The sequence below is a fragment of the Quercus robur genome, chromosome 9 (genome assembly GCF_932294415.1).
Source record: "Quercus robur chromosome 9, dhQueRobu3.1, whole genome shotgun sequence".
Classification (NCBI taxonomy): domain Eukaryota; kingdom Viridiplantae; phylum Streptophyta; class Magnoliopsida; order Fagales; family Fagaceae; genus Quercus; species Quercus robur.
This window is the reverse complement of record NC_065542.1, coordinates 16,778,462-16,850,550: the sequence shown is the minus strand read 5'-3', so window position 1 is coordinate 16,850,550 and position 72,089 is coordinate 16,778,462. Positions and strand designations below refer to the sequence as shown.

The window sequence follows — 72,089 nt, the reverse complement described above, 5'->3', positions numbered from 1 at the left end:
GGACATACTAGGTCTGCTACTGCCCAAGTAGTCAGCACTGTGTTCAGCGAGCCTGTACCCCAGATCCTGGAGAGGATAAAGAATAAACCATATTTCAAATGGCCAAATAAGATGAGAGGAGACCTCACAAAGCGCAATCAAAGTTTTCATTGCCAGTATCATTAGGATCGAGGACACACTACAAAAGAGTGTAGGACTTTATGTGATCACCTGGAGCAGCTAGTTAAAATTGGGAAACTGAAGCAATTTTTATATAAGCCCAATGGACAGGGAAGCCAGACAGGGTCAACGCATCAAAAGGATGCTTCTTCAAGACCGCCCTTGGGGACAATCAGTATTATTCTTGCTGCCCTAAGTAGGACTGGTTCCTATCCATCCAGGGTGATGTCTATAGCCCGACCAAATGTTGAGGACTTGACCCTTGATTCTAAGAGGGGTAGAATGGAAGTCCGACCAACTCTAAGCTTTTCTGATAAGGATAAGGTGAGAAATTTACAGTCATATGATGATGCCCTGGTGGTTACCCTCAAGATTGGAGGGTACGATGTGAAGAAGGTTTTGGTAGATTAAGATAGCAATGTAGAGATCATGTACCCTAATCTGTACAAAGGGCTTAATCTAAAACCCGAAGACCTAGCTTATTATGACTCTCCTCTGGTGGCGTTTGATGGGAAGACAATCATCCCAATGGGCCAGATCAGACTACCTGTTCAGGCAGGGTTGAAGGTCATGGAAGTGGACGTTATTGTGTTAGATGCATATTCCCCCTACACGGCTATTGTGGCGAGGCCTTGGCTTCATGCCATAGGGGCCGTTTCCTCCATTTTGCACTTAAAAGTGAAGTATTCTTCAGGGGATCAGGTTGAGGAATTGATTGGAAGCTAGTCTATGGCTAGAAAATGTTTGGTGTCTGCAATTAGACATCAGTCTAAAGGTGAATCCTTGACTATTACAGAAAGGGATTTATAGCAATCAAGGAGAACAGTTAATCCATCTATCACCCCTAAGAAGCAACCACCTCGCCGCTCTTCCAAAGAACATTCTGATGTTGTTAAAGAGGAAGTGACCAAACTTAAGTAGGCAGGAGCAATAAAAGAGGTGTTTTATCCTGAGTGGTAGGCCAACATGGTGGTGGTAAAGAAGAAGAATGGGAAGTGGCGAGTATGTGTGGACTTCAAATATCTAAACAAAACTTGCCTCAGAGATCCTTTCCTGATACCTCAGATAGACCAGTTAGTGGATGCAACAATTGGTCATCCTCGAATAAGCTTTTTAGATGCCTTTCAAGGGTACCATCAAATACCATTGGCTTTGGATGATCAGGAAAAGACTGCTTTTGTTATGCCCACTAGGAATTACCACTACAAAGTGATGCCCTTTGGACTGAAGAATGTAGGTTCCGCTTATCAGAGGATGATGACTAGGATGTTTGAATCTCAACTTGGCAAGAAAATTGAAGTCTACATAGATGATATGGTGGTGAAGAGTAAGGTGGAGTTGGAGCATGTAAATGACCTCAAAAGTATTTTTGAAGTACTAAGAAAACACAAACTACACCTTAATGCTTTTAAGTGTTCTTTTGGCATTAGTTCAGGCAATTTTCTGGTTTATATGGTCACTCATCGTGGAATTGAATTCAACCTTAATCAAATTAAGCAATTAACAATCTATAATCTCCTTGGAGTCTCAAGGAAGTTCAGAAGTTGACAGGAATGATTGCAGTCCTGAACCAATTTATTTCACAGTCCACTGACAGATGTAGGCCTTTCTTCCAACTATTGCACAAATGGAAAGGATTTGAGTGGACTAAAGAGTGTGCCTTTGCCTTTCAGCAATTGAAGGATTATCTTTCTCGGCCACCCATTATGTCCAGGCTCGAGGAGGAGGAGGTTCTTTTCACTTATATTGCTGTGGCATCCTATGCAGTTAGTCTGGTATTGGTAAGGGTGGACAATGGAGTACAACGACTAGTCTATTATGTGAGCAAGTTACTACAGGAAGCAGAGGTTCATTATTTGCCTCTAGAGAAGGCTATTTTGGTTGTGGTACATGCTACACGAAAACTCCCCCATTATTTTCAAGCTCACACAGTTGTGGTTTTAACCCAACTTCCTCTTCAATCATTGCTCTGAAAGACTGATTATATAGGGAGAATTTCCAAGTGGGGAACAATTTTGGGAGCCTTTGATATCAAGTATATGCCTTGGACCTCTATTAAAGGCCAGGTTTTTGCAGATTTGGTGGCAGAATTTACTGAATCTCCAGTAGAAATGGAGGACGAGGAGCAAAATTTAGGAAAAAAACTAGTTGAAACAATCTCCCTACAAGGACCCTCATCTTGGAATTGTATGTTGATGGTGCAGCTAATTAGAAAGGATCTGGGGTAGGACTAGTTGTGGTGTCCCCAGACAAGATCACCATTGAAAAATCTTTAAGGTTGGGTTTCTCAGCCACGAATAATGAAGCCAAATATGAAGCTTTGTTGGTAGGGATGACTATAGTTCAAAAAATGGGAGGAAAAGCAGTGGAGGTATTCTTGGACTTGAGGTTGGTGGTGGGCCAAGTAAAGGGAGAGTTGAAAGCTAGAGACTTGAGAATGCAAGAGTATTTGAATCAAGCTAGGCGCTTGCAATCAAGTTTTGAATTTTTCACTTTGCAGCAAATTTCGAGAAGCAGAACTACACATGTTGATTCTCTAGCTACTTTGGCAACCTTTTCTGGACAAGGTTTATCTCGAGTTATACTCGTTGAAGATTTGCATAAGCCCACCGATGAGAAGAAAGGGAAGGTCTAGGTTCACCAAATTAAGGTCGGGCCTAGCTGGATGGATTCTTTAGTTCTGTTTCTCAAGGAAGGTACTTTGCCTAAAGAGAAGGGAGAGGCAGATAAAGTACAGAGGAGAGATCCTCATTTTTGGTTGTTCGAGAAGCAAAAGTTGTATAAACGTTCTTTTCTAGACCATACTTGCTGTGTGTCCATCCTGAAGCAGTGGAGCCACTCTTGGAGGAGTTATGTGAGGGAATCTGTGGAAGTCATACAAGGGGTAGGTCACTATCCTATAGGGCCCTTACTCAGGGGTATTGGTGGCCAAGTATGCAGAAAGAGGTACAAGAGTATGTGAAAATGTGTGATCAATGTCAAAGATTTGCTCCAAACATTCATTAGCTAGGAGGTGTCCTTAATCCTTTGTTTAGTCCATGGCCATTTGCTCAGTGGGGCTTCATAGGACCATTTCCTAAAGCAGCAAGAAACCGAAAATGGCTTTTGGTCGGCACTGATTACTTCACAAAGTGGGTAGAGGCTGACCCATTAGCCAACATTAGGGATGTGGATGCAAATAAGTTTTTATGGAAAAACATTGTCACTTGATTTGGGATTCCTCATACCCTCATCTCAGATAATGGGCTTTAATTTGATAGTAAAACTTTCAGGAGGTACTGTTGTGAATTAGGCATTAGGAATAGATATTCAACTCTAGCCTATTCATAAGGGAATGGGCAGGCCAAGGCTGTTAATAAAGTTATAGTAAATGGGCTTAAGAAGAGGTTGGACGAGACAAAGGGTAGATGGGTGGAAGAATTACCACATGTTCTTTGAACATATCAGACTACTCCTCATCGGTCAACTGGGAAAACACCCTTTTCAATGACTTATGGGTCTGAGGCTATGATCCCTCTAGAGATTGGATTTCCGACACTAAGGACAAGCTTGTTCACTTTAGACAACAATGATAGGTTATTGGAAAAAAGTCTAGACTTGGTTGAGGAATGAAGGGAAGCTGCCATGGTTCAGCTAGCATATTATCAACAAAAGCTCAAACAGGGGTATGATACTAGTGTAAGGACAAGGCCGTTAGCAGCTGGTGACTTAGTATTGAGAAAATTTGTGGGTACTGCAAAGACATGGGGAAAGTTAGGGCCTAATTGAGAGGGGCCATATTGTATTACCTCGGTAGTTGGTATAAGTGCTTATTTTCTAGAAGATTTAGATGAAAATGTTATATCACGCTCTTGAAATGTAAATATCCCACGAAGGTATTACTATTAATGAAAGGCAACTCTACCAAATTTTCATTTATAATATTATATGTTGTGTGTTCCATTCCTTTAAGTATTAAACAGAGTTTTGGTCATGCTTGGTTTCTCGAACCACATACCTTGGGTAAATTAATACTGTGGGGGTAAGAGCCAAAGATCATATATTGGGTTTTGGGCTTCACCCGGGACAATTGACAAGTTCGAGGAGAGGTAAATAGTCGTTAAGAGATCCCCAGTTAAAGTCTCATAAGTAGGGAATGAATGGAAGATGATCCGAGGAGGAATACCTCCTCGGATGCGATGAATGTAGCTCAAGTGTGTACTCTAGCAATTAGAGGGACCCTCCAAAAGGCTATAGCGATAGGAATGTGCCTCATAAACATATGAGAAAGAAGGAAACACAAAATATCTAAGGAAAAGCTGCTACCAGCGCATTTAATGCATTGCAGCTACTATTTTGGCTGCATTTATGTGGAGAAGACCTCTGAACAGTGTTACCTTGGCTATCACAACTCATAGAAGGTTGAAAGGGGTATCTGATGGGACGGGCACTCAAGTAGGAACTTAGATGATCAACAAGTGTAAGATCAAGATGGCCTAAAAGGGGCTATATAATGTGAGAGACCCTCCATGAGAAGGGGATCGGAAAATAGAGAGAAGAAATAGTATAGCAATCTAAATCATTTTGATATTCAAGAATGATCATTATATACAGGTTTAACCTCCTCGAGCTGAAAGTTTATTGATATCAGCATTCTTTATTTGTGTTTGATCATCATGCAATTCAATACTAGCCGTTGTCCAACTCATTAAGACCTAATTCTTTGACTCATTCTCTACAAATTCATTGTATTGGGCTCATTGGACCAAGACTTCATACATTTTAGGCTTGGGCCCCAAATTGTGTCCCTACAAATACTTATCATTATTTATCTAAGTGTTAAAAAAAAATTTGGTCATGCCTGATTCCTCAGACCATATACATTGGGTAAATTAATACTTATCATTATTTATTTAAGTGTTAAATAGAACCTTAGTTATGCCTGGTTCCTTGGACCACATACCTTGGGTAAATTAACATTTATCATTATTTATCTAAGTGTTAAACAGAACCTTATTCATACCTGGTTCCTCGGACCACATACCTTGGGTAAATTAATACTTATCATTATTTATCTAAGTGTTAAACAGAACCTTTGTCATGTCTGGCTCCTCGGACCACATATCCTGGGTAAATTAACACTACTCATTATTTATCTAAGTGTTAAACAGAACCTTAGTCATTCCTAGCTCCTCGGACTACATACCTTGGGTAAATTAACGCTACTCATTATTTATTTAAGTGTTAAATAGAGCCTTGGTAATGCTTGGTTCCTTGGACCACATACCTTGGGTAAATTAACACCTACAACTACCTGAATCTATTCTTAAATGGAATGCTAAGTGAAGTCCTGAATATGATAGTCACCTTGGATCGTATGCCTTGGATAGATAGGTGCTTCACCATTGTTTGAAATTAAGAAGGGAATCTTGAAGTGCGCATAATCCTTTGAGCTACTTATTTCCGGTACACAAAGTATGTTTTTTAAGTTAGGTAACAAGTTGCCAAGTGTTATGGGCTAGGAAAGGTTATCCTATTACACTACCAATTACATGAAAGGTAATAATCAGATTGCCACTTGCATAAATAAATGTCAAATTTAAGAATGAAGATACATCTTAATCAAGAGAGATTTTAAGTTATGCTTATACTGGTAAAACACTGATCAAGATTGCTTTGTTTTGTCTAAACGCGATGAAACATAAAGGAATTTACTACTTCTCATTAAGTAAGGCCTTGAAAAGGCAAGGAAATACATGTTGAAAAACATAAAAGAAAAATATTTATAAAAGGAAAGTACAAATCTAAAAATAAAAAAAAAACATATAGAGGGAGACCACAAGATTGAATTGAAGCCCTATTTGGTCTTAGAAGGAGGAGGATTGGCCTTGGCTGCACCTTTGGTAATCGCCTTAGGAACTATAGCTTGAGTGGTACCTGGTCTTCCTTAGCAGTGAAGGGAAGGGTAACCAGTACCAACTCTTGGCTTTGGGAGACTCCTTTCTACTTGAAAGGTTCCTTGGGTGAGGCTGGCAGCTTGGTTGGCTCAGGACTACCTCTTTTACTGTGTCATTCTCTTTTTCAGCAGCACCAACGTGGTCAACCTCTTTAGGAGGAATGGTGGAAGATGGGAGAGCACTGACAGAGGCGTCCTTGCTGAGGTCAGGATCTTTGGGAGCACTCTCAGCCTTAGAGCTTGAAGGGCCTGATGCTCGGATGGTTGGGGGGTAGAAGACATTTTCTGCTCTCCTCAGTGTGGAAGAAGCATCCACCCTAGCTTGGTTTTGGGCTTCATTCCACACCTGGAGGCAATAGCCTTTGTAAACCCTAGAGACCTAAGCCCTGAGGTTTTCCTCGGTCTCTACCACCCCAATATCATACCCCTCTTGCTCAGCTTTTTCTGTGGCTTTTTCTGCTTCTTCCAGCTTTCTCTTCAAAGTCCCTATCTGCTCCTTAGCTATAGAAAGCTAGTCTTTAGTTTAGTGCAGCTGTTGGTACTGGGTCTCTACTTGTCTCTCAGCACCTTCCAAGGCCGCCTCAACACTCATTTTCTCTCTAATAGCCTTGGTTAGCTTGGCATTAAGATCCTTAACCTTCTGCTCGGCTAAGGTAAAGGCATCCATGGCAGCTATGCGCCGTCCTTCCTCCTCCTCCTTCATTTGCTGGTGGGAATTGTTCACTAGTTCCTTGGCCATATGTGCAGCTTGAATTTCCTTTGTAAAAAAAAGGGGAATGAGATGAAAGAATTGAAACACTTAAAAAAAAAAAAAAAAGGAGAGAAAATGAAAAACTTACCAATGCAAGATTCCTCTTCAGAGTTAGAAACACTTCTTGTTTCTTCATGGTCCTCAAGTTGGCCATGTCATCAGGTAGCAGTAGTGGGTGCTCCAGGGCATTGGCCACATACCCCGCTTTCCCCTTCTGGAAGTCCTTGATAGAGGAATCTAGGGGAAGGGGAGATCCGTTCAATACCAAGGGAGGGTTCTAAGTTTGGACCTTAGGGCGATGATCATGCCCCCTCTCCACAGTGGCCCTTTCACTTAAGGACCTCGTCTAGGCTACCCTTGCTATTTTGGCCACTTTTTGGGGCTTGGGTTTGTTGGAAGGGATAGCCACCTCGGGCACAATGTCTCCTGCATGAGACTCAAGAAGCTTAAGAAGGCTTGTCTTGGCCTTGTGTTGTAGCACCATTGCGTTAGGTATACTGGGGGCTTCTTGGACGCTGCTCACTTATGCAGGGGGAAGGTGGCCGAAGTCAACGTCTGTTGGTTCTGGAGATTGAGGTTGGTTAAAAGTCTCAAAATCTTCCTCGAAGTCTGAAACCTCCACTACCTTGGCTGTTACTTCAGGAACTGGAAGGGAGGAGGTTGCTTCTTCCTCGGCAGTGCGTTAGAAGGGTAGCTCCACTGGTTATGTGCCTTTTGGAGGGGTGTCAACAAGGAACCTAGGTACGGCAATGTTGATTTGCTACAGTCGAGGATCCATCGCCTTTATCACGTACTTAGGTGCTTGGAAACTCGACGAGATAGGGTCGTAGCTGAGAATTATGTAAGCAGCTCGCAATTATCCGTTGGTGTGCACGAAGATCTCAAATTTGAGTATCCTCATTAGATCACGCTCGTTGACAAGGCTGAAGTTTGGGATTACAGAATACTTATCTGCAAGTTCATCAAAAGTAAAACATTGTTAGAATAAAACACAGGTAGATAAATGAGAACCAATTTACAAATTAAGACAGAAAAAGTAAGAACAAAAAAAAAAATGTTAGAGTAGTAAACCTAAACCTAAACACCCCACTTGGTGTCCCATCTCGTGTTGGGCAATGAAGTTCATCATGCCACTCCCCCGAGACAATTAAGAAGTCCTTGTCCATACCCTTGTTAGTATCAGGGAGACACGAAATAAGCCTGATTGCAAGGACCCTAGTTTTCAGATAATATCCTTGGCCTTTAAGATGTTGACGATTATAAATCCAGTTAACGTAGTGATGGGTGAGGTTCACACAAATCTTTTCGTTAAGGGGCATCTACACTACCTAGAATCCTAAACACGTTAGGGGCACACTGGGTAGGACAAAGTCTGTGGGCAATGGGATAATCCTTAGTCACTCTACCCATGGAAATTCTCATCCCCCCCCCCCCCCCTCTATAAAGGCTATCATGGGGATAACTACCTCCCCTTCTTGCCTCATGGCATGCCATTCCCCTTTGTAGCAATACCGAATTGAAACCCTAGGTGGAATGCAGTAATGGGCTTTAAAACTCTGTATACCCTCTGGGGTGTCTAGTAAGCTAGCGAATTTACCCATTTGAAAAGTAAGTGAAGGTGTTGGGGTGATGATGTGTAAATTAAATAGGCCAAGGAAGAAGAGGTCCTAAATTTAAGAAGAAACGCTAAAGGTAACTTATGAAAGTATAGAAGGGCTCTTCGGACTGGTTCTTAAGAGTTGAAGATGAAAAAAGTGGAACAGCTAGAATCTTCAAGCAATATATATAGGGAGGGAAAAAGTAAGTGGGAGAGTTCCCGCCCAAATCCCAGTAAAATTTTTCCACCGTAGGATCTCCATCACACCGTAGAACGTGGGAGACAAGGCGCCGTAAGAAATAAATGATGAAGCATCCCAGATGCCAAAGAGTTAGGAGCATGCCTCTTTGCAGTTGAAAAGATACTTGCATAGAAAGAAATGACATAAGAGTGAGAAAGGTAGTTGCCAAAAAATCGAAATCCCCCTTTCTTTTTTTCGAGGAGCAAAAGAGTGGAATTTCGAGGGGCTATTGTAGGGATGAAGGGCCTAAATATGGGTATAGGGCCGTAGGCCGTGCCTGAGGATATCAAATAGTCCGAGGACAGGTAAATACTAATGGAGGCATACAAATTAATGGTCCGTGGAAGAAGTCTGGTCATAAGGATCTGGAAATGTTGTCCGAGGAGAAGTACCTCCTTGGCTAAACGGAGTAAAGGTCAAAGGTCCGGCCCTTCATCAAGAACAAGACAGTAAGTAATCATGCTGGCAAGGATAAACATCAAATAAGGATAAGACAAAAGAGAGTTGGGAAATATCTGAGAAGAAAGCTGCTACCACCTCATTGAATGCTCTGCAGCTAACCCCCTGGCTGCATTAATGTGGAGGTGATACCTGAACAGTAACATTCAGCCTTACAACTACCCCCAAAGACTTCAGAAATGTGCTAAAGGGATAAGTAACAAAGCCAACAATTTGATCTACGTGGGGGGCTGAGATGAAGTAAGGAAGGGGAATATAAAGAAGAAAAATCTCATTACAAAGGGATCATTAGATAATCTATAGAAAAACCATTGTACACTCAAGAACCGTAATTTTGGTTAAGTCTAAGAGAAATAAATATGAACAACCTTCCTCGGACTTTGCCAAAAAGGATTTTCCTTGTCCAAAACTGTTTGTTTTATGCTTTCTAATTACAACTATCCTACCATGATCATTAGACACCTAACTCATTAAAAGTTCAGTTTCAAGCCCACTCTTTACAAATTTATTATTTTAAGTTCTTTGGGCCATTGACTTTTCTTTTGAGCTTTGGGACCAAATCGTGTCCTTACAATATATTTCTTGCATAGAATCTTATTATTATTATTATTGTCGTGTTATTTTAATGTTAAAATGCATTAACACAATGATAATAGATGACACTCCATAATACTTGAAAAGGCAAAGTTGAATCATCTTCTACTTCCTCCCATGTGAACGCCTTTCATGCAAAATCTTCTCTACCATATACCTGCATTCAAAGAAAGAAAAGTTAAAGACTAAGAATATGTTAAAATAAAGGTTAAATAAATAAATTCACAATTCTATAGTATCAAAGTTTGAGCATTGTCTCCACTCTATCTCTTATTGAAAAGGTTAAAATCACGCATGTTGAGTCTTAAAAGAATAGTTAAAAGATTAAGTTCTCCATTTTCCATCAGCTTAAGTTTTTACCTTCCCAACATCATTACAGTAGCTTGAGGATTAGTGCCAGGTGATTGTAAAAATGTTGAACCATCAATGACCCTTAGCGCATCCACACCAAGAACCTTATAATCATGATCAACAACCTTACCTACTTGGCAACCTCCATGGAAATGCCACATGGTCATGACAGTGTCTATGCAAAATTGTTCCAAGGAAAACGCAGCACTCGGATGTTGCGGCCTCTTGTTCCATAGTAAACTCACCATCATATCTATTAGTGCCTGCATTGTCATGTTTCTATGCCGGAACTTTGAAAATGGATATGTATCTATAACATTCATGATGGTGCTCATGCCTAGAACACACCCCCTTAGGTCCTCCGGTTCTTTGAAATAGTTAAAGGTAAGTGCTGGATTGTCTTTCGGATTTGTGTTCCGAAGCTTGAGATAGCCTGAAGAGGGGGGATATGCAACCTTTTCAACTACCACACTTCCTTTAAAAGTCTTTTTGGCAATAGCATTTATGGTTTCAACAGCTTTGACCATTGCTTTTGGGGGCACTATGAAGGGTTGGTTAGTATACAATTTGAGCAAAGTTTCCTCAAATTCATTTAAGTAAATAACTTTATTCAACAGGACAAAACCTAGGTATAGTTCATTACATGCTATACCTCCAAAGTTTTGCCTTGTCCAATATATTAAGAGCATGCACATGATCATGAGTTCAGACGGACATATTTCTCTTATGTAAGTATTTACAAATTTAATTATTATGTCAGTGTTTATTTAAGAAGATGGTTATTTTATTTTGAAATTGGGTGATCCTGTACATTTTGAGAATGCAGTTTGCAAATGTGTTCTACTAAAATGCAATGATATATCTAGTAATTTTTTGATTCAAGAACATATAGTTTCATATCTTGTTTGAAACATCATGGATTGTAACATGCGTCACTTTACTTTGAATTTAATAGGTAGAAGAAACTATAGGTGGATTTTTTGGATCAAAATTTCAATAAATGACATTTGCTTTGTGATTGTGACATCATTATGTATTTATGGGACCTAAAAGCAAAAAAAAAAGCCTTTTCTTCATACAAGTGGGAGGGAGGGATTCAAACCAAAGTTTTTCACATGAAGATTAAACCACAAGAACTCTTGACAAAAAAAAAAAAAAAAAAAAAAAGGCTACATATTGCATGTAGGAAAAAAAATCAAATTAAGATATATTTAAGTTTGGCTCGATTCACCCAATTGGACCTCAACTCTGAAGGACCCAAATATTCTCAGCATGATCTCTCTCTCTCTCACACACACACACACAAAATGTGGGCCCCACATAAGTTGTGAGAGGGATATCTAAGAAGTAGGAAGTTAAAACCTGAGCTGCCCTAGGTCTCTAGAAAGCCTTTGAGCCGAAGAAGAAAATATAAAACTCAGTCCACTGTTTGCTTCAATATAGTTACCAAACCTAGTGATGCCCACAGTTTGAGTGAGAGACACTTCCAACTGGAATTGGAGAAGGAATCATGAGCATATTCATTGGATTATCAACCATCCCTTGACCCACCAAGGGTTGGTCCAACACTACCTTGATCCCATGGGCCTGTAGATATTGGTCACCTGTCCCAATACACTCAACATCAATTGTTGTGGGCTTCCAATTGCATCAGCTGATAATATTATCTCATTAAACGACTTCGAGTTCTTCATTAGGTATGCCTTGTGAAACACTCCCGATGCATCTTTGAAAACCACACCATAAGCTTGAGGTCTTGCTGCTCCTGCATCAAAATAATCAAAGAGGGATTATCAAAACCAGTTGATCAAATTAAAGTCATGCCACAGCAGTTCCATTCTTGTCCTTTATACTAATTTCAATACCCCAGGCAAACAAAAGGAGAGAGAATTACATTATTTTCTTAGACTTCATCTTGTGGTTGCTTGCAAATTAAAATACCACTATAAAAATCTTCAAACATGCACTACCATGCTCAAGTTGTCTACTAATAAGTTTACGGTTTGTGTTCAACCCATCAACCTAATGAACCCAACCCAATTAATCCAAATTGACCCAACCCGATCCCTGCGTATCAGGTTGGTTTTAGAGTTATCATGTGCTAATTTTGAGAAATTTCTTAACATAAAGAAGTCGAGCTAGATTGAAAAATTTTCAAAATCAATCCAACCTGACCCCATGCACTCACCTTCAGGCCTAGATTCATGTTACAAAAACTGATACATCATACAAAGTACTCAATGAAAAATTTTTACCATTATTATGCCTAAACAAGATCTTGCACACAGTTGCATGCAAATAAATAGTAATCTTTCTTGGATCTGCATACTCAAGCAAATTTGCTGCCGTGTGTCTATGACCTTTCCTATCAAAAATTGTCCCTCCAATTTTAGTCCCATACAAATGATCATATGTAAACCCATTGTAAGGCAACACCCCAGCCTCAAGCAAACCATCTCTCACAGCAACTTGATAATCCATCTTTGGTGGCTTAAACACCAACTTTTCCACCCATTCATAAGATTTGTTCACCGATGTCTCATGTCTCGTCCCAACCAGCTTCCTTTACATAACGAGTGCTAGCATGCGAGTAGAATCCGACATTCAAGGCGGTTCCACGCCTAAAACGCGTGCTCGAACATTAAACACGCCGTCTTCTGAAGTGAAATGTTGGGTAGGGGATGTAGGAGACGTGTCTGAAAGAGTGCTTGAGAAAGTTTCCATGTTAGTTATGTTTGGATTGTCATAAGGGGAGCCTCCTCTTTCAAGGACTAAGACCCTTGCATTTTGTGAGAGAGTTGCTGCTAGTGGACACCCAGCTGTCCATCCACCAATGATTATGTAGTCATAATATGCAATTTCTGGGGCTGAAGTTGCTTCTTCGACAAATGTATAGTTTGGAGCTGCATGTAGAAAGGAAAAGAGATATATGAGAACAATGCATATGGCTTAATATGATAATGAATAGTGGTCAAATAATTAGCGAGTATTTGGTTTGCTCCTAACTCAATACTCAGTTCTCGTATCTCATTTTTTATCACTCATACTAGTTTTCATATCTTATATCTCTATCTCTAGTTTTTCTTTATCCAATTTTTGTTTGGTTCCAAATCTTGGGTGCATGTCTCAGTCCCTAACTCAAAATTTTGACAAAATGGTGGAGCCCATAAGTTAATTCATAAGTTATTATGAATTAAGTTATTATGGTGGAGCTCAAAATTTTGACTCACTCTTTTCTAATTACTTCTTTTGAGGCAATTCATAAGTTATTTTGGTATCAGATTAATTGATTGTGAATCTAAACTATGTCTTGACTGAAGTCCCAATTTACTCTTTCTTGAGATTAAGTTTTGGAAAAACTTATAATTTGCCAAATAATAGTTTCATTAAATACAAATTTAGTATTCGTTTAGGAATAACTTATCTAGTTTTTTGTTGAAATTTTTTTTATTAAAAATGTTCTAAAATATACTTGTACTTAAAATAAAGATAAGAAAAGACGAGAAAAATTGAGGTTTTAAAAAATTATACATAAAAACTAAAAGCTAAAAACTAAAGCTAATACCAGATAAGCTTTTTGTCTACACGACTAGAATATTATGTTCGCAAATTTAAAAGTTTAGAATATAGCTAGGCCACCTAGACATTTTGAACGTCAGCTGAAGTAATATTAGCGTATGCATGTCTCTATTTACGGTGTCTGAAATGGAGAACAAAATGTAAACTAAAACATGTGTACCTTTTTCTGAGTGAACAAAGCCATGAAAGTGAAACATGAGAATTCCAACAAGAATAGCCCCTATAAAGCTATACCGTCACGAACCCATATCGAAGATTGTTGAAATTTGCTTTACAGAACTAAAAGGTAAAAGCCAAGCAATCTAATTAAAAAAGTGCAAACTGAGAGCTCGTTTAAGGATCCCCTACGACCTTGTTCTCTTTTCTTTGGGAGCTATAATGATGTTATATTTAGAGAAAATGTTAATGAGAACCCCATATATATATATGATTTAATTATTCGATTGGATGAAACTTGCGTCCATGCAAGTGCAACTCGTGAGTTCCTTAAGATTTAAGAGTAAGATTTGGGATTTCTTTCTTTTTTTCAAGAATCAGATTTGTGATTTCTTACCACAAAAAAAAAGAAAAAAAAAAAAAAGGCATCAATGACTTGGGGATGGCTTTTTGGCTTTAGTGAATAGCATATATACGTACACGTCTAGATAATTCAAATGAGAGACAAAAAAACATATATAGATTTGTGACTGTAATAACAACCTTTATCATGGAATTCCTCTATTATCTGTTTGAAGATGCCAAATTAGGTATGAAAAAATTCGAGAGGGAATTTGGCATTGAAAGTGCCGAATTAGGAAGGCCAAATTCACTCACGTTTTCTCTCTCACCTAATTTGGCTATTTGAAGGCCAAATTATAAGTATTACTTTTTTTCTCTTCACTTTTTATTTTATTTTATTTTTTTATAGGGTTGGGGGATTTAGGTAGGGGAGAGAAACCAGTTTTTATTTGGATATACACTTACCCACTTTGATACAACTTGCATATTTGTTAATGTGTGATTGAATTGTATTACTTACACACGAGTCCATTAATTATTAGTACTTAATAAAAAGTAATTCAATCACTATTTGTCACGTGTTTAAATTGTGTTAAAGTGTGTAATCTCTTAAAATTTTTAGGAAAGAAATAAATGTTAAATTTGGCAATAGAGTTGTCCAATTTGGCCCCATGAATGATAGGTCCCACATGTGGATCCATAAGAGCTTGGGGTGGGGCTACCTTGCCTAACTTTATCTCCAAGTCTCTGAGCCCTTGTTATTTAATTCGGGGGCAAGTGGATTCTAATATTTAAAAAAAAAAAAAAAATGGTGACATATGGGCTTAATATAGTTCACAAAAAACCATAATGCCCCAACCCTAAAGCCCATGCATGGTTGGGTTTGATGTAATGACATAATACAGTCTATTGGGCCGACTTTCACATTTTTTTTTTCATAAGAAGTTGCAAAGTTGCACCATTCACATTTCTGATATTTTTCTTAAAAAAAAAAAAAAAAAAAAAAAAGCATTACTGATATAGTTTCCACATAAAAAATTAAAATAATATAAAAATTACTGATAGTATTACAGTACTGGCAATAATTTTAAACGAGCTCCTAGTCCTAGGTGTTCACGGTTGATGTTTCATCGCACATGTAGTTTTCTAAAATTAAAAAAATGGGCCAATGGGTCTTATGACCCGTGACTTGTTGGGGGTCACTAGTTGGGCCGTGGTGCAATATAGCCCAATCTGGATTTCGGTCAAGAGGTTTTTTTTGTTTTGTTTTATTTATTTATTTATTTATTTTTAATTTTATTTATTTACATCATCCTTTGGCCTAAGGATGTCAAGAAACTACAGGAATGAGGCAGATAGTGATTGTACGAAAGTTTTCCTTCAAACTTGTTTGAAGTAACCTCCTTCAAATTATTATGTAGTTGTAGTTCATAAAACAATTTTTGTGTATTAAATCATGTAATTTATTAAATAATTTAAGTCACATGAATATTAAGTAGGTCATGTGATTAAAAACAGTAACGGAGTCAGGATTTTAGTTTAGGGTGGGTCAGATTAAAAAGAGTAGCGATAGTTATAAACTATATGTACAAGACACACCCAGTCTACAACTACAAAGGTTAGGCCTTTTTGTAGTTGTACTTTGATTATATAATGTATTATAAACCTGGTTTAAAACGCTAATATTATTATTTTCGTGTGTGTTCTAATAAGTATTACTATTTACTAAAAAAAAAAGTATTGGACACAGTTGAAATCTTGTTCACAATTTTAGTTATAATTGCAAAAATGTCAAAACACGATTTCACCATTTCATAATTATAATTGAAATCATATTTTCAACACATGATACTCAGTTGGAGTGCGTATGACAATGTAATTCAACGTGTGCAACAACAATTAATGAGATTAAAAGCACAATTGATCCAAAAATATTAATTGAGATAGAAATAGTATACTTTATTAAAAAATGAAAATATCTATATGTGGGGGTGATAAACCGGGAAGCCCATACCAATGTATATGTTGGGCTAGGGGCCCAGCCCAAGGAAGAACTCCTCCTCGGACAGGCCAGGCCGAGGAGAAAGGGGATGGTCAGCCATCTAAAAGTGATGCATCGGACCACTCCACGAAAGAGGATAAGTATTAAGAAAGAAAAGGACAAAGAGAGGTAGGGAAATATCTAAGAGAAAGCTGCTGTCAATGCATTAAGTGTTCTGCAACTAACTGAACCCTACTTTCCAACCTTTACAACCACTCCCAACGACTTTGGGGAGGGGCTGATGGGACAAGTATCAGCACCATAAATCTAAATCTATACGTGGACGGTGGAGATGGGAGGAAAATAGTATAAAATAGAGGGGACGGGACTGGTAAAAGGGGAGGGGGGGACAAACAACATATGAAGAAGGGCCTCCTCCTCGGATTTTATCCAAGGATGATTCTCCCCAGTAAACTAATGTTATCTTTTTTTCTTTATCACTTAGGCATGTTGGTCGCTCGTCTGATTCGCTAAGGCCCGAGTTTCCAACCCATTCTCTACAAATTTATTGTATTGGGCTCATTAGACCAAGACTCCATACACTTTGGACTTGGACCCCAAATTATGACCCTACACTATACAACCCCAATAATAGTCTTAGCCATGTGATAACAAAATAGCCAAATCATGCTAATTTAAATAAATTTCTCTATTTCATTCATAACATTTCAACCAATCAGCTTTCAACAAAAAGAACCTCTGCTATATATGACTTTGGTTAGAACTAACAAGACACCTTTGAAAATGATGCAACTTCAAGTACATCTTAAAAGCTAGCAAGGATTTCCTCTAGCCACTTTAAATTCAGAGCTTGAGAGAGTTAGGGGTGCCAACGTGATAGTCCCTTGTTTCAGGGCTTTAATACATAGTGTATTTCCCAACTTTTGAAACTTTGCAACAACAACTTGTTGACCCATAAACCCATGGATTAGCTAGCTGAGATTTCCTCAAAAATATTGAATTTCAATTATTGATAAAAACCAAAAGTGCCATGAGACTTCTAATAATTATCAGAAGAAAAAAAAAATGTCATGAGTCCATTATTAAGTTATCTATTTGTTTTTTTCTTTTTAAATAATATGTAACACTTATCTCTTCTTAGCAAAAAAAAAAAAAAAAATGTAATACTTATCACTTGACTCTAATCCGTTAGAGAGAGCAAACTAATCTAAAAATTTGGTAAAGGAAGGAAAAATAATCTTTAGACTCCTATATTAAGTGAGTGGATTCTCATTTCAGTTGCTATGTAGTGGGTTGGAGGAACCGTCCACCAAAAAAGAATTAGGAAAATACTTACCCACTTAATTTTGATAGCTATAATTGTACAATCAGGTACAATGGAAGAGTGAGTTTCAGTTAACTCAACTGGTAAAGTATCTGATAGTTGAATAAAAGATCTAACCTACACCAAAAAAAGAGTGGACATCATAGGTTAAAATTCTCTATAAAAAAAGGGGGTACAATGGAAGAACCATTCACATTATTGGCTCTTTAAAAGTTCATTTAAAAAAGTTTAAAGTTTGTGCTGTGTATCCAAGAATAATAAAAAAGATTACTAGAACTTAGTTGCCCGTATAATAATCAAGCTAGGCCACTCGATGATGCTGATGTGAGAGAGAGAGAGAGAGACGTACTATTGCTTTTAGATTTTTTGGTGAGCGTGTGGATGGCTTGGTTCATGGTGCTTTTAGTTTGGAGTTCAGACTAAATATATTTGGCTAATACCATCTCCAACAGGCTTTTTAAATATTTTTTCTCCGAATTTCGGAAGTGAAGTCATAAATCCTCCGACACCAGGAATTTTGATTAGGGAGATTATTAAAAAAATTTAATAATTTTTTTTTTGAATATATCAAATAATTGACCCAAAAAAAAAAATTTTTAAGGTATGAAGTTCTACAATTTTCTTTTATAAGTTTTTAAATTTTGAATTATTATATGATAATTCATTATGAGTATTTATTACCAATGTTGGTAATTATGAGCCAAAAACCATTTTATTTTGTCAAGTTTATCTAATATTTTTATTTTTATGTTATTATTATCTATTTGTTATATTTGTTATTGTTTTTGTACAAATATTTTAAACTAAAAGACTAAACTAAACTTATTGGCTTTGTCAGGGCCGGCCCTTCCCTTCCCTTCTCTTAGGCCAATTAGGCAATTGCCTAAGGCCCCTAAGTGGAAGGGGGCTCCATAATTTTGGAAAAGAAGGGGCAGTAGAAAAAAAAAAAAAAAAAGTAGTTTCAAATGAATCCAAAAAAATCTGGTACATTCTTGTGACCAAAGAACAAAAATTTTGATATATCTAGTTAAACATTGGTACCATAAAATTTTTTTTAGTCTAAACAAAATCAATTGTCCCAAAAATAACATTATTATCTTCTAAATAAACCAAAATTCAACAAGATAAACTATAAATCCGGTCTAAAAAATTAACCACAAAACAATCACAAATCAAAACAAATAAAAAATCTCAAATCCCTCAAATTATTACCGTTTCTCTTTCTCATGCTTGCTTTCTGCCTCTTTCTCTCAGCCCTTGCTCTCCGCCTCCCTCATTCTTTCTCTCCACTGGTCATAAATCCTAATCTTAAATCCTTCTGTTGCTGGCTCAGGCCCTCCGATCTGAATCATCCGATCACATCTGAAGACTCTGAACTGAGGACTGAGTCATTGAGGTATAGTTTCTCTTTCTTATTTGATTATGCAGAAGCATTTTTTTTTTTTAATTTTTTACTTCTTATTTGTGTAAGACTGCCCTGGGCCTGCAAGGCGCTGGGCTTGTTTCTATTCTACTTGAGTTGCTGGCCGTTGGGCCTTGAAAGTGTTTTTATTTTATTTTATTTATTTATTTATTTATTTATAGGTGTAATAGGATCTGTTTTGTTTTTATTGGGTGGTCTTATCTAATAAAACTTGTGTGTGGCCATCTTCTTGTCTGGCTGGGCTTGGATTTTTTTTTTTTTTTTAAATTTTAATCTTGCATTTATATATATATATATATATATAGTTATTGGTAATATAACGAATAAGTCTTTATTTAGGCAAGTTGAGATTGCTAAAAACTTGTTATTGTTCGGTGAAATTATAACAATATTTTTTTATATAAATCAGGTTCAATTGCTCTACACTTGAAAGTTATTTTTTATTCCAATCTTTATAAATATATTGTTTAATTAGAAATATCTACTAGAAAATATGCATCTAGATATGAAAAACTTAAAATTAATAAAATCATATCTAAAATCGACAATGTTCCAAGAAAGATTAAGTGGATTAACTATATTATTGATTGGAAATGAGATGTTAGAAGAACTTGAATACAAAAATTTAATTAGTCAATTTGCATCTCAAAAGGCAAGAAAAATATATTTTAAGCGAAATATATTATAATATAAGAATATTAAGTAAATATTAATACATAAATATAAAAAGGCCCCATTTTAGTTCTTGCCTTAGACCCCAAAATGTCTAGAGCCGACCCTAGGCTTTGTATTAATTATTGATGCACACAACTACACTCATTCATACATAAAATTATACACTATACGCTTATTTAACCAATCAAATGCTTGGACAATCACTAATTTTACTATTTTTTTTCATGAATTTCACTAATTTTATAACAAAAAGTTATTATAACATGATAACAATACACACACATGTAACAAACTATCTATATTTTCTAATTATTAAATTATATAAATTTATATTATATTTATATTGTACACAGAAACATCCACCCACATCATAATTTACACAAATAACATTATAATAAAAAGTAATGCACACAATCAATATTAAACATTTACAATTCACAAACACTTACTCTTTACTTTTAGAGTTGAAAATACTTGTAATAGGGGTGTGAAAAATTTAAGTCAGGATGTGCAAAAATATTTTTAAGAATAAATTAAAGTATTAAACTAACAAAAAAATATTTTATATATAATTATTTTTTTTTGAAGTAAGGGGGTTCATTTGAACCCCTGAATATAGTGTAGCGCTGCCCATGTGAAGAGTCAAAACACAAAAAAAGAAGTTGGATATAATATTCAATTCTCTATGTTTCTCTCTCAAATTGAATAAAAGTAAGAATGAAGAAGGAATAGAGAAATAATATTTTGATCGGATAGAAATGTTGGATAGATTTAACATATGTAGTCATCGAAATCATTCTAAAAAATGAGAAATTAGCACTACCTGCCTTTGAAAAGTAGGTAAGTAAAATATAAAAATTATTTTATTTTCTTTAAATATGGGCGAGAAAATAGTGATGCTGTTAGAGATGATCAAACTTATGTTGGACAAATTCTTGCCAACTATTCTAAAATTTTCCTAGCATGATACAGAACTTAAAATCTTTCTAGAACTCTTACGTTGGACAAACTCGTCAACTATTCTAAATTTTATTGCTTATGCAATAAACGATCACTGCATGAAAAACAAACACTGACAAGCATGCTCGCACAAAATGTAAGAAATATCATCTCCTTTAGGCTCAGTTACCATACCTTGTGCATTTCTGCATGGAGGCTATTAGCCTATGATTAGATAGTGTTAAGCTAAAGCAGTCACAGGGCAGCTCTCCTTTGGCAAGTCAATGGGATGAAATTTTGGTAGCTCTCCATGTTACTCAATCAATCCCCATTACTTGCCAAGGAAGAGACGCCCCATAACTGGTTTGCTTATATTGAAACCAATTTCCTTCTAATGCATATACTGCCTAGAACTGCTTCTGGGTTTTGCAAGTGACACCCAAACATGGCTTTTTATGCACTTCAATCGCGCTTAAATGAAGGAATAAACCATTGAAACAATGGCATATGCTTATGGATATCCTAGGGGGATCTGCTTTTCTTTTGTTTTGTTTTGAGGGAAAGGGGGCAGGGTTTTTGTACCTTCCCAATTGCATATAAGATTCTTTGTTGCTTTGAATGTGAGAACGTGAAGTGGAAAAAAGCAGCTGAGCTGAGAGGAGAATCAGGTTATGCCCCACATTGTAAAGCTAAGAGGGACCTTACTTGACCGCATATCCTGGTGTCATATTCTTTTCCTCTTATCTTTTGCTTTATAGCTTTTCGGCAAAACCTTTGCTTTGATCTACATTTTTTCCTTTTGCGACAAAACCATTTCAATCATAGAATGAAACACCATTAGGTATTCCTAAGTAGAAACAAGCTTTGGTGCAATGACACCTTTGATACAATGTCACTAGTGAAAAGAACCATAATTCTTTCTGGGTTCTTACCATTATCATCCATGATGCCTAATCTGTACTGCCTGGTTCAGTTATAACAATCTCTCTTCTCCTTCTACTCCATCAAGACATATTTGTGAAAACTTGGTTCCATCAAATGGTGTAAACATGATTAGCAATAAATTATACATTGAGAAAAGGCCTAAAACACTTGAACAGTGTGGCAACTGATCCATAGGTATATGAAGATTGATCAATCATCAACAGGGTCAAGGTCCAAGATTCTTAGGTTTGATAGTTGGGTATATTCTAGTTTTACCTGAGCCATACATATCTTATCCAGGTTTGTTTTGACTAGGACGTTTCATGGGAGAAACTAAGACTCGTTGGCTCTATAGGCAAAAGCATTTATCTTTAAAAATTTCCCAAATATTTTCCATTTGAAAATATTGCATTTGTACGTCAAGCATTTTTAGGTGTTTAAAATGTGTATATAACATTAGCTTTGATTTTCGCAGCATACTCCTTATTGTAAATCATTAATTTCAAGTTTTAAATATGGACATTAATAAAAAATGTGGACATTACATTTAAATATGTGTTATTGTGTTATTGTGTTATTGGACATTAAATATGTGTTATTGTGTTTTATACTTTATACTTTCGCATCTATATTAGCATATTTAACATGGTGTATCAATGCTAATATTTAACATGATATCAGAGCCACCTTCCTGTGGCCATGGTTTTCTGTCCTTACGGTATATTTAAGAGCAATCTTTGTCGTATATTTAAGAGCAATCTTTGTCTTCCTCGGTGTTTTTCTTCGCTGCGTTCATCTTCTTTGGCTTCCTATTACTGCCGTCAAAACTCTCCGGTATAGTCAAGCCACTGTTAGAAGTCGCATCAACACTGCAAGACCATTGCCTTCCTCAAACTACCGTCACAGAGCCAAACTTCATTCAAGGGATCTTCTCAACCTTATCAAATCTCAAGATTTCATCAAGCTTCCATCTTGAGTTTGAGAGGAGGTGTTAGAGATATATATTAGACATATTAGCCCAATGTAATAGGCCCAAGCCCATTCCTGCTTGTACTAGTAGTCTAGGGTTTAGTCGCCTATATATACTCATGTTAGGGTTCATAGTAACACAGGAGGTTATTGTACTACACTCTCATACAATAAAGATGTAGCCCTTAAGGGATTCCTCCGTGGATGTAGGCCGTAAGGCTGAACCACGTAACCCTCGTGTTCTCAGTGTTCCTCCTCTATGCTTCCTCTTCCGCATTTACTTTAGCATACACAATATGATATAACACATCTCTATGCTAATATTTAACAAAAATTATGGACATTGTGTGTACGGAGTATACATCAACAAATGTAAGAGAATAATTACCGATATAATAACATACTGCTACTGCACACTATATAAACCAATTTTTGTATAGTTAGAAAATTCCATGCCGGCCTATGTTGACAATTGTGCAAAAATACTGGTTAAAATACTTTTTAAGTTTGGATTTGCTGTTAATTTAATTCTTGAAGTTTGGATTTGGTTACTTTGATAGCCATCTATCTAAAATTAAAAGTCACTTTGATAGCCTCGTTACATTAAAAGTCACTTGACATATATGAATGCGAGTTGAAAATTTTAGGGAAGAATTTCATAAGAAATATAAAATAAAAAGTAGTTTAAGGAAAATTCAAAATCTCAAACGTCTTTTTGTTTTGTTTTATTTTCGTATGAATTCACTTAAAGGATTTCCTTTTCAAATCACCATGTCCGATGACATTTGTATAGGGCAAGCGAGAGAAAAAGATTTGGATAGAAAGTATTAGGATTTAGGATCCACAACAAATTAATTATTTCAGGCTTGTACGATTATAATTGGACATTTAATTTTTGCATCTCGCAAGTAGTGCAATATCGTAAATGTTAAGCCAGCAATCATCACTTGCTTTGTTTACCAAAAAAACAAAAACAAAAATCATCACTTGCTTTTAGACTTGTCTTGTATTCTTTTTGTTAATTATTTTTTATATATAAGTTTTTAGTGGGTTTGGGTTTTTTGCTTTGATACAAATCTTACCTCAACTTCTTTAACTGACAAATTGAACCAACAACAGGATTGAACTATAGTTCCTCACCAGTTGGTTTCCTCCTTACAATTTTTTCTCTAGCTATCAACCTTTTCAATATCAAACTTGAGTTTTTGCTATAAACTCAAAATTTAACAACTTAAAAAAGTAAAAATGTCTACATGAAATTTTAAAAGCATTCATGGCATTGAGTCGCGTATAGCCGAATATAACTTCATAAGAGCATCAGCAACGGGACTTGCAAATGCCATATGCCACAAGTATTTAGCATCTAAGCCTTAAAAGCCCCCAACAATCGGACTTGCAAAATCATCCCATTGCAAAAAAATTTACAATCTAGCTTGCTAGTTGCTACAGTACCATCTTATATGTAAGATGGTACTGTAGCAGTATTGTATAATAAAAATTAGTTTTTTATTTTTCTGATGCTTCTTCTCTCTCCTCTCTCTCATTTCATTTCACTTTCTCTCTCCAATTTCTCTTTACTTCGTTTTGCTCTCTCCTCTTCAAACTTGAAACCCATACAATTTCAGTACTTCCTCTCTATCTTAGATTAGTTTGCTATGGATTTCGATGGGTTTGTTATGGATTCCAATGGGGTTGCTATGGATTTGTGGGTTTCTATGTTGATTTAGGCGTGAGGGTTATGGGTTGATCTAGGCATGGTGGTGGGCTGGGAGCGGTTGATGGTGGGTTTGGATCGGTGTGGATCGGTGGGCTAGGTTTGGATCAGTGTGAGGGCTGGGTTTGCTAGTGATTTTTTTTTTAATGGGTTTGCTGGTGATGGCTCTGATGGGTTTGAATTGGAGCTCTAATGGCTCTGATAGTGATTTTTTTTTAATGGGTTGATCGTTGGGTTTGATGGTTTTTTTTTTTTAATGTAGTTTTGGTTTTGGTTTGATGGTGGTGGCGTTGCTTTAGGGTGGTGGCATTGTTTGATGGTGGTTTAATTTGGTTTTGATTTGACGGTGGTTTAACGGTGGTGGCATTAAGCCCATGAGAGACCTTGCTGGTTGTTTTTTTTCTTTTTTTTTCTTATCTGCTGTGGCTTGTGCTAAAGGTTGAGAGAGAGAGAGAGAGAGAGAGAGAGAGAGAGAGAGAGAGAGAGAAATAGTAAAAAAATAATAAAAAAGAATATTTAAATAAACTGAGCAAAAATATAGAATTTTGGGATGTTGGGTGTATTGAAAAATGGTATAGTATAATTAATAAAGTAACTTTTTGGGATGGTAAAATAGGATGGGATGGCTTTTCCGGTTGTGGATGCTCTAAGTATATTGCTATATTCTAAATATTTTTACAGTGCTTTATTTTTCTAATTTATTTTAAAGATTTAAATTACATGTTTAAATTGTGTGTATTTAGATTAATCCATTGATGTAATTGTTGTTAGCTATGAATTGATAATTATATTTTTACCTAAGTTTTATTAATTCCTTGATTTAATTGTTATTAGCCATGTAGTGTGTAATTGGGGAACCTAAGGAACCACACCAAAGGTTCTGTTCCTAAATTTTGCCATATATATTTATAATTAATTGAGATTATGGAGAAACCCAATTATAATAATAAGTCTATATCATTTACTAAACGAGCTCGTATTGAAGTAGATTTTACAACTAAGTAAAGTAAATTAGGAATGAAAAATGAATTAAAGGGAAATTTTATATTAGATTGTGTAGGACAATTACTTTAACAAATAGTTGTTTATTTATTTTGTTATTAATATCGATTAATATATCTTAGATTAATTTTACTTTTAATTTAGCCCCCTTGACTTGAAATCCTAGCTCCGTCACATGTTAAATTTGATGATTATGCATGAAGATTGTTCAAAATATTGGGCGGAGCCATGGGTGAACTCAACATAAAATTCATTAGTGGAGCTTATGTGAGATTCTTAATTTCTTAAATGAAAGGTAGACTTTGCATACCATCTTTCAACATATTGTATATAGTTAATGTTTGTTATCATTGCTATTAATTATGGCTTCTCTGTAATGTTACCTTGTGGGATAGACTCACTTTTTTGGAACTTGCAAATTCGAGGACTCTTGCCAGAGACAAAACATGCATTAATTTTTTGGTTTTGTAAGGGGGTATTTAGTTCTTATTATTTTAACTCTGGTTGCCCCTCTTGTGAGGTCTACCTTAATTTTCATGTTTTTGTTTTTGTTTTTGTTTTTGTTTTTTTTTTGTTTTTTGTTTTTTTTGTTTTTTGTTGTTGAGAAGGGAGCATTTGTTACTTTAGATAACTTAAGCTTATTTTATTGATTTGGAAGAGTTATTGAAGTAACTTTCATGTAAGTTAAATCAATAAGTTTCGCTTAATTAAAAATCAAGTCTAGGTGATTTAATGTTAAAATGCATTAACACAATGATAACAGATGACACTCCGTAATATTTGTGAATGTCCACTCTATACTATAAGCAATTGATGCAGTTGCTTAAGGCCCCAAGTAGAAGAAAAAAAAGTCCCAAAATTTAATCTAATTAAGCCCAAATATTAGTTAATAAATAAAATAATATTTTTTTATCAAATGAAAGAAAAAATGCTACGTTTGCAACATTTTTCACAACAAATCTTAAGTAACAGGTTGTTATAAGCTGTTATTGATGGCCAAAAAATAATTTCAGTAGTGGGTTTAAATTAGAACCAGTAACAACTTAACACCTAGGATTTGTTGTGAAATATATTGTGAATGCAGCACTTCTGAAAAAAAAAAAGAAAAAAAAAAGAGCAATACACAAAAATTCACAATATTTTCACAATAGTTGATTTGATAAACTTTTACTAGTTCTCACCTAGGTCCACTACTAACATTATTCTTTTAATTACCACTATCAATTTACCACATTAAAATGTGTGAAAAGTTTTGTCAAATTTCTTGTGTCTATAGACTTTCTAAAAAAATTATACGTGGTTCTTGTTAATTAGTGAATATTCAAAATGTGTGTAAAACACCCTTGAACATTTAGACCCCCCAAATTACAAATTACAAATTACCAATTCAAGCTTATCAACAAACAATGTACGTGCAGAAAATGTAAATAAGCTAAAACAGAATTGATAATATAATCTAAACCAAATAAAATCACATCCACAGCAGAAATTAAATGGCAAAGATTAAGGGAAGAGAGATGCAAATACAAGATAACACGCCGATGTGTTATCGAAGAGGAAACCGAAGAATTTGGCGAAAAACCTCTCCGCCGCCCTCCAAGTGGTAATCGATCCACTAGACAATTAGTTTGAATACATGGGTTAGCAAGAGACCCTCCAAGCTTAATCTACCTGATGTACCTAAGTCCTCCAAGCTCCTACTCCAACAAGGCTACTCGGAATCGTGTCTTGTCTAGCTTTTCGGATCCCGCAACAAGCACCATGTTGCATCTACCATCCTTGGCTTCTTCCAATACTTCCCAGCAACACCAAATTCTCACTTGACACTCTGGAAGGGTGTGGTAAGTGTTTGGACTATCAACCTTTCAATGATATGGATATTGCGAGGTAGGAGTTGAGGAAATCCACAAGCAAATGTGTAGAGATATGTGTGTATAGCAATCTCTAACTCTCAAGGTTTTTGGCTAGAGTTTTCCCTCAGAAGCACTCCTCCACAATTGTGGGTAATGAGGGTATATAAAGTATGGGTACAAAAGATGTGTATTAGATAGTACAGATTGGCAGAATAGAATGTCTCGCGGGAAGGCCTTACCCACGAGATACTCGCGAAACACAGCTGTCTCCATCTATCCTGACTCTTCGCATTCCAGTCATGTGCAGGGCACATGCATCATTTCGCGGGATGCTTAGTCACGAGCTACCCACGAAAACTCTTTTGTCTTCAATAGCTTGAGTCTTCACACACTCTCTCTCTCTCTCTCTCTCTTTCACACAACCCTTACAATTAAATCCCACAATAAATACAGGGTACAACAGATTGAATGAAATTATAATCAAATTTGGCACGGAATAAAGCCAACAAAACACATAGTTGTAAATTACAACTTCACAATTGGTAATAATCTTGCATCTAAAAAAAAATAATAGAGTTTAAGTAATATTTATTTTTTTAAAAGTCATATTTAAAAATATAAAAGGCATTGATTTCAATTTTCACCTTAAGCCTCCAAATGTATTAAGCCCCCCCTGATGCTTGTAAAATCTAAGTATAAAATCATCTTCTACTTCCTCCCATGTGAACATCTTTCATGCAAAATCTTCTCTCCCATATACCTGCATCCAAAGGGGAAAATTTGCAAGTTAAGACTAACAGAATGTGGAAATAAATTTTAATTGATCAAATTTACCATTTCTTAATATCTTAAACGTATGTGTTATTAAAGTTTAATTAAACGTTGTCTCCACTCTATCTCTTACTTTTAAGGTTAAAATCATGCATGTTGGACCCATTAAAGAGAAATTTAAGTCTTAAAATAATAGTTAAATGATTAAATTCTCTATTTTCCACTGGCTTAAGCTTTTACCTTCCAAGCATCATAACAGTAGCTTGAGGATTAGTCCCAGGTGAGCGTAAAAATGTTGAGCCATCAATGACCCTTAACGCATCCACACCAAGAACCTTATAATCACGATCAACAACCTTACCAACTTGGCAACCTCCATGGAAATGCCAAATGGTTATGACCGTGTCTATACAAAACTGTTCCAAGGAAAACCTAGCACTAGGATGTCGCGGCCTCTTGTTCAATTGTAAACTCACCATCATATCTATCAGTGCCTGCACTGTCATGTTGCTATACCGGAACTTTGAAAATGGATATGTATTTACAACTTCTATAATGGTCCTCATGCCTAGAACACACCTCATTAGGTCCTCTGGTTCTTTGAAATAGTTAAAGGTAACTGCTGGATTGTCATTCGGATTTGTGTTCCGAAGCTCGAGATAGCCAGTGGAGAGGGGACCTATGACTTTTTCAACTATCACACCACCTTTAAAACTCGCCTTGGCAATGGCATTTATGATTTCAGCAGCTTCAGCCATTGCTTTTGTGGGCACTGTGAAGGGCTGGTCAGTCTGCAATTTAAGCAAAGTCAGAGTAGTTTTTTTTTTAAGTTAATTTATTCATTGGGGTAATTACACTAAACCTACCTATAATTAGGCCTGAATTCACTTTGCCTACCCGTGGTTTAAAAAGTATCACTTTACCCACCTAAGATTTGCTTTATTTGTTTTCCGTAACCACCTCTGTTAAAAACATGGGTAAATATATATTTTTATAAAAAAAAAATACAAAACCAAGAGAAAATAAGATCAAAAAAGAGGGTTTTGCAAAAATCAAAAACATCCAACCAATTCAAACCCAATAAAAACTCTTTAAACAAAGAAACCCGATATCAAAATCCACTGTCAAAGAAACTCGCCATCAAAACAGTGAAACCCACCATCATCAAAATCCACCAACAAATAAATTCATTGTCTGAAATGAAAAATCCACCATCAAAGAAACCAAAAAAACAAGCTCCAAACTCCTTCCCCCATTCATACCAACTACATCAAACCCATTTACTCAAGAGACATTAAAAACTTAGAGTAACCAAGCTATTGTGTGTTTGGTCCTCTCCTCCATACAACCAACGTTTAATACAAGTGCTGTTGCAATTTTGAACTTAATAAATGGTATTGTTTTTCTTCTAAAGTTTTGTACTGATCTTGGTTTCTAATTTATCGCCATAAGTATTTTGACCAACAACTTTTTGGGAAGAGGGTTTAAATTGTTGATTTGAACCGTATTTGATAACTCACTTAAGATTGTGAATAGATGCCTCTTCTACTGCAAAAGGATGTTAATTAAGCAACTTGAAGCAAGCCATTTTTGTCCCCTTTGTCTTTTGTACAAAAGCCATTACTACTCTATTTGATGTAGGAGCTCAGGCATACAAAAACCAACACAACCACACAGATCGAAACCCATGATTCATTCAGTAGCCATGCCCTAAACTCCATTTTTTCAAATCCTAATAACTAAAAGAAACCCAATCCCTAAATCAAACAAAAAATAGCTTAGACAGAGGGTTTGGGGTTTGGTTTTTGAGCGAAGAAAGAGAGCCACCACCAACAACACCAATGACCTACCCCAGCCATGACGACACCACAACCAAGATGTGACCATCCCAACAGCCCAAAATCTCAGATTGACCACAACAACCCATATGTCATGCTTCTCCTTCAAGCCCAGACCCAAGGGAGCTGTGCTCCTCCTCCACAAATCAAAACCCAAACCCATACAGCCATTCTTGTGCTCCTCCACTATCCCCACTCTGACCTAAAGCTACCACCAATCTAAACCAGAGTAAGAGATGAGAGAGACAAAGACAAAACAAAGAGATAAAGAGACAAAGATGGAGAGGAGAGAGAGAGAGAGCCTGAGAAATAAATGAAATCAAGTAAAAAGAAACAATGGATCGAGTTAAGATTCAGTATATTTTGTCTTTAGTGTTGCAATGACATTTTGTGATCATTAAAGTTCTTAAGTCAAGTTTCTAAATTTTTACAAATGGCTTCTTTTGATTTTATTTTATTTTCTTTTGATTTTGTATGTAGTTTTTTTTTTTTTTTTTTTTTTTTTTTTTTTTTTTTTTTGGGGAGGAAAGAGACATAAAAAGAGTGCAAAAATACATATTTATCCTTATTTTTAACAAAAGTGGGTTACGAAAAACAAACAAAGCGAATCTCAGGTGGGTAAAGTAATACTTTTCAAATCATGGGTAGACAAATTGATTTTGAATCTAACCATAAGTGGGTTTATTGTAATTACTCCTTATTCATTTAAGTAGATAAACTTATTCAATAGGAAAAAATGTAAGCATAGTTCATGTTGTACCTCCTAAATTTTGCCTTGTCCAATATATTAAGAGAATGCACATGATTATGAATTGAGACTTAATATTTATCTTATGTAAATAATTACAAATATAATTATATTAGTGTTTATTTGAAATCGAGTTACCTATACATTTTGAGAATGTAATGTGCAAATGTGTTCCAATAAAAAACGCAATGATATATCTAGCTAGTAATTAATTTGTTACGATCAAGAACAAATAGATTCATATCTTGTTTAAAAATTCACATCATGGACTATTGAATATGCATCAGCTTACTTTGAATTTAATAGGCAGAAGGGACTCATGTGGATTTTCCAATCAAAACTTCAATCAATGCCATTTGCTTTGAGAGAAAGTTTTTCTCCAAACTAGTCTGGAGAGAAAATCTTCTAACTTCATTTATATCATTTTATTGAATGTGAAATTTAACAAATTCACATTTAAATTGTATTTTCTTATTATATTCTCCATGCTTGCAAAATTTCAAGAATATCAAAAATAAAAAATTATGTTATTAATCGAATGTTCAAATTTCAAGTTTTTGTAATAAAAAATTATGAATAAAAATACGTTTTGGATCAAATAGTAATTAACATCTGATTTGAACAAAATAATTTGGAGATAAACTTTGTCCCAAAGCAAATGGCGTTGATTGAAGTTTTGATTGGAAAGTTTGGGGATAAACTGTCCTTCACTTTGTAACATCATTACGCATTCATGGTGTCAAAATACGTCCTATATATTATACACAATTATAAATATAATAAATAAATTTTAACTTTTAAAATGTAAATATGGAGTAGGAAGTTAAAACCTTATTTACGAACAGCCCTGGGTCTCTAGAAAGTCTTTGAGCCGAAGAAGAAAGTAAAAAACTCAGACTCAGTCCACTGATTGCTTCAATATAGTTACCAAACCTAGTGATGCCCACAGTTTGGGCCAGAGACACTTCAACTGGAATTGGAGAGGGAATCGTGAGAATATTCATTGGATTATCAGCCATTCCTTGACCCACCAAGGGTTGGTCCAATACTACCATGATCCCATGGGCCTGAAGATGGTCACGGGGCCCAATACCACTCAACATCAATAGTTGTGGGCTTCCAATTGCACCGGCTGATAATATTATCTCATTCATCGAATTCGAGTTCTTCATTAAGTATGCTTTGTGAAACACTCCCGATGCATCCTTGAAAACCACACCATAAGCTTGTGGTCTTGCTGTTCCTGCATCAAAATAATCAAGACGAAATTATCTCTTTTTTTCCTTTGTTTATTTTTGGGTTGAACGGGTGGATTATGTTTTAAATTTTCTTGAAATTTGGGTCAGGTTGAGTTAGGATGGACAAAACTTTCAAACCAACTAAAATGATCCAATCACACTATTAATAATTAAAAAGTATATACTATATTTTATAGTTGTTCGTTTTGTTTACGAATTTTTGGATTTTGGGACTTATCTAGTTTAATTTTGGTAGTTTTAAATGAATTCAGAAGGTTAGACTCAATTGTGTAAATTGTAATCATTTATTAAATAATAAGTTTGAATAATTAAAAAAATAACTCAAAATATTTTATATTATGCCTAACAAAATGACTCTAAACCAACAATCCGACCCAATCCCTACATATTGGGTTGGTTTTAGAGTTATCATTGGCTGAATTGGATTTGATTGGATCATTGAAAAATGGAGATTTCTTAACTTGAAAAAATCGAGTTAGGTTGAAAAAACCTCAAATTCAATCTAACTGGACCATGCACACACCTCATGTTACAATAGGTAAGACATATCATGCAAGTACTCAATGAAAAAGCCTTACCATTATTATACCTAAAAAAGATCTTGTACACAGTTGCATGCAAATAAACAGTAATCTTTCTTGGATCAGCATACTCAAGCAAATCTGCCGCAGTGTGTCTATGACCCTTCTTATCAAAAATCGTTCCTCCAATTTTTGTCCCATTCAAATGATCATACGTAAACCCATTATAGGGCAACACCCCAGCCTCAAGCAAACCATCTCTCACAGCAACTTGATACTCTACCTTTGGTGGCTTAAACACCACCAACTTTTCCACCCATTCATAAGATTTGTTCACTAATATCTCGTCCCAACCAGCTTCCTTTACATAGCAAGTGCTAGCATGCGAGTAGAATCCAGCATTCAAGGCGGTTCCACCGCCTAAAACGCGTGCTCGAGCATTGTGCACACCATCTTCGGAAGTGAATTGTTGAGTAGGAGATGTAGGAGACGTATCCGAAAGAGTGTCTGAGAAATTTTCTATGTTGGTTATATTTGGATTGCCGTAAGGAGATCCTCCTCTTTCGAGGACTAAGACCCTTGCATTTTGTGAAAGTGTTGCTGCTAGTGGACACCCAGAGGTCCCTCCGCCAATGATTATGTAGTCGTAATATGTGATTGCTGGGGCTGAAGTTGCTTCTCTGACAAATGTGTAGTTTGGAGCTGCATGTAGAAAGGAAAAGAGATAATATAAGAGAAGTTGGAACAATAAAAATGGTTCAATACGGAGATGAATAGTGTTAGAATAATGATTAAATCATTAGTTTTACTATTTTTTTAATAACTTCTTTTGAGACAATCAATAAGTTATTATAGTATCAAAGTAGGTGATGACCCTGTCTTCACTGAAGTCCTAAATTTGCTATTTCCTAAGGTTAGTGTGGGCTTTGATTACCTTTATTTTTCTTTTTTCCTTACAATGTGTGATAGAAAAAAACACCAATTCAATTTTGAATAAGATCAATTAGACCAAGTATAATTGATTAAACACAAGTTCAGTCTACAAGACTAGGATATTGTGTTCTCACATTTCAAAGCATAAAATATAGCTAGGCCACCTAGACATTTTGAAAGTGAGTTAAACCTAATATTAGTGTATGTCTCTATTATACCGTGTCTCATGGGGAGAACAAACTGTAAACTAAAACATATTGTGCACCTTTTTCTGCGTGAACAAAGCCATGAAACATGAGAATTCCAACAAGAATAGCCCCTATAAAGCTATAACATCGCGAGCCCATATCAAAAATTGCTGAAATCTTCTTTACAGAACCAAAAGCCAAGCAATCTCCTTTTAAGAAGTGAAAACTGAGATTTCTTTTAAAGATCCCCTACGTTGTTCTATATTTTTTGGGAGCTACAATGAAGTCATATATAGTGATAATTTTAATGAGCAAGCCCCACATATATATAGATGATTTAATGATTCAATTGCGTGAAACTTGCGTACACGCAAGGCAACTTAAAAATGAGCTCCTTTGGATTAAGATTTGGTATTTCTTATCCAAACAAACAGGGCATCAATGATTTGGTATTTCTTATCGCACACGCATCGATAATTAAAATGAGAAAAGAAAAAAAATAAATACCGATTTGTGACTGGAAGTTTTATCGTGCACGGCATTATTTTCACATTATAATGCAAAAAATGGAAGATTGATAAAGATTGTGACGATTGACGTTGGGAAGGACCGGGTGATTGTAAGCTTTCTCTGCCTATTTCTCCCTGTAATATTGGTATCTTCAATGGCGGAGCCACTTGATGACCAAGGGGGGCCTGGGTCCCCTCAAAATTTTTGAAAAAAATAATTTTTTTTTTAAATATCTTAAAAATTTTGTAAATTTTTAAATAACTTTATCATTTTAGCTCCTCATACCTGATAATATACATATATATTTAAAAAAGTCTAAAAATAAACTTAATTTTCATTTAAATAAAATACAATCCATAAATACATATGTCAATAAATTACAATAATTAAACATTCATCTTATTTAAAATGAACACATAAGTATTTTAACAATTATCTCAACAAATAAAAGAGAAAAAATTGAGTTATGAAGTATTGTATATTACTATTTTACATTTCACACACACACACAAAAATTTATATATGGCCCCCCCAAAAATAAATTCCTAGCTCCGCCACTGGGTATCTTTAAAGTGCAACCCGAAACTGGAAGTAGTAGCGACGACTATATGCATGAGAGAGTCAGGAACAGATTCTTCTATTATCTGTTTGGTGATTCTTCTTTGGACACACTTCTCCACACAATTTGATACATAATTTGTACATTTGTTAATGTGTGATAAAATTACATCACTTACACATGGGTCCACTATTAGTACTTAATAAAAAGTAATCTAATCATTATTTGCTGTATGTTTAAGTTGTGACAAAGTGTGTGAACAAATATGTGACCCTAGACTTGTTGGGAAAGAAATTAAACATCAAATTTGGTTGCCAAATTTGACATTTGTTTCTCTCTCCTCATTTTTTCTTCTAATTTGGCATTATTAATACCGAATTGCTATTGAATTCTTACCAAATTTGCTCTCTCTCCTTCTTTACTCCACAAAATCATCCCCCACATCATATAGTGTCTAAAAACTAGTGTTTGTACAATATTCAACTAAATCACTCTTGTTAGGAAACTTTTAGGACCACAACTAATTTCATATTCATTTTTATAACTGTTTGATGTGACTGACTGTGAGCAGTGAAAAAAAAGTAATAGGTTTATGTAAAAGTGACAGATGGTCAGTCTCAGTCTGCCACTAAAATAGTTGTGAAAATTGGTGTAGAATTGGTTGTGGTCCTAGAATTTTTTTTTTTTTTGATAGAGTTTCGACTTATGACATCCGATTTTGATGATTGTGCTCTTTATCATCAAATTAAGACACCGGTCGGTTTTTGGTGTAAGCAAAGATTAAATTCAAATCTCTTATTCAACCATCAAGAATTTCATCAGATGAACTAATTGGAACCCACTATCCTTGTTAATGCTAAAAAATAAAATAGTATTAGTGATAGGTTTATACAAGAATTAATAACTTACCAACTAAGCGGTTTTGAAAAAGATTGTATTCATAGCATTACTTATGTTTTTGTGGATTCAAATTAGCTCAAATGATAAAGTCTCCTATTGTCGAATAATAGATTTTAGGTTTCATCTATATCGATATCATACATGAACGTGTGTGATAACTTTTTAAAAATGTTTTCCATGTGTCATGTGTTTGCATCTTAGGAACTATAGCTTAAGATATAGGTGAAGTGTAGTTCAAGATGAAGAGGTGCTTCCTTTGTTGACTTTTCTTTTTTGCCATGTTTTTGTACATTTTCAACAATTTAGGTTATTGTCTCCTTAGTGTAGTACTTGTTCTCTGTATAAGGCCTTCTACACAATTTAGGTGAGTGAATTTAGGTTATCGTCTCCTTAGTGTAGTACTTGTTCTCTGTATAAGGCCTTCTACAGATTGTATAGCATTCAATAAGGGTGTAGCATCCAAAAGTGCTAAGTATACTGAGATAGCAAATAAGTGTAAGAAATAAGAAAGCAAATAATGAAATAGTGAAGAGGGGTATGTGTAGCAAAGTGTATGTAATGTTGTAAGCATCAATAAAATTATATTTTATTTATAAATCTCAACACGCCCTGCCATGCCTCATCACGTCTTATTTTTGTGGATTTGGATCAATTTGAACTTGGGATTTTATTTTTCTCTTTCTTGCAGACTTTTTGGGCTTTTATAACCTTTTGTGATCTTTTAGTTTAACGTTGGGGATGAATTTAATTATTATTGAGAAAAATTAATGGATGCCGTAAGGGTATTGATTTAAAAAATATTTTTAGAACCTTTTTATGGCAAAATAAAAAAGAAATTGATTTTTTTGGGAGCTTTTTATATTTCTTATAAAAATGGTATCAAAACTTTCCTAAAATGATTCATTAACAAAAACCCTAAGTGCACCCATAAACTAAACCTTTTATTATTTAGGGTAAATTATAGTCTTGGTCCCTAATGTTATTTATTGTGTCAAAATGATTCCTATTGTTTTAAATGTGCTAGTTTAGTTTTTAACTTTTTGGTATTATGTCAAAATAGTCCCTACCATTAAGTGATAGATGAAAAAAATGACGTTGTTAATTGTGATGATAAATAATTAGTTTTTATGCCACCTATGTACTGAATTTTTTGAGCTCATGGATTGGCTAGAAAGAAAAGAAGGTAAAAAGAAAGTTAAGAGTGGAGGGGAGGGGGGGCTTCATATGCGTGTGTGATTGGGGGTGTAAAGCACATCTCACCCCCCAAATTGCTATTTTACATTCTCAAAGCCCAAAACATGCTTTATTCGGGTTGCTATTGCTACAAAAATTTTGGCACCTATGAATAGTAAGTTTGTATATATACAAAGTACAAACTACTGTAGCATGGTTGTAAAACAAAAATATATAATTTTATTTGATTTGTTTCAAAGGAAAAGATATAAGAGGAGTGGAAGAGAGAGAAAGAGTTGGGTAAGAAGAGAGAGAAATGAATAAGGTTGAAAAATAAGAACTGAGGTGTTGGATGAGTTATAAAATAGGATGATAAAATAGAAAAAGTAGCTTTTGAGTGTGTAAAATATGTATTTTTTTAGATACCCGGATGCAAATGCTCTAAGTAAATTGATCACGTTCCGTGCTCCCAATTTGATATTGTATTTGTATGGACTAAACAGTTGCTTCCCCCCCCCCCCCCCCCCCCACCCCTTCCCCCCCTTTATTATTAAATTTTAAGGCCAAATAGCAATTTTACAGTCATCTTTATCTTACATTGTGTGGAAGGACTCAGAATGCCCAGGATTAAATATATTTGGATTAATTTAAGGAAGTTTGGCCCAAACACCCATTAAAAAAATTAATATGATTATGTATTTTGAAAATTTACTTGTTGAATTATATGTTCTTTATGCTCTTAACACGCAAGTTAAATTTCATTCCAATCGAATGTTATTTACTATTTGATTTTTAAACTTATTTTTTATGCATAATCTTATATTACAAAAACTTGAAATTTAAAAATTTGTTAATAACATAATTATTGATCTTTGGTTTACTGAAAATTTTACAAGTATAAAGGATATGAGAATAAAATGTAATCTAATGATAAATTTATCAAAATTCACATCTAAAAAAAAGTTATTAAGTGGTATTTGAGGTATGTTTGGAGCAAAATTTTGCCCTTAATTTAAGGCCACTTAAAGTAGATAAAAGAGAACCCAAAATCATGCAACCAAATGAGAACAATTGAATTTGATCCATCATCATCGATTCAAAACTTGTAAAATGCAACCCCAAATATCTTATTTAAACATCAGAAATTTTACTAGTTGAGCTAATTAACTGAAACCATTTAATGAATATTGAAACAACAAATATGTAATGAGTTAATTTCCTTTGACTTTGCTATTATATATATCTTGCATAGAATATGATTATTATTATTATGATTGTAGTGCTATTTTAATGTTAAAATGCATTAACACAATTATAATAGATGACACTCCATAATACTTGAAAAGGCAAAGTTGAATCATCTTCTACTTCCTCCCATGTGAACGCCTTTCATGCAAAATTTTCTCTCCCATATACCTACATTGAAAGAATGAAAAGTTAATACTAAGAATATGTTAAAATAAAGATTAAATGATTAAATTCACAATTTTATAGTATCAAAGTTTGAGCATTGTCTCCACTCTATTTCTTATTTAAAAAGTTAAAATCACGCATGTTAGGTCTTAAAATAATAGTTAAATGATTAAATTCTCTATTTTCCTCTAGCCTAAGCTTTTACCTTCCAAGCATCATAACAGTAGCTTGAGGATTAGTCCCAGGTGAGCGTAAAAATGTTGAACCATCAATGACCCTTAACGCATCCACACCAAGAACCTTATAATCATGATCAACAACCTTACCAACCTAGCAACCTCCATGGTAATGCCAAATGGTCATGACGGTGTCTATACAAAACTGTTCCAAGGAAAACACAGCACTAGGATGTCGCGGCCTCTTGTTCAATTGTAAACTCACCATCATATCTATCAATGCCTGCACTGTCATGTTGCTATACCGGAACTTTGAAAATGGATATGCATTTACAACTTCTATAATGGTCCTCATGCCTAGAACACACCTCATTAGGTCCTCTGGTTCTTTGAAATAGTTAAAGGTAACTGCTGGATTGTCATTCGGATTTGTGTTTCGAAGCTCGAGATAGCCTGTGGAGAGGGGACCTGTGACTTTTTCAGCTATCACACCACCTTGAAAACTCTCCTTGGCAATGGCATTTATGATTTCAGTAGCTCCAACCATTGCTTTTGTGGGCACTGTGAAGGGCTGGTTAGTCTGCAATTTGAGCAAAGTCATAGTTGTTGTTGTTGTTGTTGTTGTTGTTTTTTTTTTTTTTTTTTTTTTTTTTTTTTTTTTTTTTAAGTTAATTTATTCATTGGGGTAATTACACTAAACCTACCTATAATTAGGCCTGAATTCACTTTGCCTACCCGTGGTTTGAAAAGTATCACTTTACCCACCTGAGATTTGCTCCGTTTGTTTTCCGTAACCACCTATGTTAAAAACATGGGTAAATATGTATTTTTACCCCCTTTTATGTCTCTCTCCTCTCACCAAATATATATATATATATATATACAAAACCAAGAGAAAATAAGATCAAAAAATAAGGTTTTGCAAAAATAAAAAAAAAACATCCAACCAATTCAAACCCAATAAAAACTCTTTAAACAAAGAAACCCGGCATCAAAACCCACTATCTAAAATCCACCGTCAAAGAAACTCGCCATCAAAACAGTGAAACCCACCACCATCAAAATCCACCAACAAATAAATTCATTGTCTAAAATAAAAAAATCCACCATCAAAGAAACCAAAAAAACAAGCTCCAAACTCCTTCCCCAATTCATACCAACTGCATCAAACCCATTACTCAAGAGACATTAAAAGCTTAGACCAACCAAGCTATTGTGTGGTTGGTCCTCTCCTCCGTACAACCAACGCTTAATACAAGTGTTGTTGCAATTTTGAACTTAATAAATAGTATTGTTTTTCTTCTAAAGTTTTGCACTGATCTTGGTTTCAAATTTATCGCCATAAGTATTTTGACCAACAACTTTTTGGGAAGAGGGTTTAAATTGTTGATCTGAACCGTATTTGATAACTCGTTTAAGATTGTGAATAGATGCCTCTTCTACTACAAAAGGATGTTAATTAAGCAGCTTGAAGCAAGTCATTTTTGTCCCCTTTGTCTTTTGTACAAAAGCCATTACTACTCTATTTGATGTAGGAGCTCAGACATACAAAAACCAACACAACCACACACATCCAAACCCACGATTCATTTAGTAGCCATGCCCCAAACTCCATTTTTTCAAATCCTAAACGCTAAAAGAAACTCAATCCCTAAATCAAACAACAAACGGCTTAGACAGAGGGTTTGGGGTTTGGTTTTTGAGCGAAGAAAGAGAGCCACCAATAGCAACACCAATGACCCACCCTTGCCATGATGACATTGCAACCAAGACATAACCATCCCAACAACCCAAAATCTCAGATCGACCACAACAACCCATATGCCACGCTTCTCCTTCAAACCCAGACCCAAGGCAGTTGTGCTCCTCCTCCACAAATCAAAATCCAAACCCATACAGCCATTCTTATGCTCCTCCACTATCCCCACTCTGACCCAAAGCTACCACCAATCTAAACCAAAATAAGGGATGAGAGAGACAAAGATAGAACAAAGAGATAAAGAGACAAAGAGACGGAGAGGAAAGAGAGAGAGAGAGCCTAAGAAATAAATGAAATCAAGTAAAAAGAAACAATGGATAGAGTTATAAGATTCAGTATATTTCTCCTTTAGTGTTGCAATGACATTTTGTGATCTATTAAAGTTCTTAAGTCAAGTTTCTAAATTTTTACAAATGACTTCTTTTGATTTTATTTTATTTTCTTTTGATTTTGTACGTTTTTTTTTTTTTTTTTTTTTTTTTTTTTTTTTTTTTTTTTTGTGTGTGTGTGTGTGTGTGTGGAGAAGAGAGACATAAAAAGAGTGCAAAAATACATTTTTACCCTTGTTTTTAACAAAAGTGGACTACGGAAAACAAACCGAGTAAATCTCAGATGGGTAAAGTAATACTTTTTAAATCATGGGTAGACAAAGTGAATTCGAGCCTAACCACAAGTGGATTTACTATAATTACTCCTTATTCATTAAGTAGATAAACTTATTCAATAGGAAAAAATGTAAGCATAGTTCATGTTGTACCTCCTAAATTTTGCCCTATCCAATATATTAAGAGAATGCACATGATTATGAATTGAGACTTAATATTTATCTTATGTAAATAATTACAAATATAATTATATTAGTGTTTATTTGAAATCGAGTTATCCTATACATTTTGAGAATGTAATGTGCAAATGTGTTCCAATAAAAAACGCAATGATATATCTAGCTAGTAATTAATTTGTTACGATCAAGAACAAATAGATTCATATCTTGTTTAAAAATTCACATCATGGACTACTGAATATGCATCAGCTTACTTTGAATTTAATAGGCAAAAGGGACTCCATGTGGATTTTCCAATCAAAACTTCAATCAATGCCATTTGCTTTGAGAGAGTTTTTCTCCAAACTAGTTTGGAGAGAAAATCTTCTAACTTCATTTATATCATTTTACTGGATGTGAATTTTAACAAATTCACAGTTAAATTGTATTTTCTTATTATATTCTTCATACTTGCAAAATTTCAAAAAAAATAAAAAATCAGTAGTTATGTTATTAATCAAATGTTCAAAGTTCAAGTTTTTGTAATAAAAAATTATGAATAAAAATACATTTGTGGATCAAATAGTAATTAACATCCGATTTGAACAAAATAGCTTGGAGATAAACTTTGTCCCAAAGCAAATGACATTAATTGAAGTTTTGATTGGAAAGTTTGGAGATAAACTTTGTCTTTCACTTTGTGACATCATTATGCATTCATGGTGTCAAAATGCGTCATATATATTATACACAATTATATATAAAATAAATAAATTTTAACTTTTAAAATGTAAATATGGAGTAGGAAGTTAAAACCTTATTTACGAACAGCCCTCGGTCTCTAGAAAGTTTTTGAGCTGAAGAAGAAAGTAAAAAACTCAGACTCAGTCCACTAATTGGTTCAATATAGTTACCAAACCTAGTGATGCCCACAGTTTGAATCAGAGACACTTCAACTGGAATTGGAGAGGGAATCGTGAGGGCATTCATTGGATTATCAGCCATTCCTTGACCCACCAAGGGTTGGTCCAATACTACCTTGATCCCATGGGCCTGGAGATGGTCACTAGGCCCAATACCACTCAACATCAATAGCTGTGGGCTTCCAATTGCACCGGCTGAGAATATTACCTCATTCATTGAATTCGAGTTCTTCATTAAGTATGCTTTGTGAAACACTCCCGATGCATCTTTGAAAACCACACCATAAGCTTGTGGTCTTTCTGTTCCTGCATCAAAATAATCAAGACGAAATTATCTCCTTTTTTTCCTTTGTTTATTTTTGGGTTGATGGGTGGATTATGTTTTAAATATTCTTGTAATTTGGGTCAGGTTGAATTAGGATTGACAAAACTTTCAATCCAACTAAACTGATCCAACTGCATTATTAATAATTAAAAAGTATATACTATATTTTAAAGTTGTTCGTTTTGTTTATGAATTTTTGGATTTTGGTACTAAACTAGTTTAATTTTGATAGTTTTAAATGAATTCAGAATGTTACTCAATTGTATAAATTGCAACCATTTATTAAATAATAAGTTTGAATAGTTAATAAAAAAAAAAAATAAAAAAAATAAAATAAAATAAAAAACTCAAAATATTTTTTATTATGCCTAAGAAAATTACTCTAAACCAACAATCCAACCCAATCCCTACGTATTGGTTTTAGAGTTATCATTGGTTGATTTGGATTTGATTGGATCATTGGAAAATGAAGATTTCTTACTTGAAAAAGTCGAGTTAGGTTGAAAAAACCTCAAATTCAATCTAACTGAACCCATGCACCCACCTCATGTTACAATAGGTAAGACATATCATACAAGTACTCAATGAAATAGCCTTACCATTATTATACCTAAAAAAGATCTTGTACACAGTTGCATGCAAATAGACAGTAATCTTTCTTGGATCAGCATACTCAAGCAAATCTGCCGCAGTGTGTCTATGACCCTTCTTATCAAAAATCGTTCCTCCAATTTTTGTCCCATTCAAATGATCATACGTAAACCCATTATAGGGCAACACCCCAGCCTCAAGCAAACTATCTCTCACAGCAACTTGATACTCTGCCTTTAGTGGCTCAAACACCACCAACTTTTCCACCCATTCATAAGATTTGTTCACTAATATCTCGTCCCAACCAGCTTCCTTTACAAAGCAAGTGCTAGCATGCGAGTAGAATCCAGCATTCAAGGCGGTTCCACCGCCTAAAATGCGTGCTCGAGCATTGTGCACACCATCTTCGGAAGTGAATTGTTGAGTAGGAGATGTAGGAGACGTATCCGAAAGAGTGTCTGAGAAATTTTCTATGTTGGTTATGTTTGGATTGCCGTAAGGAGATCCTCCTCTTTCGAGGACTAAGACCCTTGCATTTTGTGAAAGTGTTGCTGCTAGTGGACACCCAGAGGTCCCTCCGCCAATGATTATGTAGTCATAATATGTGATTGCTGGGGCCGAAGTTGCTTCTCTGACAAATGTGTAGTTTGGAGCTGCATGTAGAAAGGAAAAGAGATATAAGAGAAGTTGGAACAATAAAAATGGTTCCATACAGTGATGAGTAGTGTTAGAATAAAGATTAAATCATTAGTTTTACTATTTTTTTAATAACTTCTTTTGAGACAATCAATAAGTTATTATAGTATCAAAGTAGGTAATAACTCCGTCTCCACTAAAATCTTAAATTTACTATTTCCTAAGATTAGTGTGGGCTTTTGATGCCTATTCTTTTTCTTTTTTCCTTACCATGTGTGGTAGAAAAAATACCAATTCAATTTCGAACAAGATCAATTAGACCAAGTATAGTTGATTAAACACAAGTTCAGTCTACAAGACTAGGATATTGTGTTTTCACATTTCAAAGCATAAAATATAGCTAGGCCACCTAAACATTTTGAAAGTGAGTTAAACCTAATATTAGTGTATGTCTCTATTATAACGTGTCTCATGGGGAGAACAAACTGTAGACTAAAGCATATCGTGCACCTTTTTCTGCGTGAACAAAGCCATGAAACATGAGAATTCCAACAAGTGAAATCTTCTTTACAGAACCAAAAGCCAAGCAATCTCCTTTTAAGAAGTGAAAACTGAGATTTCTTTTAAAGATCCCCTACGTTGTTCTATATTTTTTGGGAGCTACAATGAAGTTATATATAGTGATAATTTTAATGAGCAAGCCCCACATATATATAGATGATTTAATGATTCAATTGCGTGAAACTTAAACATGAGCTCCTTTGGATTAAGATTTGGTATTTCTTTCAAAACAAACAAGGCATCAATGATTTGGTATTTCTGATCGTACACGCATCGATAATTAAAATGAGAAAGACAAAAAATATATACCGATTTGTGACTGGAAGTTTTATCATGCACAGCATTATTGTTTGGAAAAAAATCCTAATCCTCTCATTGTCTATGTGTGAATTAAAATATATAACTACAAAGTAATAGCAATATTATGGAAACAAAAAATTCCAGCAAGCACCATATAAACACAATCAGAATACTAAACCTTACGTTGAAAACCTTTCAATGTAAAGAGAAAATATCCAATGTGCTTCAGCTCTCTTTGCCAGGCCGAATCACCTTTGCTTCTTTTTTTTCATTTTCTTCAGTGTGTACAACACGGTTAGGATCACTTCTCATTAAGAGAAGTTAGACTTCTCACAAGTCTGGGTCATTTCTCAATAAATGAGAAAGCTGAATTTAAAGACTTTTGAAGCAAGCTCATAAATGAGCTTAAAACTTTTGAAACAAACTTATAAATGAGCTTTGACAATGCATGTGAGTTGGAAAGCTGAACAAGCTCATAAATGAACTTTGACAATACATATGGGTTGGAAAGCTGAATTTGAGGACTTTTGAAACAAGCAATACATATGGGTTGGTAAGCTGAATTTGAAGACTTTTGAAGCAAGCTCATAAATGAGCTCGAGACTTTTGAAACAAGCTCATAATTGAGCTTTGACAATGCATGTGGGCTGGCCCTATACGGTGCTTTGCACCCAACAATTATTTTCACATTATAATGCAAAAAATGGAAGATTGATAAAGATTGTGACGATTGACGTTGGGAAGGACCGGGTGATTGTAAGCTTTCTCTGCCTATTTCGCTCTGTAATATTGGTATCTTTAAAGTGCAACCCGAAACTGGAAGTAGTAGCGACGACTATATGCATGAGAGAGTCGGGAACAGACTCTTCTATTATCTGTTTGGTGATTCTTCTTTGGACACACTTCTCCGCACAATTTGATACATAATTTGCACATTTGTTAATGTGTGATAAAATTACGTCACTTATATATGGGTCCGCTACTAGTACTTAATAAAAAGTAATATAATTACTATTTGCCATATGTTTAAGTTGTAATAAAGTGTGTGAACAAATATGTGGCCCTAGACTTGTTGGGAAAGAAATTAAACATCAAATTTGGTTGCTAAATTTGACATTTGTTTCTCTCTCCTCATTTTTTTCTTCTAATTTGGCATTATTAATACCGAAATGCTATTGAATTCTTACCAAATTTGCTCTCTCTCCTCCTTTACCCCCACAAAATCATCCCCACATTATATAGTGTCTAAAAACTAGTGTTTGTAAAATATTCAACTGAATCACTCTTGTTAGGAAACTTTTAGGACCACAACTAATTTCATATTCATTTTCATAACTATTTGATGTGATTGACTATGAGCAGTGGAAAAAAAGTAGTAGGTTCATGTAAAAGTGACAGATAGTCAATCTCAGCTTGCCACTAGAACAGTTGTGAAAATTGGTGTAGAGTTGGTTGTGGTCCTAGAATTATTTTTTTTGATAGAGTTTCAACTTATGACATCTGATTTTGATGATTGTGCTCTTTATTATCAAATTAAGACACCAATCGGTTTTTGGTGTAAGCAGAGATTAAACTCAAATCTCTTATTCAACCATCAGAGATTTTACCAGATGAACTAATTGGAACCCACTATCCTTGTTAATGCTAAATAATAAAATAGTATTAGTGATAGGTTTATACAAGAATTAATAACTTACCAACTAAGTAGTTTTGAAAAAGATTGTGTTCATAGCATTACTTATATTTTTGTGGATTCAAGTTAGCTCAAATGGTAAAATCTCCTATTGTCGAATAATAGATTTAAGATTTAAGCCCCTCACCTTCATTCATTTGATATCTTAAGTTGTATGGCTTAATGTGGATTTAGGTTTCATCTATATCGATATCATTCATGAACGTGTGTAATAACTTTTTAAAAATGTTTTCCATGTGTCATGTGTTTGCATCTTAGGAACTATAGCTTAAGATATAGGTGAAGAGGAGTTCAAGATGAAGAGGTGCTTCCTTTGTTGACTTTTCTTTTTTGCCATGTTTTTCTACATTTTCAACAATTTAGGTGAGTGAATTTAGGTTATTGTCTCCTTAGTGTAGTACTTGTTCTCTGTATAAGGCCTTCTACAGATTGTATAGCATTCAATAAGTGAGTAGCATCCAAAAGTGTTAAGTATACTGAGATAGCAAATAAGTGTAAGAAATAAGATAGCAAATAATGAAATAGTGAAGAGGGGTATGTGTAGAAAAGTGTATGTAAAGTTTTAAGCATCAATAAAATTATATTTTATTTATAAATCTCAACACGCCCTGCCATGCCTCATCACGTCTTATGTTTGTGGATTTGGATCAAATTGAACTTGGGATTTTATTTTTCTGTTTCTTGCAGACTTTTTGGGATTTTATAACCTTTTGTGATCTTTTAGTTTAACGTTGGGGATTAGCTACCTTTGCAAGTGAATTTAATTATTATTGAGAAAAATTAATAGATGCCGTAAGGGTATTGATTTAAAAAATATTTTTAGAACTTTTTATGGCAAAATAAAAAAGAAATTGATTTTTTTGGAAGCTTTTTATATTTTTTATAAAAATGGTATCAAAACTTTTTTTAAATGATTCATTAACAATGTAGGGGCAAGGGCCCAAGATCATATATTGGGCCTTGAGCTTTATCCGAGGATATAGATAGGTCCGAGGAGGAGCAAATAATTATTAGATATTTCCAGACCAAGTCCCATAAATAGGGAGCAAATGAAAGGTTGTCTGAGGAGTAGCTCCTCCTCGGACTTGATGAACATGGTTCAAAGCATGTAATCCAGCAATTAAAGTAACCTTCCAGGAAACTTCAATGATAGGGATGTGCCTCATGAGCATACGAGAAGGAAGGAGACCTAAAAATATCTAAGGAAAAGCTGTCACCACCGCATTAAATACATTGCAGCTACTTTTCTAACCGCATTTATGTGGAGAAGACCTCTGAACAGTGCTACCTTGGCTACCACAATTCACAGAGAACTAGAGAGGGTGTCTGATGGAACAGGTACTCAAGTAAAGGCTCGGATGATCAACAGGTGTAGAATGAGGATGGTCCAGAGGAGGATATATAGTGGGAAGGATTCTTCATAATGAGGGGATCTAAGAAAAAAAGTGGAGAGAGAGAACACTGTAGTAGTCAAAATTAACTTTGTATTTAACTGTGATCAATATACATAATTAAGGGCTCCTCGGATTGAAAGTCTGTTGATATCAATACATCTTGTTAATGCCTGATTGTCATTTAAATTCCATATTAGCCGTTGTTCAATTCATTAGGGCCTAGTTCTTTGATCCATTCTCTACAAATTTATTGTATTGGACTCATTAGGCCGAGATCCCATATACTTTGGGTTCCCCTCTACAAACAAATACCCTAAGGGCACCCATAAACTAAACCTTTTATTATTTAGGGTAAATTATAGTTTTGGTCCCTAATGTTATTTATTGTGTCAAAATGATTCCTATTGTTTTAAATGTGTTAGTTTAGTTTTTAACTTTTTGGTATTATGTCAAAATAGTCCCTACCATTAAGTGATAGATGAAAAAAATGACGTGGTTAATTGTGATGATAAATAATTAGTTTTTATGCCACCTATGTACTGAATTTTTTGAGCTCATGGATTGGCTAGAAAGAAAAGAAGGTAAAAAGAAAGTTAAGAGTGGAGGGGAGGGGGGGACTTCATATGCGTGTGTGATTGGGGGTGTAAACCACATCCCACCCCCCAAATTGCTATTTTAAAAGCCCAAAACATGCTTTATTCGGGTTGCTATTACTACAAAATTTTTGGCACCTATGAACAGTAAGTTTGTATATATATATAAAAACTACTGTAGCATGGTTGTAAAACAAAAATATATAATTTTATTTGATTTGTTTCAAAGGAAAAGATATAAAAGGAGTGGAAGAGAGAGAAATGAATAAATAAATGAATAAGGTTGAAAAATAAGAACTGAGATGTTGGATGAGTTATAAAATAGGATGATAAAATAAAAAAAGTAGCTTTTGAGTGTGTAAAATATGTATTTTTTTAGATACCCAGATGCAAATGCTCTAAGTAAATTGATCATGTTCCATGCTCCCAATTTGATATTGTATTTGTATGGACTAAACAGTTGCTTCCCCCCCCCCCCCCCCTCCCCCTTCCTTTATTATTAAATTTTAAGGCCAAATAGCAATTTTACAATCATCTTTATCTTACATTGTGTGGAAGGACTCGGAATGCCCAGGATTAAATATATTTGGATTAATTTAAGGAAGTTTGGTCCAAACACCCATTAAAAAAATTAACATGATTATGTATTTTGAAAATCTACTTGTTGAATTATATATTCTTTATGCTCTTAACATGCAAGTCAAATTTCGTTCCAATCGAATGTTATTTACTATTCGATTTATAAACTTATTTTTTATGCATAATCTTATATTACAAAAACTTGAAATGTAAAAATTTGTTAATAACATAATTATTGATCTTTGATTTTCCAAATATTTTGCAAGTATGAAGGATATGAGAATAAAATGTAATCTAATGATAAATTTATCAAAATTCACATCTAAAAAAAAAGTTATTGAGTGGTATTTGAGCCATTGGCTCCAAACATGTTTGGAGCAAAATTGTGTCCTTAACTTAAGGCCACTTAAAGTAGATAAAAGAGAACCCAAAATCATGCAACCAAATGAGAACAATTGAATTTGATCCATCATCATCAATTCAAAACTTGTAAAATGCAACCCCAGATATCTTATTTAACCATCAAAAATTTTACCAGTTGAGTTAATTAACTAAAACCATTTAATAAATATTGAAACAACAAATATTTAATGAGTTAATTTCCTTTGACTTTGCTATTATATATATCTTGCATAGAATCATATTATTATTATGATTGTCGTGCTATTTTAATGTTAAAATGCATTAACACAATGATAATAGATGGCACTCCATAATACTTGAAAAGGCAAAGTTGAATCATCTTCTACTTCCTCCCATAACGCCTTTCATGCAAAATTTTCTCTCCCATATACTTGCATTGAAAGAAGGAAAAGTTAATACTAAGAATATGTTAAAATAAAGGTTAAATGATTAAATTCACAATTTTATAGTATCAAAGTTTCAGCATTGTCTCCACTCTATCTCTTATTTAAAAGGTTAAAATCACGCATGTCGGGTCTTAAAAGAATAGTTAAAAGATTAAGTTCTTCATTTTCCAACGGCTTAAGTTTTTACCTTCCCAACATCATTACAGTAGCTTGAGGATTAGTCCCAGGTGATTGTAAAAATGTTGAACCATCAATGACCCTTAGCGCTTCCACACCAACTTGGCAACCTCCATGGAAATGCCACATGGTCATGACAGTGTCTATACAAAATTGTTCCAAGGAAAACACAGCACTAGGATGTTGCGGCTTCTTGTTCCATTGTAAACTCACCATCATATCTATTAGTGCCTGCTTTGTCATGTTGCTATATCAGAACTTTGAAAATGGATATGTATCTACAACATTCATGATGGTGCTCATGCCTAGAACACACCCGCTTAGGTCCACCGATTCTTTGAAATAGTTAAAGGTAATTGCTGGGGATTGTCTTTCAGATTTGTGTTCTAAAGCTTGAGATAGCCTAAAGAGAGGGGATATGTGACCTTAATTTTCAACTATCACACCTCCTTTTAAAGTCATTTTGGCAATAGCATTTATGGTTTCAACAGCCTCGACCATTGCTTTTAGGGGCACTATGAAGGGCTGGTTAGTTTGCAATTTGAGCAAAGTTTCCTCAAATTCACTTAAGTAAATAACCTTATTCAGCAGGACAAAACCTAGGTATAATTCATTACATGTCGTACCTCAAAAGTTTTGCCCTATCCAATATATTAAGAGCATGCACATGATCATGAGTTCAGACTGACATATTTCCCTTATGTAAGTATTTACAAATTTAATTATTATGTCAGTGTTGATTTAAGAAGATGGTCATTTTATTTTGAAACAAGGTGATCCTGTACATTTTGAGAATGCAGTGGGCAAATGTGTTCTACTAAAATGCAAAGATATATCTAGTAATTTTTTTATTCAAGAACATATAGTTTCATATCTTGTTTGAAAATTCACATCATGGACTGTAATATGCATCACTTTACTTTGAATTTAATAGGTAGAAGTAGGGCTGTAAACGAACCAAGCCCTTCATGAACAACTCGGACTCGGCTCAATAAAAAACTCGTTCATGTTCGTTTGTTTACAAATAAGCCAAGCTTGAGCCTTAGTTTTAGGCTTGTTTGATAAACAAGCAGAGCTCAAGCAAAAAAAATTGTTCGTGAGCAATAGGGCTTGATACAAAACATGGTCAAGCTTAAGCTCATTTATAGCTTGATATATGTTTACTAAATAAACTTATTATTATGACATTACATATATATTTTGGAATGTTAATTTATACCTTGTTTATTCATATATGTTTTGGAATGTTAATTTATTTAGATTTGTGAAGATTATAGTTGTACGAATGACAAATGTGGATGTAAAAATTGTATTTTGAACAATTATTCAAGCTATAGACAATAAATGATGATGGATCGATTTAATTATGTAAAGTTGTAATTTGAACAAATTCTAATCACGGGTATTAGAAGCATGATAAAATGAGTATATATATATATATATATATATATTTGTTTACTTGATTTTTGGTGATATAAGCATTTGATGATGCAATTTTTTTGGATCCCAAGCTAAAAAACTTGACTTGAGCTCAAGTTTGAGCTTGATATTAAACTCGAGCTTGGCTTAACTAATTAATCAAATCAAGCCAACCCGAGCTCAAGCTTTTTTCATTCTCACAAACTCGAGTTCAAACATTGTTTTAAGCTTATCTCAAGTTCAAGCCAAGGTTGAGCGTTTAATTTTTATTGACGAGCCAAGGTTTATCGAGTAGTGTGTGTTTGAGCTTGGCTCGTTTATAGCCCTAGGTAGAAGAAACTCCATATGGATTTTCTGGATCAAAATTTCAATAAGTGCCATTATGCATTGTGACATCATTATGCATTCATGGTTTGTTTGTTTTTTTTTTTTTTTTTTTTTTTTTTTTTTTTTCAATCAGTGACATTTGCTTTGTGATTGTGACATCATTATGTATTTATGGTACCTGAAAGCAAAAAAAAGCATTTTCTTCATACAAGTGGGAGGGAGGGATTCAAGCCAAAGTTTTTCACATGAAGGACCCAAATATTTTGATATCTCTTTCTCTTACACACAAAATGTGGGCCCCACATAAGTTGTGAGAGGAATTTCTTATAAGATCATCTCGTAAAATAATTTATTGTGAGCTTTGCATATAAATAAATAAATAAAATGCACTTAAATGACTTGACACCTTATACATGGTTAGATTTTATTTATTTATTTTAAGTGAATAAGAAGTAGGAAGTTAAAACCTTATTTATGAGTTGCCCTAGGTCTATAGAAAGCCTTTGAGCCAAAGAAGAAAATATAAAACTCAGTCCACTAATTGTTCAACATAGTTACCAAACCTTGTGATGCCCACAGTTTAGGTGAGAGACACTTCAACTGGAATTGGACAGGGAATCATGAGCATATTCATTGGATTATCAACCATCCCTTGGCCCACCAAGGGTTGGTCCAACACTACCTTGATCGATGGGCCTGTAGATGGTCACTGGGCCCAATACCACTCAACATCAATTGTTGTGGACTTCCAATTGCACCGGCTGATAATGTTATCTCATTCTACGACTTCGAGTTCTTCATTAGGTATGCTTTGTGAAACACTCCCGATGCATCTTTGAAAACCACATCATAAGCTTGAGGTCTTGCTATTCCTGCATCAAAATAATCAAAGAGGGATTATCAAAACTAGCTGATCAAATTAAAGTCATGCCACAACAGCTCCATTCTTGTCCTTTATACTAATTTCAATACCCTAGGGAAACAAAAGGAGAGAGAATTACATTATTTTCTTAGACTTCATCTCGCGGTTGCTTGCAAATTAAAATAACACTATAAAAATCTTCAAACATGCACTACCATGCTCAAGTTGTCTACTAATAAGTTTACGGTTGGTTTTAGAGTTATCATGTGCTGATTTTGAGAAATTTCTTAACATAAAGAAGTCGAGCTAGATTGAAAAATATTCAAAATCAATCCAACCTGACCTCATGCACTCACCTTCAGGCCTAGATTCATGTTACAAAAGCCGATACATCATACAAAGTACTCAATGAAAAAACCTTACCATTATTATATCCAAACAAGATCTTGTACACAGTTGCATGCAAATAGGCAGTAATCTTTCTTGGATTTGCATACTCAAGCAAATCTGCCGCCGTGTGCCTGTGACCATTCTTATCAAAAATTGTCCCTCCAATTTTTGCCCCATACAAATGATCATACATAAACCCATTATAGGGCAACACCCTAGCCTCAAGCAAACCGTCTCTCACAGCAACTTGATAATCCACCTTTGGTGGCTTAAACACCACCAACTTTTCCACCCATTCATATGATTTGTTCACCAATGTCTTGTCCCAACCAGCTTCCTTTACATAGCAAGTGCTAGCGTGGGTGTAGAATCCGCCATTCAAGGCGGTTCCACTGCCTAAAATGTTAGGATTAGTGCCCTAAAATTCTATTGTATGTCATGTATGATATTATGTATGATATTATGTCCTATGTAATAAACATGTTTTATTATTATCTAAAAATAATGGTAGCATGAATGTTTAGATATTATCATATAGTTCTTGAGATGCATAGTATGTGATTTATGTGATTTAATCACAAAAGATATAAATCACAAATTCTTTGTAAACTCAAAATCTTAGTTTGTAGTCGGTGATGAAATTGGACATTTCATCTACGAAGACTATAACATATCTGATGATGCCGTAAAATCACCAGTGAGCTACACGATCCACGCTCGCTTAAACTAACAACCTGCAAGAAGAAAGAAGTGATCTCGCAGAGGGCACCGGTGTGGTGTCGGCCAAATACCCTCCGAAGGTCAAGTTAGAATTATTCTCAATTCTAAAGTGCTAGAGAGGGTAAATTATGCGTACCTTGATTTGTGAAGGTATTGGGACTTTTATAGTAGTAGAAGGTTGGCCTCTCTTCCTTGACCTAGAAGTCTTTTCCTTATAGGACTCTACTTGAGCAATCCCAAACGTGATGGGCAAACATTTCCTTGTAGAGTGGGTTTTTCATTAAGCGCGTATCTTCTAGAATTATCCTTATACCAGTATTCTGATTTCCTTTAGGATTCTCTCGGATTTCAAACATGTGCCACAAGTATTTTAAGTCATGCCAGGCCCTGGGCTCTCCCTTATTGCCAGCCCATGGGCTCGGATCCGTCAGGCCCAATGTAGCGAAGGTTCGTCATGCTATTTTTTACCCCTTCAATATCAATTAAGATGATTTGTCTTGATCATGAAAGTAGAGACTTCTAGTTGACATATTAACAGGGGCGGAGGCAGAGGGGGGCGAAGGGGGCACCTCCCCCCCCCCCCTGACTCCTAAAATTTTCATGTATATGTAACCTTAATTCTTAAGGAGTTCCACGCATAGAGAAAAAAAACAAAAAAATGACTCCCACTTGGTTGAAACAAAATAGCTCTGACACAAAAAAAAAAAAAAAAAAAAAAAAATGTTTTTTCAAACATCAAATCTACCACCTTGTCACCTGTTTTACTGTTCTTGTAGGTAGCTTTTGTCTTGTCCCAAGTTTGACACTTGTTTCACAATTTTTTTACTTTCTATTATTTTTTTCACCATTTTCACTATTAATGATACTCTTTACAGTATTTTATTGTTGATTGATGCTAGAGATACTACAAATTTTACTACTTATATCTTACGAATTGATATGTCACCAACTACAAAAAATAATTTCAAACATTTATTCATTATATATTGTTTAAGTAATACTAATAACATTTTTACCACATCAGTTTGTAAACATTTTGTTGTAAATCTTGTAGTATGAATTAATTATTTTTTAAAATTTATTTTAATAATATGAAATATATTTATTTTCTTACAATTATTTATTTATTTTGTTATTATTATCGATTAATATTTTTTAGATCAATTTTACTTTAAATAATATTGTAAGGACAAAGTTTGGAGCCCAAGCCCGCTCCTTTTGAAGTCTTGGTCCAAAAAGCCCAACACAATGAATTTTGTAAAGTATAGGTCAAAGAATTAGGTTTAGATGAGTTGAGTGGTGGTTTGCATGGGATTAAGTAACACACAGACAAGAACCAAAACTATCATAATTAAAGAACCATTTGTCCGAGGAGACTTAGAATTTTGTTTATGAACGTAGATCATTATATTAGGATTCTTTTGCATGCTACAGTACTCTCTCTTTCTTTTTTCTCGCCCCCTTCTCATGGGGGCTTCTCTACCTTATATAGGCTATTCCTCATCATTTGGGCTTTACACTTGTTAATCATCTGAACCCCCACTTGAGCACCCATCCCATCAGACACCCCTTTTAGTCCTTTATGAGCTGCGGCAGCTAGGGTAACACTGTTCAAGGGTCTTCTCCACATTAATGCAGCCAGAAAAGTAGCTGCAGTACATTTAATGTGGTGGTGACAGTTTTTGCTTAGATATTTTGAGTTTTCTTTCTTGTCACGTGTTTAGGGGGTGTGCTTCATCGGTTTGAACATACATTTGCTCTGGATTTTTAGTGTCCGAGGAGGAAGTCCTCCTCAGACCTTCTTTCTTTGTCTCCCGTGATAAGGCTTATAACGTAGATCGTCTAAGTTACGTTGCCTTCTCGGACTAGCTAGCGTCCTCGGACAGGCCCAAGGCCCAACTCGTTACTTTAGGCCATAGCCCCCACAATAGCCCCTCAAAACTCCGGTTTTTATCTCCATCCGAGGAGAAAAGCGGGGTTTTGATTTTTAAACGGACGAAACTAATTAATTTCCGGTTTGCACGTGTAGGAACAGTTGCTTCTAACGCATTGTAAGTTATGAGGTGCTACTAATTACTCCAGGCGACTTTGTGTCCCCCATATCCAATGGCGAAGCGCAGATCCAACAGCTGACATTCCTTCTAGAATTTTAAGCGGGAGTGACCTTCCCTTTTCTCTCTTGCTATATAAAGCCTTGAGGGAACTCTTTTTGCTTTTCTTTTTTACTAACATACAAGAACTCCAGAGAACTCCAGCGCCCAGTTCTTCGTAACCGTTCCAGACCTTCGAATTTCCGTAGCTACTTCCGTGAGAAGTCTTTCCCTGAGGAGATCTCTGAGAGCTTCAAAGATTGTTGTAAGGATACACGTAAGTTCTCCTTCCTCTACATAACCCCAATTTTCACCTCGGCCTTCCTTCTCGGCCCGCTAGTTCACCTAGATAGGTAGATTCAGGTATCTAATAGATACTCCGGCCACCATGGAGGCCTTTAGGGCAAAGTACCGCATCCCATAAGGGGTGGTTTTGGAGTATTGTCCTCCGAAACGAGTGTTGACCGATAGGGAAGTGGGGCAAGTCATCATTCCCATGATCGCTTTTATAGAGAGAGGAATAACGCTTTCCATGCGTAGGATTACCCGGGACTATTTTCTTAATCATAGGTTGACACCGCATCAGTGCACTCCCAACCTATTTAGGGTCTTGGGCAGCATAAATGTTCTGAACGAGCAGATGGGTTTAGGTCTTACATGGCACAACATAGTTCACATGTACGAGTGCCACCATCTTGCCAAAGCGGGATACTACCTTAAATCTCAGTCAGGCTAATCTCCTGTCTTCCTAAGTCCAATAAGAGTATGAAGGATGACTTCCTTATTGCCTCGAGAGAGTGGAGCAACGGTCTTCATTGTTTAACTCAAGTAGGAGATCCAGGTGCGGTGTCTTTAGGATCAATCCCTTGGGAAGGGGGTTTAACCCTTTAGTTTTATTTCCTTCGCTTGAAGATTCAAAATTTTTGTAATTTAACTACAATTTCCTTCTTGGCTATTTTGCAGATAGAGCACACGTCGCTCTTCGGTTGAGCCATACAAACGTTCAGGCCTTGAACTATCTCTTGAGGTCAGAGATCTACGTTAACGAGGATGGACAACTGCGTGCTGCTCATTTGATCTTGGGTTACGAACCCTTGTCCCGCATTTTCCTAGACATCGCCCAATCCATAAGAGCCGGTAGTCCAAGGTTGGCTAGGATCGACGTGTCGAAGCCAAGATTTTTAGCTCGAAGGGATCTTAGGCCGGTTGTTTTGCCTGTCATTCAGAATCCTCAACCAGCTGCACAGCCACTTCCATAAGATAATCCCGAAGTTGCAACGCGTGTTGAAGAGAAGACTAAATCATCTCGTCTTTCTCTAGAGGAGGAGATAGACGAGTTCTACTTTGAGAAGGATATTCCAAAAGCTCCTCCGATCGAGCTCTCGGACGCTGAGGGTGAGCCGAATAGAAACTCCGTGATCAATGCCCCTCCTCTTGTTATTACCTGTTCGGACGATTCTTCCAACGAAGAGGTGGACAACATGGCTTCTAACAAAGGAAAAAGTTTGCGGGAGCTGATGGCTAGCCGAGGTAAGGGGCAATCCTCGAAGGCGCCCGCCAAGTCCCAGACCCCTTCTGTCCTTCCTCCTGCTCCTCCACAAATCCCTGTCGATCTCGGCTTGAAAGCTAATCCGGACCTAAAGAAGAAAAGGCTGGTTAAGTCCCTCGAGGAAGGTGAGGTGGGTCCTCGCCAAGGCGCCAAACAACAAAAGGTGACCCGGGAGCATCGGAATAAAAGGGCTCCATCTGTGGAGAGTCGAGAAGAAATGGAACGGGCTGAAATGCGCATGCCTCCACGCACTTGGAGCCCCCAGCTTGAAGTGGATGGAGCGGCAATTCCCTATAACGCTTCAGTCCGATAGTACAACAAAGGCCGAGCAGGGTACATTACTGAAGCCCTGGAGCAACCCATGCTCCTTCCCAGGGACATAGAGGCTTACAGGCGATTTTCACAGGCTGAACTCTTCCTATCCCTGAAGAGGGATCTTGCAATGGTAAGGCAATTCATCCTCTCATCGGCCATATCATTGGATCATATCATATTTTAACTTATGCCTTCTTGTCACTCTTGGGCAGATTACTCAGCAGGTCTTTGTGGCAGAGGAGTGGTGCCGCAACAACCGCAAGTTGGCTGACGTCAAAGCCCTCTCTCGTGCTGAGGTGGAGAAGGCTTTAAGAGCCCTCAAGCAGGAGCATCATGAGCTATCTGAGAAGCTCAAGGAGGCAGAGATAGGCCATAGGAGTGCTGAGGTTGGCTTGAAGACTGCCAAGAAACAAGCTGAAGATCAACGCTAGCAACTGTACGTGACTGAGATCAACCTTGCTACTGAAAAGCAAGCCGTGCTGGATCTCAAAGTTGCGTTGTAGAAAGCCAAGGAAGAAGCCCAGCTAGCCAAGGAAGCAGCCGAGGCCGAGAAAAGGGCTGCTTACCAGCTTGGAGCGGAGGAGACGAAGGCAAGGCTTTCCGAAGAGTTGCCAGAAGTATGCAGGGATTACTGCAGTATTTCATGGGCTCAGGCTCTTAATGCTGCAGGGGTCCCTGCAGATTCTGCTATGAGGTTGCCCGAGAATTTCTTCTTCCCTCCAGAGATCCGGGAGATCCCCGTCAATGCCCTTGAAACTTTCGAGCAGCCTACGGTTATTCCTGATGCCATCCCCTTAGCTGAAATTACCGGGGGCTCTGGTCAGGTCATCGTCCAGGTTGAGGATGTGGAGGGAGAGAAAGGTAAAGGCAAGGATAAGGGGAAGAAACCCTCCTCCAAGGCCAAGGATCTTTCTAAGGAGACAATCACCGAGGCTAAGGATCATGGGGCAGGTCCCAAAGTCAAGGATGTTCCACCTCCTCAGCCAAAGCAAAAAAAAAGATCATCCTGCTGAGGCTTAGCTCCTAGGGTTTTTATTATTATTATTATTTTTTTTTTTTTTTACGGAAGTTGTATTGCATTTTGTTCTTTTTCAAAGACATCTCATTGTATTATTCTTGGTTATCAATACAAATGTTCTTTCTCTCATTTTTTATCTTTATGATTGATGTTGATGGAATTTCATTATATTGTTCCGAGTCAATGTGACTGTTTCTTTTAGTCAATGTTTGCAACAACACTCTGCCAATATAAACAAATGAGAAGAAACAGAACTGTGTAATAAACTTTGAACAATAAATGCTACCATGCAAGATTCTGAACATATTTCAAAACTGCATAGAAGTCTTAAGTTGCTAACTTCCCCTAAGTCTGTGGTTCGAGGAGCCATGCAGGACTTAGGTTCTATTTAAAACTTGGATAGATGCCATAAGTTGTTAATTTCCCCTAAGTCTGTGGTCCGAGAAGCCATGCAAGACTTAGATTCTATTTAAAACTTGGATAGATGCCATAAGTTGTTAATTTCCCCTAAGTCTGTGGTCCGAGGAGCCATGTAGGATTTAGGTTCTGTTTAAAACTTGGATAGATGCCATAAGTTGTTAATTTCCCTAAGTCTGTGGTCCGAGGAGCCATGCAGGACTTAGGTTCTGTTTAAAACTTGGATAGGTGCCATAAGTTGTTAATTTCCCCTAAGTCTGTGATCCGAGGAGCCATGCAGGACTTAGGTTCTGTTTAAAACTTGGATAGGTGTCATAAGTTGTTAATTTCCCCTAAGTCTGTGGTCCGAGGAGTCATGCAGGACTTTGGTTCTGTTTAAAATTTGGATAGGTGCCATAAGTTGTTAATTTCCCCCAAGTCTGTGGTCCGAGGAGCCATGCAGGACTTAGGTTCTGTTTAAAACTTGGATATGTGCCATAAGTTGTTAATTTCCCCTAAGTCTGTGGTCCGAGGAGCCATGTAGGACTTAGGTTCTGTTTAAAACTTGGATAGGTGTCATGAGTTGTTAATTTCCCCTAAGTCTGTGGTCCGAGGAGCCATGCAGGACTTAGGTTCTGTTTAAAACTTGTATAGATGCCATGAGTTGTTAATTTCCCCTAAATCTGTGGTCCGAGGAGTCATGTAGGACTTAGGTTATGTTTAAAACTTGGATAGATGTCATAAGTTGTTAATTTCCCCTAAGTCTGTGGCCCGAGGAGTCATGCAGGACTTAGGTTCTGTTTAAAACTTGGATAGATGTTATAAGTTGTTGATTTCCCCTAAGTCTGTGGCCCGAGGAGCCATGCAGGACTTAGGTTCTGTTTAAAACTTGTATAGAAAGAAATGAGCCAACAAACACGTAGTGATCATGAGATATAATACAGGCAGAGCTGCTTTCATTAATAATAATACCTTCTTAGGTTATTTACATTCCATGGGCGAGGTGCAGTTTTCTCGTCTAAGTCTTCCAAATAATGTGCACCTATTCCGGCCACTGAAGTGATGCGATATGAGTCTTCCCAGTTAGGTCCCAGTTTTCCCCAAGATGGGTTCCTGTTGCTACCCAAAATTTTTCTCATCACGAGGTTGCCTGGTCCTAGTGGCCTTAATTTTACATTAGCATCATACCCTTGCTTTAGCTTTTGATGGTAATAGGCCAATTGGATCATTGCCTTTTCTCTTTTCTCCTTGGCTAAGTCTAGACTTCTCCCTAGCAACTTGTCGTTATTACTTGGGGTAAAAGTGCTGGATCTCAATGTTGGGAAGCTGGTTTCCAGGGGGAGCACCGCCTCGGCCCCGTAAGTCATCGAAAAAGGAGTTTCTCCCGTTGATCGTCGTGGCGTGGTTTTATAGGTCCATAGGACGTGTGGTAGTTCTTCTACCCATCTTCCCTTTGCCTCATCCAGTCTCTTTCTTAGCCCGTTGATTATGACCTTATTTACAGCCTCGGCTTGCTCGTTTCCTTGAGGATAGGTTGGAGTGGAATATCGGTTTGTGATTCCAAAGTCGCAGCTCCTGAAGATTTTACTATCAAATTGAAGGCCATTATCTGAGATGAGGGTACGAGGAGTTCCGAAGCATGTAATGATGTTTTTCCAGATGAATTTCTTTGCATCCACGTCCCTGATGTTGGCTAAAGGCTCAACTTCAACCCATTTGGTGAAGTAATCTGTGCCGACCATTAAGTATCGCTTGTTCCCTGCTGCTCTCGGGAAAGGTCCGACAATATCCAGACCCCATTGAGCGAACGGCCAAGGACTGGAAACGGGGTTGAGGGTTCCTCCCGGTTGGTGGATATTTGGGGCAAATCTCTGGCATTGGTCGCATTTCTTTACATATTCTTGGGCCTCTTTCTGCATGCCCAGCCACCAGTACCCTTGAGTGAGGGTTCTGTGTACTAGCGATCTTTCTCCCGTGTGGCTCCCACAAATTCCTTCATGCAGTTCTTCGAGTAAGATCTCTGATGCTTATAGGTGTACGCATAATAAATATGGCCTAGAATAGGAGCGCTTGTATAGCTTATGATCCTCTGACAACCAGAACCGAGGAGCCTTCCTTCGTACCTTCTTGGCTTCCAATTTTTCTTCGGGTCATACATCATCTTTGAGAAAACCCACTATGGGATCCATCTAGCTTGGACTCACTCTGACATGATGGATTCAAGTTATATCCTTTTTTATTGTATCTATCTTGCACAAATCCTCAACAAGGATAATTTGAGGTAGATCTTGGTCCGAGGATGTGGCAAGAGTGGCCAGTGAATTTGCGTGTGTATTCCCGCTTCTAGAGACATGCGTCAAGTTGAAAAATTCAAAGTCTGATTGTAACCGTTTAACTTGGCCAAGGTATTCCTGCATTCTCACATCCCTAGCCTCCAACTCACCCCTCACCTGGCCTACGACCAGTCTGGAATCCGAGAATACTTCTATCGCCTTTCCGCCCATTTTTTGCACCATAACCATTCCCTGCAGCAAAGCCTCATACTCAACTTCATTGTTTGTAGCCGAGAACCCAAGTCTTAATGCCTTTTCAATGGTAATCTTCTCGGGCGATATTAGAACCAGTCCTACCCCAGATCCCCTCTGGTTTGCTGCGCCATCAACATAGACTTTCCATTGTGAGACTCCTTGTGTAGAAATTGTGCCAATCGATTTTCCATCCATGTTTTCCTCCTCTGCTACTACTTCTACTGGGGGTTCAGCAAATTCGGCAATTAAGTCAACGAGGACTTAGCCCTTAACGGAGGTCCGAGGCATGTACTTAATATCGAAAGCCCCTAGAAGCGTATTCCACATGGCAATTCTTCCTGTGTAATCGGTGCTCCAAAGCACCGACCGGAGGGGAAGTTGAGTAAGGACAATGACTGTGTGCGTCTGAAAGTAGTGGGGGAGTTTTCGTGTGGCATGCACTACTGCAAGAATTGCCTTTTCCAGTGGTAAGTAATGCACCTCAGTTTCATGTAACGATTTACTTACATAGTACACTGGTCGCTGTATGCCATTATCAACCTGTATTAATACCAAGCTTACAGCGTGGGGGGCCACCGCTATGTATGCGAACAGAACTTCGTCGGCCTTAGGGCTAGACATGATGGGTGGCCGTGACAGGTATTCTTTAAGTTGCTATAAAGCTAGGGTACAATCCTCGGACCATTCAAATCATTTCCACTTGTTCATCAAGAGGTAGAAAGGTCGACACCGGTCTGCAGATCGAGAAATAAACCGATTTAATGTTGCGATCATTCCAGTGAATTTCTGGACTTCTTTTGGGTTCCAAGGAGCTTGTAGGTTATGAATTGCTTTGATTTGGTTCGAGCTCACCTCTATTCCCCTATGAGTTACCATATAACTCAAAAACTTGTTGGATCCAACACCAAAGGTGCACTTGGAGGCATTGAGGTGCAGCTTGTGTTCTCTTAAGATGTTAAAAATGACCTCAAGACCTCTCGCGTGCTCGGATACCACTTTACTTTTTACTACCATATCGTCAATGTAGACTTCAATACTCTTGTCTAGTTGTGGTTCGAACATTCTGGTCATCATCCTTTGGTAGGTAGACCCTACATTCTTTAAACCGAAAGGCATCACCTTATAGTGGTAGTTTTCGACGGGTGTCATGAATGCCGTTTTTTCTTGATCTTCTAAGGCCAGTGGTATTTGATGATAACCCTGGAAGGCATCCAGGAAACTCATCCGAGGGTGGCCTACAGTTGCATCCACCAACTAATCTATCCGAGGCATCAGGAACGGGTCTGTTTGTTGGTGAGCAGCCTGGAACAGCCCGTTGGGCATCAAATCTGCACAGTAGCCGTTGGAGGTCATGTCCTTTAGTCAGCCCACTTATCTTCCTTTTAGTTGGTCTTTTGGCCCAAATTTGATTTGATTTTGTTATGTTTGTTGGTGAGCAGCCCGGAACAGCCCGTTGGGCATCAAATCTGCACAGTAGCCGTTGGAGGTCTTGTCCTTTAGTCAGCCCACTTATCTTCCTTTTAGTTGGCATATAGAGACCTTATTTTCACTTTCTTTTCAGTACAGTTTTAGCCTTGCTGCCGCCACTCTCCCTTCTCTGTTCAGCTCTAAACTTTTTGCTCATCTCCACATAAAAAATTTCAGCATCATTTTTTAGTTTTAAGGAAAGGCAAATTAAGGTTGTTCCTAGTTCTTCTTGTTTGAGTGTGTGATCAACTTGAAGAAATCACTATAGTCTAATCTTGGGGGGTTGTTTGGTCAAGAGAGCCTTTCATACCGAGTTCTACTCCGGGTGGCACAAATCAACCTTTAAAGGCAACACATTTTGCGTGATTCTATAGTTTGTAAGATCTTTCTAACTCTATCTATTTATTTTTGTCATTGCTAATTTTTTAGGGTTTGTATTGTTGAATCAAAACTTGTTTATTTAGCCATATTTTCCAACACAGAATTTGAAATTTGAGAACATAATATTCTAGTCTTGTAGACTAAATTTGTGTTTAATGAAGCTATTATTTGGTATATTTATAAGTTGTTTCAAAACTTAATCTCAGGAAAGAGTAAATTGGAACTTATTTAGTCGAGACAAAGTTCAGATTTGCGATCACCAGGTTTGATACTATAATCACTTACTGATTGTCTCAAAAGAAGTAATTAGAAAAGAGTGAAACTAATTATTTAACCATTATTCATCACCATATTGAGCCATTTACATTGTTCTCATATATCTTCTTTCCTTTCTACATGCAACTGCAAACTATATATTTGTCCAAGAAGCAACTTCAGCCCCAGAAACTGTATATTATGACTACATAATCATTGGCATAGGGACCTCTGGGTGTCCACTAGCAGCAACACTCTCACAAAATGCAAGGGTCTCAATCCTTAAAAGAGGAGGATCTCCTTACGACAATTCAAACATAACCAACAGTGAAAATTTCTTACATTCTTTCGGATACGTCTCCTACATCTCCTACTTAACAATTCACTTTCAAAGATGGCGTGTACAATGCTTGAGCGCGTTTTATGTTGGAAAAACGCTTGGAAAATATAGTTTTGTATCTCATACAAAAACATGCAGCGGAATATAAACGGATCTACTTCATTCATGTAAGATAGCATGTGGCATTTGAGTTTTAGAAACAAAGAATAAGAAAGCGTACCTTGATGCAATGAAATTCAAAACAAATGAAGATTGGACTTGAGATGCCTTTCAATCTTCACTCCAATTCCACAATGTGCCTAAGATGTGTGGTCTTTCAATCAGTTCTATATGTGATATTTCAAGAGAATAACCAAGTGTCTCCTTATTGAAGAACTCTGATTCTTTCTTCTTTTCAGTCACACATTTATTTATGCACTTAGATAGTTTCCTTTATTTAATAACTTTTATGAATAAATAACTGATTATCTAATTATATTAGCCTTTTGGGTCAGCCCAATTGGGCTTTAGTGTATGGCTTGGAGTGGGACCAAAAGAGACATATAAAGCTCTAGTTCCAATGAGCTTTGGACTTATCTGTTAACTCTTGACAAGCTCAAAGTTATCATTAATTATATTTAATACCACTATATAAATATAATTGCACTTTAGGCTTTATTAATAAATTATATTTCAAAACTTTATTAAACATTTAACCCCTTCATTAAAATATTCATAGTAATACAAAATCATAATGTTTAACTGTCACTTTATAAATTACTACCTCTTGGTCCTTGAGTACCCGATTTAATCCTTTAAATTATTTATATATATATATATATATATATTTTTTTTTTTTTTTATGAAATTTAATTTCATAAAATATGAACTTTAGTAACTCTTTACTAAAGTGGTTAGGTTTAACACTCTGAATAACCAAACCAATTAAATTTATCTCAAAAAAATATTTTATATCTCTATAAAGAGACTATGAATTCCATCTTGAGAATATGTGTTCCTTCAACATTACGTGTGGTTGCCCAACATACTAAGGTTTTGACCGTTTGTCTAGATCTCACTCTTGATATATTAAAACAACTCACATTTTATGATTATGTTCACTATTCCCTCAGGATTGAGAGTTTATGTAAATGAGAAGTCATGAGATTTATTATTCGTTTGATAGTTGTTGATAGAATAATAAATCTTACAGCGGTCCAGTTCAATATGTTTTATACACTTAAAACATATTAACATACAGTGGTGGAGCCAGAATTTTAGCTCAGATGGGGCAAAATTAAAAGATATTTGTGGGGGCTATGGCCCAAAGTAACGAGTTGGGCCTTGGGCCTGTCCGAGGATGCTAGCTAGTCTGAGGAGGCAATGAAACTTAGACGATTTACGTTATAAGCCTTATCACGGGAGACAAAAAAAGAAGGTTTGAGGAGGACTTCCTCCTTGGACAATGAAAATCCAGAGCAAATGTATGTTCAAACGATGAAGCACACCCCCCAAACACGTGACAAGGAAGAAAACTCAAAATATCTAAGCAAAAACTGCCACCACTACATTAAATGTACTGCTGCTACTTTTCTGGCCGCATTAATGTGGAGAAGACCCCTGAACCGTGTTACCCTGGCTGCCGCAGCTCACAAAGGACTAAAAGGGGTGTCTGATGGGATGAGTGCTCAAATGGGGGTTCAGATGATCAACAAGTGTAAAGCCCAGATGATGAGGAATAGCCTATATAAGGTAGAGAAGCCCCCATGAGAAGGGGGCGAGAAAAAAGAAAGAGAGAGTACTGTAGCATGTAAAAGAACCCTAATATAATGATCTGCGTTCATAAACAAAATTCTAAGTCTCCTCGGACAAATAGTTCTTTAATCGTGATAGTTTTGGTTCTTGTCTGTGTGTTACTTAATCCCATGCAAACCACCGCTCAACTCATCTAAACCTAATTCTTTGATCCATACTCTACAAAATTCATTGTGTTGGGCTTTTTGGACCAAGACTTCATAAGGAGCGGGCTTGGGCTCCAAACTTTGTCCTTACAATTGACGCCGTCTGTGGGAAGAATTCGAGTGTTAGGGAGTACGAGTACAATGGTTAAACATGACTGGATCAGGTCCACACCAAGATAATCCACGCCAAGCCAACCCTCGGCGGACAGAACCCATTGGACCTCAGCGGCAAAATAGTCCTCTTGACCCTGAGCCAAATTTGGGCAATAGAAGGAACTGAGAGGGAAGCGTACATACTACTCAGACGAGCCAAAGCCACTCCCAAGTAGGTAGTCGCGTATCCCAAAGGCGAAACAACTATCAGGCCATGCTGCGAGAGATTGACGACCTAAAAAAGAGGTTGCGTCGTGCACAGCAAAGGCGATCCCCTTCCAGCTCCGACCTATCCTCTAATGAGGAAAAGGATATCAGTTACAGGTGGAGATCAAGAACTCCCCCAAGTGAAACTTTTTCCTATGAAGAAGAGCAGCGTCATGAACGGAGACATAGGAGCCCGTCTAGTAAGGGTCTGGGTAATGATGCCATGAACAAAGTACTGGATCAAATCTCTAGGTCACCCTTCACGCACAGGATAAAAAGGGCTAGACTACCCCGGCATTTTCACCAACCTACGTTTACCATTTACAATGGCCGAGCAGACCCGGTGGAGCATGTGAGTCAATTCAATCAGAGAATGGCTATCCATTCTCAGAATGAGGCTTTGATGTGCAAAGTTTTCCCGTCTAGCCTGGGACCTATAGCAATGAGATGGTTCAACAACTTGAAGACAAACTCCATAGATTCATGTAAGCAGCTCGCCCAAGCTTTTTGCTCTCGTTTTATTACGAACAGCAGGGTTCCTCGACCTCTGAGTTTGTTTTTGTCATTATCTATGCACGAAGGGGAAACTCTAGAGGCATATGCTGATAGATATTGGGAGATGTACAACGATATGGATGGTAACCACGACGACGTCGCCATCAGCACGTTTAAGAGTGGCCTCCCCACTGAGCATTGTTTAAGGAAGTCCTTAATTGGTAAACCTGTTACCAGCGTTCGTCAAGTTATGGACAGAATTGACAAATACAAAAGAGTGGAAGAGGACCAGCTACAAGGGAAAGGAAATGAGAAGATCATCCCTCACAAAGGGAATGATTACAGGTCGGAATGATACAACAGTAACCAACCAAGAAGAGATTTTGCGAGACAAGCTGGACTAACCAACACGTAAGCAGTTAATGCCATATTCAGAGAGCCGGTGCAACAGGTTCTGGAGAAAGTTAAAAATGAGCCTTTCTTTAAATGGCCGAATAAAATGGCCGAAGACTCCTCAAAGTGCAACCAAAGCCTGTATTGTCAATACCACTAAGACCACTGACATACCACCGAGGACTGCAGGAATCTATGGAACAACCTGGATCAGTTAGTCCGAGAAGGAAAATTGCGGCACCTCTTACATCCCTCTAGCGGTCATATGGGTCAGGTCGTCCAAGAGTCTCGGAAAGACACATCTTTGAGACCTCCCATGGGTACGATACATGTCATCCTCACCGCGCCTGGGAGGACCGGCTCTTTTCCCTCTAGGGTAATATCTGTGGCTCGGCTCTCCACCGAGGACAGTGAGAAGGAATCCAAAAGGTCTAAGAAGGGGAACACACCTGTACTGGGATTCTCGGACGAGGATAAGATCGGAACCATCCAACCTCACGACGATACTTTGGTAGTTAAGCTTAGGATTGGAGGGTTCGACGTGAAGAGAGTGCTGGTAGACCCGAGCAGTGCTGTGGAAGTGATATACCCTGATCTGTACAAGGGGCTGAACCTAAAGCACGAGGACCTAATGGCGTACGATTCCCCTCTCGTAAGTTTCGAAGGGAAGACTATCATACCAAAAGAGCAGATCAGACTGCCCATACAGATCGGATCAGAGGTAGTGGAGGTGGATTTCATCGTGGTCGATGCCTACTCACCGTACACGGCCATAGTAGCCAGACCTTGGCTCCACGTCCTAGGAGCCGTCTCTTCTATGCTTCACTAGAAGGTAAAATACCCATCAAGGGGCCAGGTAGAGGAAATTGGGGGAAATCAAGCCATGGCTAGGCGATGCATGGTGGCTGCCATCTCACACCTATCCGTTGCAGAATCCTTGGCATTTGTAGGAAATGACTTATAGCAATCAACCACCTCGGCAGTACCCGTTGATAAGCAAGCTGAGGAGATAAAATGTGAAAGTCTAGAAAGGGTTACTGTTGACAACGAACTGGAGAGATTCTTTCAAGTTGGCTCGGAACTGCCTATCTAAGAGAGAGAGGAGCTGATTGGGTTTCTAAGAAGAAATGTCGACGTATTTGCATAGGACGCCTACGATGCCCCGGGGGTTGATCCGAACCTCATTTGCCATTACCTTAATGTTAACCCATCCTGTATTTCTAAAAAGCAACCACCCCGGCGCCCGTTGAAAGAGCATGCCAACGCTGTTAAGGATGAAGTGATGAAGTTGGAAAGGGCAGGGGCTATCAAAGAAATCTTTTACCCCGAATGACTGGCAAATACAGTGGTGGTGAAAAAGAAAACCGGGAAATGGCGAGTTTGCGTAGACTTCACAGACTTGAACAAGGCGTGCCCAAAAGTAACAAAATCAAATCAAATTTGGGCCAAAAGACCAACTAAAAGGAAGATAAGTGGGCTGACTAAAGGACATGACCTCCAACGGCTATTGTGCAGATTTGATGCCCAACAGGCTGTTCCAGGCTGCTCACCAACGGACATAACAAAATCAAATCAAATCAAATTTGGGCCAAAAGACCAACTAAAAGGAAGATAAGTGGGCTAACTAAAGGACAAGACCTCCAACGGCTACTGTGCAGATTTGATGCCCAACAAGCTGTTCCAGGCTGCTCACCAACGGACATAACAAAATCAAATCAAATTTGGGCCAAAAGAGAGTAAGGGAAAAGGTGAGGCCTAAGTATGATATAATAAATCCAAGTCCAAACCAACACCTAGCTCATTGTGTTCCAACTTACCATCTAAATTATGCAAAGCCTTATAAACTCATAACAAGATTTATTCCTAACCAATGTAGGACACAAAGCAAAGGTTAAGTGTTTGAAACACACTCACTCCAACATTTTGAACGTCAGCTGAAGTAATATTAATGTATGTCTCTATTTACGGTGTCCGAAAGGGAGAACAAAATGTAAACTAAAACACGTGTACCTTTTTCTGAGTGAACAAAGCCATGAAAGTGAAACATGAGAATTCCAACAAGAATAGCCCCTATAAAGCTATATCGTCGTGAACCCATATCGAAGATTGCTGTAATCTTCTTTACAGAACTAAAAGGTAAAAAGCCAAGCATTCTCCTTTAAAAAAGCGCAAACTGAGAGCTTGTTTAAAGATCCCCTATAACCTTATTCTATTTTCTTTGGGAGCTATAATGATGTTATATTTTAGTGAAAATTTTAATGAGAAACCCCCATATATATATGATTTAATGATTCGATTGGATGAAACTTTCGTCCATGCAAGTGCAACCTAAACGTGAGCTCCTTAAGACTTAGAGTAAGATTTGGGATTTCTTTCTTTTTTTTGAGAATCAAATTTGTGATTTCTTACTAAAAAAAACAAGGCATCAATGACTTGGGGATGGATTTTTGGCTTTACGCTCTGTTTGTTTCAGCATTAACGTTTTCTGGAAAATTGTTCATTTTCCAAAGAACATTTTCTAGAAAACTGTCTTATTTTCCAGTGTTTGGTAACGACCTTGAAAATGCGCTTGAGAATGTTTTCTGGTGTTTGGTATGCAATTTTTTTAAAATATTTCTTGTATAATTTAAAACATGTATATTATGTAAACTAACTAATATAATCGTTATAAATAAAAAACCAAGAATGAATTTGGTTTTCATACTAATTAATCTAAAATTTTGACAATAGATACAATCAAAATTAATTAGTTGTCAAATTTCATGATCTCTACCACTCATCTTGCTCATATATATAGACAGTAACGTACGTACACACACACATACATATCAACCATTTGTCTACTATGGTCAACCACAAGTCTTCAATATTACTCTAAATTATGTATTTACATAATGTACTGCATAATATATCATCACTACATAGTATCTGCCAACAAAAAATGTATTTGCCAACAAATGCAATTCTCCTAAATAATTATCATTCATTATATAACAATATTATTAGTCCACGGAAAAGATTGTCCCATGTAAAAGCAATTTAGAGCAATATAGGTACTATGTTTAAAATTTTCATCTTTTACTTCTTTCATTCTTTCTTCTTCTTCTTCTATTATTTTTATTTTATTTTATTTTTTTGCATTTTATGTACGAAAAAGAAGTAACTTTTTCCTAGAATCCATAAAATCGAAAATTTCTTAGAGAAAAAAGAAAATCGAGCTTGAAATTCAAAGCAAAGAATTGAGATTTTGGTAGAGAGGAATGAAATAATTACCGCTGAAAATTTGTTCTCCTTTGCAAGTCGGAGCTATTGATCGATTAGTAAAGTTAAGAAAAATCTAATCAGAGAATTGTGTTACGGAGGGGAAGAGAAACATGGAGAAAAAAGATAAGAGAGACAGTTAAAGAGAGAGATCTATGGGAAGAGGAGAGACCAGAGTTAGTGACGGTGAGGGTGTGAGGAGAGAAAAAGTGAGAAAACTTACCATGAGAGAGAGAAGACGCCAAAAAATTATGTTTCCCACAGCTATAGACGAAGATAATATTTGTAAGAGATGCAACGCATGAGAGAAAGATTGTTTTCCAAAAAAAAAATTTGGAAAACAGCTTATAAAAAATAAGCCTTATTTTTATTAGAGTTTTCTGTTGATCAAAGATAGTTTTCCATTGACCAGGTTTTTTTTGTACTACCAAACATTGGAAAATGTGAAAAACTATCTTTACAGAAGGTTTTCCAGCGAAACAAACAGAGCGTAAGTGAATGGCATATATACGTACACGTCTACATAATTGAAATGAGAGACAAAAAAAGCATATACAAATTTGTGACTGTAATAACAGTCTTTATCATGGCATTCTTCTATTATCTCTTTGATGATGCCAATTAGGTATGAAAAAGTTCGAGAGGGAATTTGGCTTTGAAAATGCCGAATTAGGAAAGCCAAATTCAATCACGTTCTCTTTCTCGCCTAATTCAGCTATATGAAAGCCAATTTATAGGTATCACTTTTTTCTCTCCACTATTTTTGATGGAGTAGGGGGATTTAGGTAGGGGAGAGAAACTAATTCTTATTTGGATACACACTTACCCACTTTGATACAACTTGCATATTTATTAATGTGCAATTGAATTGCATTATTTACACACAAGTCCATTAATAATTGGTACTTAGTGAAAAGTAATTCAACAATCACTTATCACGTATCTAAGGGCACGTTTGGTAGACTGTAATAGACACTGTAATGTAATAGATATTCCTATGGCATAACTATTCGGTTGTTTGGTTATGTTTTTATTACAATGAATAGTTATTTCTTATAAATAGCTGTAGGCACACGATTTGCGTTAAACCGCAGTTGAGTTGGGTTTGCACGTAAATGGGCCCATACAATATCATTTGTAGAGAGTGGGACCGAAAGGCTAAGTCGTGTTTTCATGGTTGAGGTTTTGTTAAGATATTTACACATGGTTCCAATATCTTTTCCTCTGAAGCCTTTTTCTTCTTTCAGTGGGACTGGAGGAGCCCCTTCTTTAGGTTACATATTTTTTCTTTTATACCCGCACGCGTTCAATTTCCTTCGTCCACGTGTAGGGTCGACCCTTTCAAGACTGATACTTGTCCCATCAGTCTCAGACCTAAGTCGTCGAGAGTTGTTGATAAAGTTTATGGATAAGGCTCTGTTAGGCGCAGAAATATGCATGGGAAAGGTGGCCAAGGGAGCCTCTCTTAGATATTTTAGATTTTCCCTCCGGGCACTCCCCTTCGGGCACTTCCCTTTACCTTTCTGCCCTCTTTCTTGGGTCAGCCGAGGACTGCACTGTCCTCGGCCGCTTCTCCGGGCCAGTTGGGCCACCTTATTCTTGAATTCTGACCATGACCCTTTTAGGCTTGGGCCTTTGGACCCTTCATCAGCAAATGGGCCTGGTCCGTCTATTACTGGACCCCACAATAGCCCCTCAAAACCCTGCTGTCCGGCCTCTTGGTCGGAAAGGGGGGTTTTGGTAACCCCGAGCCTTCATTACTGCTCATTTAATTCGGCCCTTGATCAACGTTGGCGACTCTTCACCTCCCCGAGGAATGCGCCGGTCTACGAGACATTTCCCTTGGTTTACGCATGATGCGCTTATACCGTTAGGTTATCCGTAGCACGCCTTTAATTTTTTCCTGTTACGAGACTTCTCAAATCTTACGGTTACCGATAACGTGGGGGAACGAAACGGATGCGCATTTATTCACGTATTTCCTTGGGGATCAGAACGTGTTACGTGCCCTCGCCTTACTCCCTTATATAAGAGAGAAAAACAGAGGTTATAGCTCACTTCTTCCGCTTGGTTACTCCTTATCTAATAATACATTCACCATAGTAGTCGGCCATGAGTGAATCCCCCTTTTTCCAGAAATGCCATGCCCTAATAAAACTTGAGAGGGCTCGGTCGGGGCAAGGATGGCAAAGACTCAAGATGTGCCTCCCCCCTCTTTTAGTCAAAATCCGAAGCAAGGACTCGTCACACTCCACTTCCAGTGTGACTGAGTCAAAAACCTCCCTTGTCATCTCCATTCGCTCTTTCATGAGCATACCTAATATGGCTCTCCTTTTCCCTCTTTTGCTCCTTTTACTTTCTTTTCATTGCTTCCCTCTTCTTCTCCTCCTTCCTACTCATGTCCTCCATCTTCTTTTTCCCTTGCTTTCTTCAGCAACAAGAGCTTGCTGAAGTGCTTCCATGTCTTCCAATTCTTCTTCCTTCTCCTTCATTATTTTTGTA

At 36.6% G+C, this 72,089-nt stretch overlaps 3 protein-coding genes and 2 pseudogenes across 5 annotated transcripts; 1 reads left to right on the top strand and 4 right to left on the bottom strand.

The window, feature by feature from the left end:
• Positions 1–9,841: 9,841 nt before the first annotated feature.
• On the bottom strand, positions 9,842–14,650 carry LOC126700785 (protein HOTHEAD-like; annotated as a pseudogene).
• Positions 14,651–26,560: 11,910 nt separating this feature from the next.
• On the bottom strand, positions 26,561–43,528 carry LOC126698646 (protein HOTHEAD-like). 3 transcript variants are annotated; one of them, XR_007646543.1, is made up of 6 exons: positions 33,325–33,559; positions 32,184–32,828; positions 31,177–31,589; positions 28,001–28,551; positions 27,634–27,749; positions 26,561–27,413 (listed from the first exon to the last, which is right to left on the bottom strand). XR_007646543.1 is itself a non-coding variant. In XM_050396023.1 (5 exons), exons 1-5 carry the CDS (start codon positions 43,514–43,516, stop codon positions 27,698–27,700), a joined length of 1,692 nt encoding a protein of 563 aa, XP_050251980.1. In that variant the 5' UTR covers positions 43,517–43,528; the 3' UTR covers positions 26,561–27,697. The 3 variants fall into 3 exon arrangements, 2 of the variants coding, with proteins under 2 accessions (XP_050251980.1, XP_050251979.1); XM_050396023.1 differs by lacking the exon at positions 33,325–33,559 and adding an exon at positions 43,486–43,528 and having other exon boundaries at positions 26,561–27,749; XM_050396022.1 differs by having other exon boundaries at positions 26,561–27,749.
• On the bottom strand, positions 37,597–43,050 carry LOC126699674 (protein HOTHEAD-like; annotated as a pseudogene).
• Positions 43,529–51,607: 8,079 nt separating the features above from the next.
• On the bottom strand, positions 51,608–55,387 carry LOC126700784 (protein HOTHEAD-like). The gene is made up of 4 exons (XM_050398970.1): positions 55,302–55,387; positions 55,034–55,133; positions 52,113–52,497; positions 51,608–51,699 (listed from the first exon to the last, which is right to left on the bottom strand). The coding sequence occupies exons 1-4, from the start codon at positions 55,385–55,387 to the stop codon at positions 51,608–51,610; spliced, it is 663 nt and encodes a 220-aa protein (XP_050254927.1).
• Positions 55,388–65,445: 10,058 nt separating this feature from the next.
• LOC126700783 (uncharacterized) lies at positions 65,446–66,288 on the top strand. Its single transcript, XM_050398969.1, has one exon. The coding sequence runs from the start codon at positions 65,446–65,448 to the stop codon at positions 66,286–66,288; it is 843 nt and encodes a 280-aa protein (XP_050254926.1).
• Positions 66,289–72,089: the final 5,801 nt, after the last annotated feature.

Bases quoted from the DNA above. Each gene is read 5' to 3' on its own strand.
- LOC126698646 (XM_050396022.1), bottom strand. From the start codon at position 33,406: ATGGGCTCGCGATGTTATAGCTTTATAGGGGCTATTCTTGTTGGAATT. The intron at 32,829-33,324 runs GTGCACAATATG...TTCTACATGCAG, and splicing joins CTTTGTTCACGCAGAAAAAG to CTCCAAACTACACATTTGTC. The intron at 28,552-31,176 runs GTTTTAACTTCC...CTTAAATTGCAG, and splicing joins CAGGGCTGTTCGTAAATAAG to ACTGACCAGCCCTTCACAGT.
- LOC126700784 (XM_050398970.1), bottom strand. From the start codon at position 55,387: ATGGGAATGATGACTTGCCCCACTTCCCTATCGGTCAACACTCGTTTC. The intron at 52,498-55,033 runs GTATGTTAGTAA...ATAGAATTTTAG, and splicing joins TGGAGTTCTCTGGAGTTCTT to GGCACTAATCCTAACATTTT. The intron at 51,700-52,112 runs GTAAGGTTTTTT...ATTTTGATGCAG, and splicing joins CTTGTTTGGATATAATAATG to GAATAGCAAGACCTCAAGCT.
- LOC126700783 (XM_050398969.1), top strand. From the start codon at position 65,446: ATGCTGCGAGAGATTGACGACCTAAAAAAGAGGTTGCGTCGTGCACAG.